Source organism: Salmo salar, chromosome ssa06, assembly GCF_905237065.1.
Source record: "Salmo salar chromosome ssa06, Ssal_v3.1, whole genome shotgun sequence".
Lineage (NCBI taxonomy): Eukaryota > Metazoa > Chordata > Actinopteri > Salmoniformes > Salmonidae > Salmo > Salmo salar.
This window is the reverse complement of record NC_059447.1, coordinates 41,914,425-41,986,513: the sequence shown is the minus strand read 5'-3', so window position 1 is coordinate 41,986,513 and position 72,089 is coordinate 41,914,425. Positions and strand designations below refer to the sequence as shown.

Here is a 72,089-nt window from a genome sequence, read left to right as displayed (position 1 = left end):
CTACCGTCTGTAAGCTGTTAGTGTCTTATTAACGACCGTTCCACAGGTGCATGTTCATTAATTGTTTATGGTTCATTGAAAAAGCATGGGAAACAGTGTTTAAAATCTTTACAATTAAGATCTGTGAAGTTCCTTGGACTTTTACGAATTATCTTTGAAAGACAGGGTCCTGAATAAGGGCCTTTTTTTTTTTCCTTTTTTTTTAGATTGCTAAATATTTGGGAAGAGATTTTGAATCTACCGATTCCATTGCACATTAACTGATATGCTAAAGAATGGCAGACTCAAAATAATTTTTAAATTTAAATTATTCTACAAAATTCTTGCAACCAATAGAATGTTATATTCATTTGAAGTTGGAAATTTACATACACTTAGGTTGGAGTCAATAAAACTCATTTTTCAACAACTTCTTGTTAACAAAGTATAGTTTTGGCAAGTCTTGAGATGTTGCTTCAATATATCTACATAATTTTCCTTCCCCGTGATGCCATCTATTTTGTGAAGTGCACCAGTCCCTCCTGCAGCAAAGCACCCCCACAACATGATGCTGCCACCCCCGTGCTTCACAGTTGGGATGGTGTTCTCTGGCTTGCAAGCCTCCCCCTTTTTCCTCCAAACATAACAATGGTCATTATGGCCAAACAGTTCTATTTTTGTTTCATCTGGCCAGAGGACAATTCTCCAAAAAGTATGATCTTTGTCCCCATGTGCAGTTGCAAACCGTAGTCTGGATTTTTTATGTCGGTTTTGGAGGAGTGGCTTCTTCCTTGCTGAGCGGCCTTTAGGATATGTCAATATAGGACTTGTTTTACTGTGGATATAGATACTTTTGTACCTGTTTCCTCCAGCATCTTCACAAGTTCCTTTACTGTTGTTCTGAGATTGATTTGCACTTTTCACACCAAAGTACGTTCATCTCTAGGAGACAGAACGCATCTCCTTCCTGAGCGGTATGACAGTTGCGTGGTCCCATGGTGTTTATACAGATGAACGTGGTACCTTCAGGCATTTGGAATTTGCTCCCAAGGATGAACCAGACTTGTGGAGGTCTACAATTTTTTTTCTGAGATCTTGGCTGATTTCTTTTGATTTTCCCATGATGTCAAGCAAAGAGGCACTGAGTTTGAGGGTAGGCCTTGAAATACATCCACAAGTACAACTCCAATTGACTCAATGATGTCAATTAGCCTATCAGAAGCTTCTAAAGCCGTGACATCATTTTCTGGAATTTTCCAAGCTGTTTAAAGGCATAGTCAACTTAATGTATTTAAAATTCTGACCCACTGGAATTGTGATACAGTGAATTGTAAGTGAAATAATCTGTCTGTAAGCAATTGTTGGAAAAATTACTTGTGTCATGCACAAAGTAGATGTCTTAACAGACTTACCAAAACTATAGTTTGTTAACAAGAAATTTGTGGAGTGGTTGAAAAACGAGTTTTAATGACTCCAACCTAAGTGCATGTAAACTTCCGACTTCAGCTGTATATATAAATATATATTTTTACCCCGAAAATATTTGGGGGATTGGAAATGATGCGGACAATTACATTGATGGAAGCTACAATCTATCTGCAATATTAAAACTGATCTACCCCCTGAAAAAAAAAATACATAAAATAATAATCCCACAGCTCAGTTACTCTGTCACACACACACACACACACACACACACACACACACACACAACACACACACACAGGTCTGAATGTCGGAGGAAACACAGCACCCAGGTTATCCAATCAAATCCTTTCCCTTCTCCCCTACTCTCTCTTACTACCTCTACTCTCCTCATCTGTCCTCTTTACTTGCCTGCTATCCTCTTTCTTCCTACCCTTTCTTCATCTCATCTGCATTTCTCTTCTGGGTTCACCACTAATGTCTTAGCCTGTAGAACAGAGCGAGAGTAGTGGAACACGTGGAGTTCAGAGGAAATGTCTGTTTATGCTGCCCATTCTACTGTGTGATTGGCCGGAACTCACAGGATGCTCAGGACTCATTGTTGCTACTTCCCAGTAAAGTGCAGGCGCCTCATGAAAACAAACTGCCTGTCTTTTGATCCTGTCACACCTCCATCGTGTGGGTATGTTGACTGACATAATGAAATTGGCTCACCTGCCAGATCTAATAATCTTCCCCTGAGGTGTTGCGGGCTTAGAAAGGTTTGTATCCATACTGGTGGTCAATAAGGCCTGTGTCCTGGAGAGACCTACTGGGTTAATTTATTGATCTGCAAAAGTGCTACCTGGCACTGAACCCAGATCAGTAGAGCAACACTTACCAGGGGGAGCCCCTGAGTGGATGTTGAGCTGGATGCGGAAGTGAAACAAGCTGAACAGACGGCAGAGCCAAAGGTACTTTTGTCTGTGAGAGACGTAGATGTTTAACGGGATGTGAGGACGTCTCCGTCAGGGAGAGCCACTGCTCAACTGGATGCTCCTCAACTGGACGGATTCCCCAGTGATCATTTTGCCTGTACATTTCATAATAAATGTTTTGTTCTAACAGGTTTATATGTTGTTTTGGACTGTTGTTTAACCCTCCTGTTGTGTTCGTTTCATGTTAATTCATTCTGTGTTCCCAGTCTAAAATGACCACCCCATTATAGCTGATTATAAATCCATAATAATGAATATATTATCACCTGATGTTGTGTTAGATCTTTATATCAACTTAAGTTCTTGTGAACATTATACGTTTTGAACTTCTATTTGCTATTTATGGCCTGTAGGCCTCATTGACCTGAGCTCATACAACTCGTTTTTGCGTAAAAAAAAAAAAAAGCATAATGTATGTATTATTTTGACTATAGAAAATACTCAGATTAACATATTGTGCTATTTATCACAGACTACTTTGTGTCAAAGTTTAACATGGACGCTCTCCTCCTCACCAGTGTCATGATCAAAGATCATACAGTATATTGTTTGGTCATTGTGCTGCCACAGAATGTATTGTGAGCAAGGCCTCAAAAAAGTTTTATATACCAAAGCTGCGATGAAAGTTCTATATATTATTGAATCAATGTTGTGATTGTTTGTGAGAATGCCAACAAGTGTGGTTCCCGTGGGGGAAAGATTCTATTGGGGAAAGGTTCCCATTCAAATTATTTTGAGTGTAATGCATTTAATTGGTCACAATGGTATGAACAAATATTCAGCATTATAGTCATGTGAGCATTACAATAAGATTATAACCCAAAAGAAAGCTAAGGCTAGCTGGGACATGGTACAAGCTTTTACGGTTACAGAAGTCAACAAATGAGAGCACCTCGGGAGTAGGAGTAGAGCTAGGCAATACAGATCCTGGATTAACCTCTACATCACCAGTGGAACAGAGGAGAAGTAGGATAAGGGTACGGCTAAAGGCTATAAGAACTGGCCGTCTAGCACGTTTGGAACAGAGAGTAAACGGAGCAGGTTTCTGGGCACGATAGCATAGATTCAAGGCATAATGTAGAGACAAACGGTATGGTAGGAAGAGAGTACATTTGAGGTAAACCTAGGCATTGAGTAATGAAGAGAGAGATAGTCTCTAGAGACGTTTAAACCAGGTGATGTCATTGCATATGTGGGAGGTGGAACAACATGGTTGGTTAAGGCATATTGAGCAGGGCTATAGGCTCTACAGTAAAATAAGACAGTAATCACTAACCAGGACAGTAATGGACAAGGCATATTGATATTAGGGAGAGGCATGCGTAGCCAAGTGATCGTATGGGTCCAGTGAGTGGTTGGGCTGGCTGGGATTCAGACAGTTAGCAGGCTGGGGCTAGCAAGCTAGCAGTTAGCAGGCCGGGGCTAGCAAGCTAGCATAAGGGCCTTAGAGGGACGTCGCGATGGGGGAAAAGTCTGTTTTTGCCTCCTCGTGCTGCGACGTCGATAGACCAGTCGTGGAATTAGTAGTGTTCCAAGTAGCACAGGGGTCCAAGTCCAATTGGCAAAATTGGTATAGTGCTCCAAGAAACTGGCCGGTGGATCAGCTAACAGTCCAATATGCTATAGATAGCTATCAGGCCATGGTTAGCAGAATGGGCCTTCAGGGGACGTCGCGCCTGAGGGGCCTGTTGGGATCTTCGGGCAGATTATGTCGGTATTCCAGTCATGAAGGATCGGCGGGGTTCCGTGCCCCATACCGGCAGTAGAAGGGGTCCGGATGTTGTAGCCGAGGAGTGGGCTTCAGGAGTAGCCCAGGAGCCCTAGCCGAGAGATGGGTCTAGCATGGGCTAGCCCCAGGCTAATTGGTGCTTGCTCCGGGACGGAAACGTTAGCCAGGAGTAGTCAACCCGGGTTGCGGTTAGCTAGCTGCCATGATCCAGATGAAAGGGTTCAGAGTTTGCGGTTGGAATCCGGGGATATGGAGAGAAAAATAGGTCCGGTATGCTCTGGTTTGAAACGCTTTGTACGAACTGGCGAGAGCTTTCCGAGTTAAAGGTTAGCTGACTGATAGCTGGTAGCTAGTTAGCTAGCTAGCTTCAGTTGAGATATTCCAGTTCGGAGGTAAATAAAATACGTTTAGAAAAAAAACAGATCCACACCACATTGGGTGAGGCGGGTTGCAGGAGAGTATTTTAAAGTTGAGGTTTAGGAAAAATATTAAAAAGAATGCGAAGAAAAAGATATAAAAAGATATATACATGGGACGAGAGAAGACAAAGACGTCTGACTGCTACGCCATCTTGGATTGACATGTTTGACATTGACATGTTAACAAAGACATAAACATGTGAAGATATATACTCGAAACAGTGATGAACTTGTGACTGTTGCAAAATGTGCTGTTTACTCAAGAATTTGTCAGCTAATGTTGCTAGCATGCTAGCTATGGGTTAGCAGCTAGCTAGTTAGCTAAAGGACATTCAGACTGGTAGCTCACTAGGTGTTGTGCCAGTAGACCTTTTGTTTTTAGCCTGTATTACATGTCTACAATTGAGAGGCGTATTGATAACCTTTTAGTTATGTTATGAACTTGTTATGAATTTCATGACTAAATGTAGCTTCATATGTATGTGCTATTTTGGAGTTTGTAGCTACATTTAGCTAATCATTTTTCTTGCTAGCCACTAACTAAAACGCATCACTTGCTGTATGGTTTTGGAAACGTAAAGAACGTATCTTTCATGTCAGTGATAAATCATATATTAAAACCAAAAGGTTAAATTACTACATACCTTTTAAAGGTTTTGGGTTAGTGTTCCACACTGCCATATCTCCATGAGACATGTCTTGGTCACGGAAGACATAGCCGGCCACCTGTGCTAATTAGTTATCTAGCGTGCTCCGCACATCTGAGTGTAAACGTAACTGGGGGGGAAGTGTAGTTCGTCAACTGGAGGCACACACAGCTTATGGATCTGTGCAAAACTGCTACAGTAAACCTTTTTTTTTACTGCTCTCAGTATCACTGAAGTTCTTACATGTATTGACTCACACGGGCTAGTTTTTTTCCCCCTTTGCATGGGTGAGCTGGTGGATTCCACACACCACTAACTCAAGCTGAACTGGAAGATGTGGCTGCAGCTATTGGTCCATGTTGTGTCTACAACTGTCTTCACACTGACAGGAAAAGACATGCACTGCTGTGAAGGATCCTGCCCGACCGAAATGCTTCAAATGGCACAATTACATAATAGGCTGTCTGTTTGACAGGTGTTTATCAAACATTATCCCTCACAAGATAGACTAAAAACAGTTAAGAAAGTGATTGCTTGATTGAACCTGTTTAATCATAAACTAATGATTGATTACGTGTTGACTACATATTTTATGTTACCCTTTCCTGATACGATTTGATTACATCCTGACTGCTGCCTCTAGGTTAGTCTTGTCTGGCACAATCACTTGCTAGCTGAATGCATTGCTAATACCGCCCCTCCAAAAAATTGCTATTCCCATGCGGTTTCATTCTGTGCATCTCATTAATCATTTACATAAACGTCTGTGTGTGCTACATTGTGTCCCCCTCCCTGTGTTGACAGTTGCAATTGTCAAAATAACAAACATTACAAGTGTATTTATACATTTTCTTTCTTTGATATTGGTCTAGGTGCCAGTTCCCACATCATAAGTTGTGTACACAAGGCCAACTACATTGGAGTTACTTACCAAGACAACATTGAATGTTCCTGAGTGGCCTAGTTACAGTTTTGATGTAAATCTGCTTGAAAATCTAAGGCATGACTTGAAAATGTCTGTCTAGCAATGATCAACAAAAAACATGACAGAGCTTGAAGAATTTAAAAAAGATTACTGTGCTAATATTGTACAATCCAGGTGTGTAAAGCTCTTAGAGACTTACCCAGAAATACTCACAGCTGTAATTGCTCACAAAGGTGATTCAAAGGTCATTATTGTGTGTAGATGTGTGAAAAAAAATAATATTTAATCCATTTTGAATTCAGGCTATAACACAACAAAATGTAGAATAAGTCAAAGGGTATGAATACTTTCTGAAAGCACTGTATATATATACAGTGCCTTCGGAAAGTATTCATACATTGCCTACGGAAAGTATTCAGACCCCTTGACCTCCTCCAAATTTTGTTACATTAGACGCATTCTAAAATGGATTTAAAAAAATTGTCCTCTTTAATCTACACACAATACCCCATAATGACAAAGTGAAAACAGGTTTTTAGAAATTTGTGCAAATTTATTACAAATAAAAAACAGAAATAACTTATTTACATGAAAATCGACCACATACTAAATTAAACCAAATTGATATTGACTACTTGTTGATTCCCCACTGAGCCAGGTGTGAATGCTCTGGGGGCATAAAGGCGTCTTGCAGGCTTTCCATCCTAAATAGTTACGAATCATGCATGTATTATGATGGCATTTTGAGACGTTTTTTTGTTCGCTTTGGTCTTCAGCAAGGGTTTTGCTGGCTGTTCGTGCACACATTTTTTCTTGAGGCAAGCCGAAGTTGGTAGCCGAAGTCTACGCCCCTCACCGGTCATTGGACAGCAATAGGGATTCTTCAATTAAATGTTTGTTGTCATTCAACGAGAGGCTAATCGTAAACATTTTTACTTGAGAAATGCTTAGATGTACAATAAGGTATTCTATGCAAAAACATCCAAATTAATGACAGATTTCTTGAGTTGTCTTAGACTAATTCAGACAATTTTTTTTACGTGACTTGTCAACTGTGTCTCAAGATGGACAAAGTACTATTGCCGCTTTTTTCTCATTTTTCAAGCGGTCTTTGAAGGGAGTATGCGAGCACACCAAGTTCGGCAAGGTGCCAGTCGAACCGAATCATGCAGAAGGCTTAAGCCTCCCCTTAACCAGCTTGAATACAATCCAAATCAAATGTATTTGTCACATACACATGGTTAGCAGGTGTTAATGCAAGTGTAGCAAAATGCTTTGAACTCTCAGGGCACCTAGTTGTTCAGGAGCACAGACAGTGCTGCAGCAGTGACAACACTTTTTAACATTTGTTCTGTGACTTTGGGCCTTGGTGGTGCTTTGCAAAGACATTAATAATGCAATGCACACTACTTGACTGAAGCACACTGAAAACAATTCATTCTGATTGATGATTCCATAAAAGTCAATTGGCCTCAATGAAGACGCCATCAACCATCAGCAGTCTCTCTCTCTCTCTTATGCTGTGCTTACTTCTTGAGGATAAAACTCCTATGAGGCCAATTGACTTTTATGGAATCATCAATCAGAATGAATTGTTTTCAGTATGCTTCAGTCAAGTAGTGTGCATTGCATTATTAATGTATTTGCAAAGCTCCACTAAGGCCCAAAGTCGCAGAACAAATGTTAAAAAGTGTTGTCACTGCTGCAGCACTGTCTGTGCTCCTGAACAACTAGGTGCCCTGAGAGTTCAAATCAAATCAAATGTTATTAGTCACATGCGCAGAATACAACCGGTGTAGACCTTACAGTGAAATGCTTACTTACGAGCCCCTAACCAACAGTGCAGTTTAAAAAAATATGGATAAGAATAAGAGATAAAAGTAACACGTTATTAAAGAGCAGCAGTAAAAAATAACAATATATTCAGGGGGGTGCCGGTACAGAGTCAATGTGCTGGGGCACCAGTTAGTTGAGGTAGTATGTACATGTAGGTAGAGTTAATTAAAGTGACTGTGCATAGATGACAACAGAGAGTGGCAGTGGTGTGGAGAGGGGAGGGGGCAATGCAAATAGTCTGGGTAGCCATTTTAGTAGATGTTTAGGAGTCTTATGGCTTGGGGGTAGAAGCTGTTTAGAAGCCTCTTGGACCTAGACTTGGCGCTCCGGTACCGCTTGCCGTGCGGTAGCAAAGAGAACAGTCTATGAATAAGGTGGCTGGAGTCTTTGACAATTTTTAGGGCCTTCCTCTGACACCACCTGGTATAGGAGGTCATGGATGGCAGGAAGGTTTTGTCGTGCCCACTTCATGACTGTCATGGTGTGCTTGGACCATGTTAGTTTGTTGGTGATGTGGGCACCAAGGAACTTGAAGCTCTCAACCTGCTCCACTGCAGCCCCGTTGATGAGAATGGGGGCGTGCTCGGTCCACTTTTTCCTGTAGTCCACAATCATCTCCTTTGTCTTGATCAAGTTGAGGGAGAGGTTGTTGTCCTGGCACCACACGGCCAGGCCTCTGACCTACTCCCTGTAGGCTGTCTCGTTGTTGTCGGTGATCAGGCCTACCACTGTTGTGTCATCGGCAAATTTAATGTCGTGCCTGGCCGTGCAGTCATGAGTGAACAGGGAGTACAGGAGGGAGCTGAGCACGTCCCCCTGAGGGGCCCCTGTGTTGAGGATCAGCGTGGCGGATGTGTTGTTACCTACCGTTACCACCTGGGGGCGGCCCGTCAGGAAGTCCAGGATTCAGTTGATGAGCTTTGAGGGCACTATGGTGTTGAACACTGAGCTGTTGTCAATGAATAGCATTCTCACATAGGTGTTAGTTTTGTCCAGGTGGGAAAGGGAATTGGGTCACATAGTTGGGTTATTTTCTTTTGGTACTGGGTTATTGAGAGATGACCCAGCGGGTCAGATCAGAGAACTGGAGGCGTAGTTTTGTAGTTATTTTTAGCCATTCCTGTTAGTTTGTTCTGTTGTATAGTTATCACATGTTAAGGTTGAACATTTACATTTTTGTATCTTAAATGAGACTTGCAGAAGTTTATGAGTTCCATAACAGTCTATGAAAATTAAATTTTTAGGATATATACCACCTTATTATAATATGTAATACATAATATTAATATTCTCGAAGAATGTGTAAAATGCAAAACATTTTAAGGAACACTTTTATTTGCAGTATGTTAACTTTACACAATGAACAGGAATTACATTTGCTCTCAAGGGTGGCCAATAAGATCGATCTGAAGGCCACGCCTGCAATCAGCCATGCCTCCTGAAAAAACATATATATTTTTTTACATTAGCAGATGCTCTTATCCAGAGCAATTTACAGTAGTGAGTGCATACATTTTTTGTACTGATCCCCCGTGGGAATGGAACCCACAACCCTGGTGTTGCAAGCAGCATGCTCTACCAACTGAGCCACACGGGAGGATTAGTCATACATTATAATCCACATAATAATTAACATTTCCTGTTGCTGCAGGATTATTTTCCTGCTGTAGCAAACTGGCTCAAATTAAGATCCTAAGATCCCTGTATGATCTTCTGTTCTCTATCCAAGCAAATATTCCACTGCACCACCAGGATGGAGCTAGCATGCCATGTTTCTTTTTTAACTTAAACAAAGCTTTTCGTCTTAGTCTATTCAAATAGATCCCATTTCAAAGTAAACAAGCATTCAATAAGATCAGGCGTGGCCAACACACCTGAGGCGAGTTCAACAATGCTTCTCTTTGCGGCGAACATGTTGCCAAAGTAACAATTTCAGTTCAACGATTTGAATGAACATTTCAAAATGTTAATTAAGGTGAAACATCAAACAGCTACTTTTTGTAAGGATTACGGTTGTCTTTTTAGGATTCAAACTGAAAACGATTGAGCTATTCCTACTAAATATAGTAGAAAGTCTACATGGCCACATTATTATTTTTAGTGGCAGTTTAGAGCCAAAACAGACACTTACGTTCGCCGTACATCATCTTCTCAGACTGTTCGCTAACATTAGCGAACGGTCGTGGCTAACATAAAACAAATGGGATATGTTAAGTAACGTTAGCCAATGTTCGCTAATTATTTCCCTTGTTGAATGCACCTCTGAACACACTTAACAAGATAGAGGATAGAGAGAATTTTGTTGACGCTAAGAACAGAGTGTACTGTATATGTTTTTAAATAACAATAATTCTTAGAATGTTCTAATGTTTTTGGGGTTTTTAAGGAAAACTTGACTTCAAATTGGAAACCCGTAGGAAAATTATGGTAAAGTATTAAAATTCCCACAGAAGAACATTGTTTGAGAATATTCCCAAATGTCAAACTAGATGGAATAGAATATTACCAACAATGTAATTAAATGTAACCATGTTTGAACTTTTAGGAAATGTTCTGTTAAAGTAATGAAATACCAAGAAAATAACGTTATTTTGTCAAGTTCCTTAAATGTGCTAAGAATGTTCCAAAGCCAAGCAGCTATCCTGCACCATTCCCAGAATGTTGTGGGAAGGTTGTATGCAAAATAGCCATATGACAACCATGCTCTCACCAAGCTCTAAGAGCATTATGTGCTAGCTGGGTAGCTTGTCTAACTATCCTAGCTGGCATGCAAAAAATGCTTTAATTATTGGGTTATGATACTACAGTATAGCTATACCAATGTGGCAGTTATACTAATCTCCTAAGGCTTAAAAGTTATTGAAGAATCAATGGGCATAATTAATTAAAATGACAACTGAACAGGTAAAGAGGTATGCTTGGATAACCTATGCAGAAAAATATAAACCTTTTTTTCACATAGAATTTAAGGAAAAAGCTGTTTCAGGTGTTTGAAAAATTGTACATTCTCAGACTTGCAAACCAGCCTCTGGAGCCCAGACTTGCAAGCCAGCCTCTGGACATGGAAGGACCCCAATGTAGCACTGAGTCATGAGAAGGGCTATCATCCGACCAAACACCGACATGTGTTTCTCTGTCATTTAGGCTACATGGGACCTAACTGTCCCTCCCGAAAAAGCGAATATTCTGTCAACTCAAAGGCCCACCCAAATAATGTTGTTGACTCGTCCTTTACTTGTATTTGTGGTCAAATCATACATTAGAGAAAAAACATTGGGTAATAGGCCTCTCCCTCCATAATCTGTCTGAAACAGATGTCTTCAAAAATGCTTTCCATTTCCTATGAGGTGACCTCACATGCTTTGGCCGAGACAATTCATTGGCTCAGTGACTGAGCTGGAAAATAAACTGTTTACTTGTCATGGATATTTATAATGATTGGTAGGCTGCAGTGCCTTCAGAAAGTATTCATGCCCCTTGACTTATTCCACATTTTGTGGTGTTACAGCCTGAATTCAAAATGCATTAAATATATTTTTTCCATCACCCATCTACACACAATAACCCACAATGAAAGTGAAAATATGTTTAGATTTTTTTTTTCAAATGTATTGAAAATTAAATACAGATATATCTCATTTACATAAGTATTCACACCCCTTAATCAATACATGTTAAAATCACCTTTGGCAGTGATTACAGCTGTAAGTCTTTCTGGGTTAGGTCTCTAAGAGCTTTACATACCTAGATTGTACAGTCTTTGCCCATTATTCTTTTAAAATTCTTCAAACTGTCAAGCTGACTGTTGATCATTGCTAGACAGACATTTTCAAGTCTTGCCATAGACTTTCAAGCCGATTTAAGTGAAAACTGTAACTAGGCTACTCAGAAACATTCCATGTCATTACATTTACATTACATTTAAGTCATTTAGCAGACGCTCTTATCCAGAGCGACTTACAAATTGGTGCATTCACCTTATGATATCCAGTGGAACAACCACTTTACAATAGTGCATCTAAATCTTTTAAGGGGGGGGGGTTAGAAGGATTACTTTATCCTATCCTAGGTATTCCTTAAAGAGGTGGGGTTTCAGGTGTCTCCGGAAGGTGGTGATTGACTCCGCTGTCCTGGCGTCGTGAGGGAGCTTGTTCCACCATTGGGGTGCCAGAGCAGCGAACAGTTTTGACTGGGCTGAGCGGGAACTGTGCTTCCTCAGAGGTAGGGGGGCCAGCAGGCCAGAGGTGGATGAACGCAGTGCCCTTGTTTGGGTGTAGGGCCTGATCAGAGCCTGAAGGTATGGAGGTGCCGTTCCCTTCACAGCTCCGTAGGCAATCACCATGGTCTTGTAGCGGATGCGAGCTTCAACTGGAAGCCAGTGGAGAGAGCGGAGGAGTGGGGTGACGTGAGAGAACTTGGGAAGGTTGAACACCAGACGGGCTGCGGCGTTCTGCGTGTCATCTTGGTTAGCAACTCCAGGTTATTTTTGGCCTTGTGTTTTAGGTTATTGTCCTGTTGAAAGGTGAATTTGTCTGCCAGTGTCTGTTGGAAAGCAGACTGAACCAGGTTTTTCTGTAGGATTTTGCCCGTGCTTAGCGCTACTGTTTATTTTTATATATCAAAAAATGTGTTGCCGATGACAAGCATACTCATAACATTATCAGAACTCAGGATAAGATCCAGATGCAGACAGCTAGAGTCACAGATGACCCAAAAGACAGGCAAAAGACAGGTCAAAGGCAAACAGGAAACAAAGGGTCTTGAGAGATAGGTTTAATCCTAGACACATGAAAAGTGGGATGAATACGGAGGGTACAGGGCAACAGAAGACGAGCAGCAGACCGTCTAATGATCTTGCAGATGTGGAAAGGGCCAATAAAGTGGGGAGAAAGTTTGCAGGACTCCACCCGGAGTGGCAGGTAAAGAGTGGACAGCCATACCCTCTGTCCGAGACAATACCGGGGTCCGGTACTGGTCCGCTTGACGTCGATACCTGGAGGTGGTCTTGAGAAGAGCCGACCGGGCTCTCTTTCAGGTACAGTGACAGCGGAGGACAAACATCTGGGCCGAGGGTATGCCAACTTCTTCCTCTTGCTCTGGGAAGAGCGGGGGATGATACCCCAGGGAACACTCGAAAGGCGAGAGCCCAGTGGCAGAGCAGGGGAGTGTGTTGCGGGCGTATTCAACCCACACGAGTTGCTGGCTCCAGGTGGTGGGGTTGGCGGAGACCAGGCAGCGAAGAGTCGTCTCCAGGTCTTGATTGGCTCGCTCCAACTGACCATTGGACCGCGGGTGGAACCCGGGGGACAGGCTGGCCGACGACCCAATGATCGTGCAGAATGCCTTCCAGAACCGGGACAAGAACTAAGGGCCCCGGTCGGAGACCATGTCCACCGGGAGTCCATGGATCCGGAAGACGTGCTGCACCATGAGCTGGGCTGTTTCTTTGGCAGAGGGTAGCTGAGGAATGAAGTGTGTGGCTTTGGAAAACCGGTCCACTACTGTCAGGATGGCGGTGTTGCCATCAGACGGGGGAAGACCCGTGACGAAGTCCAGGGATATGTGAGACCAGGACGGTGAGGGACAGGCAGTGATTGAAGAAGACCAGCCGGAGCTTGCTAAATAGTAGACCACCAAAAGCATTGTCGCACAAAGGCCCACTCCAGGACCAAGGAGCAGACAGTGTCAGGCACAAATATCCGGTTATCTGGGCTACCCCCGGGGTTCGGCTGGGAACGCTGCACCTCACAGACCAGCCTCCCTATTCCCAAGCTGAGTGCCTTCACCAGACACGAGGTGGGAAGGATGGTCTCGGGGTCCGAGGGTATAGCCGCGGGGCTATAGCGGCGTGACAGCGCATTCGACTTGATGTTCTTGGATCCTGGTCGATAGGAGAGGGAGAAGGTAAACCGGGTAAAAAGCAGGGCCCAGCTAGCTTGCCTGGAATTGAGACGGTTGGCGGTGCGGAGATATTCCAGGTTCTTGTGGTCCGATCACGCAATGAACGGATGTTCCGCCCCCTCCAACCAGTGTCTCCACTCCTCCAATGCCATCTTCACTGTGAGAAGCTCACGATTCCCCACATCGTAGTTCCTCTCCGTGGCGTTGAGGTGATGGGAGAAGTCGCAGGCATGTAACTTGAGGTCCAGGGCAGAACTCTGGAACAGGACAGTCCCCACTCTGACATCCGAAGCATCAACCTCCACCATGAACTGACGAGACAGTCAGGATGAACCAATATGGGAGCAGTGGTATAGCGGTGCTTGAAGTCCCGGAACGACTGGTCAGCAGCTGGGGACCATGTGATCGGAACCTTGGGAGAGATGAGTGCAGACAGGGGGGAAGCCAGGGTGCTGTAAACCCAGATAAAGCAGCAATAGAAGTTGGCAAATCCAAGGAAATGTTGCAGCTGCACTCTGGACGTAGGCTGGGACCAATCCACCACCACACTCACCTTCCCGGAATCCATCTGTACATTCCCTGCAGCGATGATGTAACCAAGGAAGGGGATGGTGAAGCAATGGAATTCGCATTTCTCTGCTTTCACAAAAAGCTGGTTCTCCAGGAGGCGCTGGAGGACCTGTCAGACATGGAGCACATGTTCTTGGGCTGAGTGGGAGAAAACGAGGATGTCATCAAGGTAGACGAAAACAAACTGGTTCAACATGTCACAGAGAACGTCATTAACCAGGGCCTGGAACACAGCAGGGGCGTTGGTAAGTCCAAATGGCATGACCAGGTATTCAATTTTTTGTCTGAGGTCTTGGCTGATTTCTTTGGATTTTCCCATGATGTCAAGCAAAGAGGCACCGAGTTTGAAGGTAGGCCTTGAAATACATCCACAGGTACACCTCCAATTGACTCAAATGATGTCAATTAGCCTATCAGAAGCTTCTAAAGCCATGACATCATTTTATGGAATTTTCCAAGCTGTTTAAAGGCAAAGTCAACTTAGTGTATGTAAACTTCTGGCCCACTGGAATTGTGATACAGTGAATTATAAGTTAATTAATCTGTTTGTGAACAATTGTTACTTGCGTCATGCACAAAGTAGATGTCCTAACCGACTTGCCAAAACTATAGTTTGTTAACAAGAAATTTGTGGAGTGGTTGAAAAACGAGTTTCAATGACTCCAACCTAAGTATATGTAAACTTCCGACTTCAACTGTAAGTAAAAATACTTGAAATTACTACTTAAGTTGGTGTTTTAAGTATCTGTACTTAAATATTTATATTTACTTTATTATTTATATTTTGGACAACTTTTACTTTTACTTCACTACATTCCTAAAGAAAATGTGGTACTTTTTACTCCATACATTTTCCCTGACACCCAAAAGTACTTATCAAACCACTGCTTTGTAGTGACTGGTTTTAAGTGTTATTAATAACTTCACCATGCTCAAAGGGATATTCAATGTCTGCTTTCATAAAAGTTTACCCATCTACCAATAGGTGCCCTTCTTTGAGAGGCATTGGAAAACCTCTCTGATCTTTGTGGTTGAATCTGTGTTTGAAATTCACCTCTCAACTGAGGGACCTTACAGATAATTGTAAGTGTGGGCTACAGAGATACGGTAGTCATTCAAAAACCATGTTAAACACTATTATTGCACACAGAATGAGTCCATTCAACTTATTATGTGACTTGTTAAGCACATTTTTACTCCTGAACGTATTATTTTGACTTGCAATAACAAAAGGGTTGAATACTTATTGACTCAAGACATTTCAGCTTTTCATTTTTAATTAATGTGTAAAAACGTCTAAAATCACAATTCCACTTTGACATTATGGGGTACTGTGTGTAGACCGGTGACACAAAATCTAATTTTCATCCATTTTAAATTCAGGCTGTAACACAATTTGTTTTGGAAAAAGTCAAGAATGTGAATACTTTCTGAAGCCACTGGATATTCTCACACCATTCTGTTGTTGTGACCAGTCCAAGCAGGGGTAGATAAGCTGTTTTTTTAACATACTTAATTACAATTTTTGGGAAGGAAAGCTATTTAACTCATATTGTTTTTAATTATAAGTCATATTTCATAGAAATATGGAACACTGGAAAAGTTACTTTCATACATTGCCACCACTGGACCAGAGAGAGACTGTGCTCTGTGTCCACCTCCTGCTCAGAAGAAGCACTGCACAGCTCATTGCGTTTAACTCTGGTTCAAATATAAGACAGTATCAGAGAGTGGAGTTAAGTCATAGACAGGAGGGGAGGGGAGCTCACACAGCCATGTCATGGTACTCTCTGTACCTCATGTCTGACAGACTGTTAAAGGCCGTCTGTATCATACAAAGTGAAACACTATTACTGCAATTATATTATATATTACTTATGAATAATTTAGGCCCATTGAAACCCCCCAAAACAGTATATTCTTGGTTCAGTTATCTTTCGAGGAGATGCACAGGGGTTTATTTTCCTATAATTAAAATACCACTCCTCACCAAAGGGAGGCAGTAAAAGCCTGTATAAAAAGGTAAGTAACAACCAGTATGTGACCTCACTGAATTGTAAGCGGGTCTGCCTCAGGTGGCATTTATATCTCACTTGAAACAACAACGTTACCAGAAACATGGACGTTTCAGTCGAAGAGCTTCCAAATGAGGCAATTCGAGTTTTGGATAGGGAAGTGATCCATTGATATGTATAAAGACAGGGTTGGGCTGAGTGGGTTAAGACTTTCAACTTCCCCAACATGATGCTTCAAGATACAGTGATAACTGATCATTTTACTTATTACCAGTGGCTTTGTTCGCTGTCCTCTAGCTATCGACTTAAACCCCGGTCCCCACCCTGACATGATCCATCACACCATATACGCTTCATCCCCCATAGTTGTAGCCTACCTACTTTATTTATTTCACCTTTATTTAACCAGGTAGGCCAGTTGAGAACAAGTTCTCATTTACAACTGCGACCTGGCCAAGATAAAGCAAAGCAGTGTGACAAAAACAACAACACAAAGTTACACATGGGATAATCAAACGTACAGTCAATAACACAATAGAATAATATATGTACAGTGTGTGTAAATGTAGTAAGATTAGGGAGGTAAGGCAATAAATATGCCATAGAGGCGGAATAATTACAATTTAGCATTAACACTGGAGTGATACAGTTGAAGTCGAGTCATTAAAACTCGTTTTTCAACCACTCCACAAATTTCTTGTTAACAAACTATTGTTTTGGCAAGTTGGTTAGGACATCTACTTTGTGCATGACACAAGTCATTTGTTTACAGACAGTTTACAGACAGATTATTTCACTGTATCACAATTCCAGTGGGTCAGAAGTTTACATACACTAAGTTGACTGTGCTTTAAACAGCTTGGAAAATTCCATAAAATGATGTCATGGTTTTAGAAGCTTCTGATAGACTAATTGACATCATTTGAGTCAATTGGAGGTGTACCTGTGGATGTATTTCAAGGTCTACCTTCAAACTCAGTGCCTCTTTGCTTGACATCATGGGAAAATCCAAAGAAATCAGCCAAGACCTCAGACAAAAAATTGTAGACCTCCACAAGTCTGGTTCATCCTTGGGAGCAATTTCCAAAGGCCTGAAGGTACCACGTTCATCTGTACAAACAATAGTGCGCAAGCATAAACACCATGGGACCACGCAGCCGTCATACCGCTCAGGAAGGAGACGCGTTCTGTCTCCTAGAGATGAATGTACTTTGGTGCGAAAAGTGCAAATCAATCCCAGAACAACAACAAAGGACCTTGTGAAGATGCTGGAGGAAACAGGTACAAAAGTATCTATATCCACAGTAAAACAAGTCCTATATCGACATAACCTGAAAGGCCGCTCAGCAAGGAAGAAGCCACTGCTCCAAAACCGCCATAAAAAAAGTCCTCTGGTCTGATGAAACAAAAATAGAACTGTTTGGCCATAATGGCCATCGTTATGTTTGGAGGAAAAAGGGGGAGGCTTGCAAGCCGAAGAACACCATCCCAACCGTGAAGCACGGGGTGGCAGAATCATGTTGTGGGGATGCTTTGCTGCAGGAGGGACTGGTGCACTTCACAAAATAGATGGCATTATTATGGAAAAATATTATGTGGATATATTGAAGCAACATCTCAAAACATCAGTCAGGAAGTTAAAGCTTGGTCGCAAATGGGTCTTCCAAATGGACAATGACCCCAAGCATACTTCCAAAGTTGTGGGAAAATGGCTTAAGGACAACAAAGTCAAGGTATTGGAGTGGCCATCACAAAGCCCTGACCTCAATGCTATAGAACATTTGTGGGCAGAACTGAAAAAGTGTGTGTGAGCAAGGAGGCCTACACACCTGACTCAGTTACACCAGCTCTGTCAGGAGCAATGGGCCAAAATTCACCCACCTTATTGTGCAAAGCTTGTTGAAGGCTACCCGAAACGTTTGACCCAAGTTAAACAATTTAAAGGCAATGCTACAAAATACTAATTGAGTGTATGTAAACTTCTGACCCACTGGGAATGTGATGAAAGAGATAAAATCTTAAATAAATCATTCTTTCAACTATTATTCTGACATTTCACGTTCTTAAAATAAAGTGGTGATCCTAACTGACCTAAAACAGGGAATTTTCACTAGGATTAAATGTCAGGACTTGTGAGAAACGGAGTTTAAATGTATTTGGCTAAAGTGCATGTAAACTTCCGACTTCAATTGTACATATGCAGATGATGTGGAAGTAGAGATACTGGGGTGCAAAAGAGCAAAAAAACAATATGGGGATGAGGTAGTTGGGTGTGCTATTTACAGATGGGCTGTGTTCAGCTGCAGTGATCGGTAAGCTGCTCTGACAGCTGATGCTTAAAGTTAGAGGGGAGATATACATCTCCAGCTTCAGTGAAGTTTGCAATTCGTTCCAGTCATTGGCAGCAGAGAACTGGAAGGAAAGGCGGCCAAAAGAGGTGTTGGCTTTGGGGATGACAAGTGAAATATACCTGCTGGAGCGTGTGCTACGGGTGGGTGTTGCTATGGTGACCAGTGAGCTGAGATAAGGCGGGGCTTTACCTAGCAGAGACTTGTAGATGACCTGGAGCCAGTTGGTTTGGCGACAAATATGTAGCGAGGGCCAGCCAACGAGAGCATACAGGTCGCAGTGGTGGGTGGTATATGGGGCTTTGGTGACAAAACGGATGGCACTGTGATATACTGCATCCAATTTGCTGAGTAGAGTGTTGGAAGCTATTTTGTAAATGACATCGCCGAAGTCAAGGATCGGTTGGATAGTCCGTTTTTCGAGGGTATGTTTGGCAGCATGAGTGAAGGAGGCTTTGTTGGAAAATAGGAAGCCGATTCTAGATTTAATTTTGGATTGGAGATGCTTAATGTGAGTCTGGAAGGAGAGTTTATAGTCTAACCAGACACCTAGGTATTTGTAGTTGTCCACATATTCTAAGTCAGAACCGTCCAGAGTAGTGATGCTACTTGGGCGGGCAGCAATCGGTTGAAGAGCATGTATTTAATTTGACTAGCATTTAAAAGCAGTTGGAGGCCACGGAAGGAGTGTTGTATGGAAATGCATAATACAAAAATACTTTCCTTTTTATTTGTTTTGAGAATGTATAAGACACTCCCAGTTAACATTAAGATATACTTTAGACCTATACATAATTTATAAAGAGTTTATAAGCCGTTTATAAACTGTTAGGCTAATTATTCATATAGTTTATAACTATGTAATAAACAGTCAATACATTCGTTGAAATGTGTACCGGAACACAATCCTCAAAGCTATAAATAAAAGGCCAGGGGATGTAGCCCAATCATAATATGAATCATCTTTCGACAACAAATAATGAAGACTTGTGTCACTGAAGGACAAGTAAAGAGACAAGCTATCAAACAAGTAAATGATCACAGAGGTACGAGGACCAACTGGCCCTCGTCGGGCGCGTTTACGGGCAAGGCGTGGCCAATTAAAAAGTCGAGTTTGAAGGGAGGGGACCCGCGTGCTGCTGCTGAGTGCCGAGGCGAGCAAGGCGGGTGTAAACAAGCATAGAGAGGATAGCTAGTGTAACGGTGGGAACCGAGGGCTGCACGGGGTGGACAGGGGAGGACAACCGTGGGAGGACACATAGTAGGGCGCGCCACAACCGGGGCATGTACCTGCTGGTTTTTCCTTGAGTTCCTTATATCCACATCGGATGGTGAATGAAACCGATCCGCGTCCAGAACAGACACACTGACAGACAAAGATGGAAAGTCAAGGCAGCCGCTGTAAGATCGTGGTGGTCGGAGATACGCAATGTGGTAAAACGGCGCTCCTACATGTTTTTGCGAAGGACTGCTATCCGGAGGTAAGTGTCCTGGTATATATAGGCTATGAAGTCTTGCGTTATGAACACGACTGTCAACACTTGAAGACAGGTACCTGGATCATTTAAGAGTGGTAGGTGTACTGTAGGTCATCGCAGTTTGTGAATGAAGCAAAAATGAATGTCAAGACAGACACCAAACCAAATAGAACAAGAGCTTTTTTTATTCTAATCATTTAACCCCAAATGTCTTGATTTAAATTATGAGCCAGAGGTGTGCACGCACCTGCGTTAGACATTTCTCTAGAGAGAGAGAAAGAGAGACGGAAACTGAAAGACAGGGAAATAATGAGCACCTTTAAATACAAAATGGCTATTATTATTAGTGATTAAACAATATAGACTCATATAATGTATTTCGGAGTGTATTCAATTTCCTCTTTTGATTAATATTGTATCTTGGTGTCATTGGCAACTCGGCCTACATTGTTTTAATATAGTCTATATATTTGTATGATACATTACATGTACGTAGTTGAACGTCTAACCTACGTTACGTCTATGCTATTAGTGCTTTACTAATCAAGATGCACCCCTTTTTCAGAACTATGTCCCCACCGTTTTTGAAAACTACACGGCCAGTTTTGAAATCGACAAACAGAGGATTGAGTTGAACATGTGGGACACGTCAGGTAAGACTATTTCTGCTCTCTGCATCTATCTCCTAAAGGCTGATGACAGATCCATCCCTCTGCCTGCTCATCTTGGCAGTGACTACAGTCCTCTTCTGCCGACGTGGGAGGGCTGCTTCAATAAAAAAAAATGTTGGGGGGCGGAGGGGTTGAAGCAGCCATCTCTCTGACGAATTGCTTTGACTGTGCCAACTTACACTGACTGACAGGCATACTTTTGCTTGAGGCATCTGCTTTTTAGGATTGTTGTCTTTGCTGAAAATCTCCGGTGCCAGTCCTTTCTCTCAGCGCTGCACTCTGTTTGCATTCCTCTCTCTGCGCATCGCTCTGTGTGGCTGGGCTGTTCCCATGCTCTGTCCAGGGCCAGAAGACTGCTAGGGGGGGGGGGAGGCTGAAGCAGAATGGCCGACTGACTGGTCCGCAGGAAATGATCTCAACCCATCCACACTGTTTCTGTTGTGTTTGACAGTGGTTACAATTGTGCTAGCTCTCAATCCACTCCTATCAGTGCCAAATGGCTGCAGATAGTGTTTCTCTGGACGTTAACTGACTTATTATGCCTCTTTGTCTATAATGGATTTGGTTCAAGCTATGGACCTTCTGTCTGAGGGGTTTAGAATATGGATGCCCTCCATGGTGGGAAAGCAATTTGGGGTTTCCCCCTTGAGACCACATCTCCAGACTTGAGAGGGGGTGATTGTGGCCCGTCTGTGTGGAATGCCATTCTCTAGTTTCAGCTCACAGCCCAGGGCCGTCAAACTGAAGCTGTAAGTGCAGCTCAGAGATCCACTGACTGGTCAGAACAGTATCTGAAACATCTCAGACTGCCTGACTGAGTGACTGAGAAGCCTGGGTATGTAATTGAACCCCCACGGGAATCCCTGTCTAATGCCTTAAACATTCCTAAACCTAAAAACATCCTCACCACGGATGATGATGATGGAGGTATTGCCGTTTTACACGGTCGTATAGCTGAGAGTGTTTTCTTTTGAGGGGATTTTCTGTGTGTGGGAGGGACCTGGTGTTGACCCTGACAGTAAATCTACTTGAGTCTGTCAGTGAGGGCTGAAGAGGTCTCTGTGGCTGAGAGGCAGGACTGAGTGGGTCAGAAGTCCTCCTTATCTCCTCAATAGCTTTGGAGGGGGAGGGGGGTGTCTTCTGTAATGGTAGCAGGGTTGTGCTTTTGTCTGTCCATATCTAACCCCTTTGATGATCACTGACGATGGATGATTAGCCTTTTATCTCATTTAAAGAGACCATAACCCCCCTGCCTTTACTACCAACATGATATCACCCACCCAGCCTACCAGCCTCAAGCAAGTTACACTCAATAGTGTGTGCTCACATGCCTGCCTATTTACTCTTTGGTTCGTACCAAACACAGATGCTCATGTTTTCACTCCAGATGTAAATGAGTTAATGGATGTTCTCCCATGGTAAAAACACTCAAACATTTAAATAAAGAGAGAAAGGTCAGGTTTCTGCCTCGGACTTCCTGCCCTTCATTTTTCCATACTTTTAATTCCACCTTTCTCGTAACCCCCTCTTCTTCCCTCTCCCTCTTCGTCCCCCCTCTCCCGTGCGCTGGCAGCAGCAGGGTATTGCCAGGGACCATGTGTCTTTTCCACTCCATTTGTCTGGCTGCATGGGTACTATCTAGACCCACTATGTAATTACTGTGAAGAAGCATTTACATATGTAGTAGACCCCCTGCTGGCCTTCATAAACTACAGTCAATATGGCCGCTATACCACTTACCCATTTGTAGCACAGGACCAGGGTCTGTATAAAGCCTCCTGTAATCTATAACAAGTGGTAGAAAAAGGAACCAATTGTACCCATACTTCAGTAAAAGTAAGATACCTTAATAGAAAATGACTCAAGTAAAAGTGAGTCACCCAGTAAAATACTACTTGTGTAAAAGTCTACAAGTATTTCTTTTTAAATATACTTAAGTATCAAAAGTAAATGTAATTGCTAAAATATACTGAAGTTCAATAGTAAAAGTATAAATAATAAAACAATTCTTAACATTAAGCAAACCGGACAGCATGACGTTCTTGTTTTTTAAAATTGACGGATAGCCAGGGGCACACTCAGACATCATTTACAAATGAATCATGTGTGTTTAGTGAGTCCGTCAGATCAGAGGCAGTATGGATGTCCAGGGTTGTTCTTTTAATAAATGTGTGAATCGGACCATTTTCCTGTCCTGCTAAGCATTCAAAATGTAACGAGTACTTTTGGGTGTCAGGGAAAATGTATGGAGTAAAAAGTACAATATTTTCTTTAGGACTGTAGTGAAGTAAAAGTTGTCAAAAAACATAAATAGTAAAGCAAAGTACAGATACTCAAAAAAAAAAACAGTGCTTTCAAGTATTTTTACTTATGTATTTTACACCACTGTCTATAACCACCCAGCTCTGTATAACAGGATCGGCTCAGTTGGTTTCACTCGATCTGCCATCCACCTAGTTAGTGGCGGGTAATAAGATGGAGAGTGCATTAGTAATAACATATCAGTTGAACAGAAGAGACTCCCCCGTGGTCTCTGAATATCACTGATTCAATCATTATTGATGAGTCCTTGAGGTGTGTTCTGTTTCAGGAGCTGGAGTCTAGCCTCCTCATTTACACTTTTACAGCCTCTGTGGTCTGATGGGTCTCAGGGGGTTTGGTAGGACGTGTATTGCCATTAACAAGGTCACGGTGCCTATTGTTTTAGTGTGGCAGTAGACCATTGATTAGTTTAGCCTCGGTGATCTGTTGTTCTCCAGACCGGCAGGGTTTCTAGTGTTCACAGGATGGAAGAAAACAGAGGTGAGGTGTTGATGTAATTAGGGCCATGACTGTGTCTAGGTACTGTGTGTGTGTGTGAACCGGTGAATAGGATGTGAATAGGATGTTTGTTTTAAAGAGGCATCAACAGAAACAGGGCCGCTATGGCTGTCCAGAACCAGAGGAAAACTCGCAGCTGCTTTGTATTCCCCCTGCATTACGCTACGGACCATCTGGTGGATTAAGTCAATTAGAAACTGATTGAGTGGAATGCAAATGAGAATGTTTGTCTGTGTTTGTGTGTGTGTGCGTGTGTATATTGTGGGAGAGGGCATAGAATGTGTATGCATGTCTGTTTATCTGTGTTTGGCATCTGTGTATTTGTATATCTAAATAGCATTAGCGAGGACTGATATATAAAAAGCCAGCGATGACTGACAAGCCGTTGCTCCTTGAGTTCAAATGTCACCATTCCTAACCCCATTCCAAGCTGTGATTGGCCAAGCTAACTGACACTGGGTCACAATAGGTCTGTGCACCAATCAGTGACCAGTACTGGATGCTCACTGTCACGGGTTCTAATGCTTGTCAGCCAAACTGTCCTGTACTATGTCTCGTCCCAGTGTGGTGGTGCTGCACCATGGGAACTATCTCATCCAAGTCAGGCCTGGAACATTCTCCCACTCACAGCACAGCAAGGACTGTCCCAGGGAATATCTTAAGTAACTCATGACAGTCAGTCAGGCTTCTCCCACAGTCCCACACCGCAGTCACGTCTCTGTTTATGCTCTCTGATTGACTACGTCCGATTCCCATCTTAACAGTTGAAAGACTTGTCTGTTGCGGGTCAGAGAACGTTCTCAGTCATTCTGTAGCTTCACACATATTTTGAATGATTCCTAATTTCGTTAAAGGCATTAGGCAATGTCAAATACCTCTCAAAAAAAATTATCCGCTTGCCTACTTGACCCTCCACATGTATTATAATGATTATTTTATAACACTTCTACTCACATCAGGTGTTTCCGTAATTAGTGGTGTGATATATTTTGGATGTGAGAGATAATGCCAAATAGCTTCAAACACCCACACAACCACTACACACACACACACACACACACACACACACACCATTTCTGGTGACCGTTTTTAGCGAAAAGCCACATTCTCAGCGCAGAGAACCATTAGGGCATCAACAGCCCTGTATAAACAAGCTTAGTTCGCAGGGCCTTCCTGTCCCTAGCCTTTTCCACTTGATTCTTCTTTAATAGCATCTGCACGAGCTACAAACCAAAACAGAGATGAAATAAAACCAACAGCAGCCCCCCATGTACTCTATTGTGGCTGGCTGTAGGTCCTTCAGAAAGCACAAACATGAAATGAGCAGCTCGCCCGGATTGCCATGTTGATTTACAGTTCTAGACAGAGATGACTGGGGAAGACGACCTCAATGAGGTGCTGCATCAGTCAGCCTTTAGTTTGCCCTTCCTCGTCGCGCTGTGATGCCATCCTCACACGTTTTCATCTTCTCCTACCTGCACTTGTCTTTTAGGACTTGTGCGTACACACTTATTGTACAAAGCTTTTGTTTCGTTTTGCATGACGTTTAAAAATCGATCACAACCCTTGAATCGTACTAAAAATGTTTCCCCTTAGCTGCTGTTGACTTACCCTCACAGCTGCGCTAGCCTGACCTGCCTGGGGTTAGAACTGCCAAAACGCAAACCAGTTTTTATGATGATTAGCACATAGCAGGCACACCCGACGGTTATGCACAGACGGTGAGTGTACTGTGCACCTGTGTGTGTGTGTCTGTGTATGGAAATGAGTGGTATGAAGGGTTGTTGTGCCTTCAAAAATGACCCTTGTTGACACCCCCCCAGAGGAATTATTTTATGAGAAAGGTGTTAGGATCGCACATGGAATCACATTCCAGATGACCTACCCATCCCCCCCTCTCGCCCAATTTATCTGTTTGAAAAGGCTCTATGATCATTTCCTCTGCCATTGGAATGTCAAAAACGGCACGATGTCGGTTTTAGAACGACTGTTTCAGTTAAGCACCATTATGGAGAATAGCTGAATTCCTAATATAATAGGGAAGGTGTTGCCCAATACCCAGACTGTATTTAGGACGTGAAATGGTACGTCAGGACTATTTAACCCGAACATGTCATCAGAGCACTTAAAACGGAAGTAGTTAGGAGATCCCATTGTAAAAGATTCACCCTATCCACCTGCGCTTAGTTCCTCTGTCTGAAGAACACTGCCTATATTGTTATACACATCCAATTCAACCACAAAACACCAAAGACCAATCACTAATAGTGTTGTATAACGCAAACTACCAAATGAAGATGGACGGGGCGTTTGAGCAGGAGCCGGACATAAACGCGTGCTACTGCCAGGTCTGCGCCTACAGACAGACAGGACAGACGGACAGACAGCGTTGGACTGTATGTGGAGCTATTTCTGGACAGGGGTTGGTGATCTGGCTCCCTGGCCTCCCTTACGGCTCCCCGTCCCTGGCCTCCCGTTCTGGAGCACCTCATACCCACTGGAGAAGAGCCTCCACAGTTGCTGCGTCTCTTTTACACATAGATCACAAGTAAAAGATGTATGTGGTACCGCTGCAAAAATTCCGGAAACCAAAATACCGATTTTTCAGATATCCTGGTTGGAGGATTGATAGATTTCCTGCTAATTCCGTACTGATTCCAGGAATAATCCAACTGGGATTTCGGGAACACCTGTGCATTTTGGGAATGTAACTGGAATCTTGCACCCTAGCATGTGGACATGTACAGTAGATATCTTATTCATAGATACCGTAGCCACCTCACCGCTCACCGCTCCACTAAATGTCTGTGACAGTGTAGCCACCCAGAGGTCCAGGCTGCAGGGCTTTATGTCTACCAAGTCAGAGTGGCCCCTGTCTGGGTACACGTCTCTGACTCTCCCCCTGGAGCCTTGGGGTCTCTTGGTTTGAGTCACTAACACTAACTGTTACGCTACCGTCAGGGTGTTGGAGGAGACCTGGGTGCCCGTATGCTTCAGCCAGAGAGACAACAGGACCCTGGTGCCCGTATGCTTCAGCCAGAGAGACAACAGGACCCTGGTGCCCGTATGCTTCAGCCAGAGAGACAACAGGACCCTGGTGCGCCTGGTTATGCTTCAGCCAGAGAGACAACAGGACCCTGGTGCCCGTATGCTTCAGCCAGAGAGACAACAGGACCCTGGTGCCCGTATGCTTCAGCCAGAGAGACAACAGGACCCTGGTGCCCGTATGCTTCAGCCAGAGAGACAACAGGACCCTGGACAATTGAACGAGGGAAAAGAGGAAGAAAACGTGAAGGAATGAAGAGAAAGGCAATAGTTTCTCTTTCTGTCTCTCTCTCTCTCATCCTCTTTCTCCTTTCCATGTTCTCCCTCTCTGCGATAGCTCATTAGTTTGCATAACTCTGTTCTGACCTGGAGTCAGCGACAGTGTGTAGGAGAGGAAAGGAGGAGAGGAGCAAAGGGAGGGTAGGAGTTGTGAGAGGGCCAGTCAGCCTCACTGACAGGAACACACAGCCTATAATTAAAACACACAGAATATCCAATTTAAGTCTAACACACTCGCTCAGACATACACACAGATGCGACTATGCAGGCACGCATGCAAACACACACTTTTTTTGAATAACCTAACACAAAGGAAACGTGCATACGGTACACCCAAGGTCATGATCCTAGCTGGGATTATTATGTGCTGTGTCCTTTCAGGTGGTATACTACACAGCCCCATGGTGAGCCCACTGCCCACCTGCCCAAGTTCCTCTGCCCTCTCACTGCCTCCCAGCTCCTAATCTACATTTTAGTCATTTAGCAGAAGCTCTTATCCAGAGCGACTTACAGTAGTGAGTGCATACATTTTTCATACGGGTCCCCCATGGGAATCAAACCCACAACCCTGGCATTGCAAGTGCCATGCTCTACCAAGCGAGCCACACGGGACCAATCTAGTCACATGGCGGCTTTTGGGGGATTCCAGCCAGACAGATCTGTAATGACATCCTCCCCTCTGATCCCTCTGCTCTCTGATGATCTCTGTGATCTCCGTATGACCTTGGTCACAGACAGACAAAGGCCCTATGATAAGTCTCCGTCTGTACTGCCTCTCTTAAATATGACTGTAGACTCATGGGGAGGTGCTAGACACTGGGGCTTAACATAGAATCTGCTTAACATATTCACATAGTGATGATTGGTGCACATATGGCTCTTATATACACTTAGGTGAATACTACTTATTGTTGTATTTTTTGATTGAACCTTTATTTTGACAGGGACTCATGCTGAGACCAAGGTATTTTTTACAGCCTTGCATTGATAAATCAATACACATCAATATCCTGTACACATCAATAATGCACATCATTATACTGTACACATTAATACACTAAAAGCAAAACACAATCATAGAAAACAAACCCATTTTTCAGTAAGAAATACCTCAGCCTTTTGAATTGTCCTAGAGCCTCCAATTCATCCAATTTTAGAGACCCTTGAAGATTATTCCACAAGTAAGGTGCAAAAAAACTAAAAGCAGATTTACTTAACTCAGTGGAGATCAAAGGGACCTCCAGAGATAGCCATCCCTGAGACCGTGTCACGGATGTCGTATGAAAGAGACCACGGCGCAGCGTGCGTATCGTTCCACATCTTTATTTCTATGTGAATCTATGCAAGACGGACAATAAACTATAAACAAAAACAACAAACCATGACAAAGCGGCGCTACCTGCATAAACTCAAAATAATCTCCCACAAACACTAGTGGGAAAAACAACAACTTATATATGATCCCCAATTAGAGACAACGATGACCAGCTGCCTCTAATTGGGAATCATACGAAAACCCCAACCGAAAAAGAACCTAGCAAATAGAAAATGTAAACTAGACAAAAACCCAACTTAGAAAAAAGAACCTAGAACACAACATAGAAAATTTAAACTAGACAAAAACCCCAACATAGAAAAAAGAAACTAGAACCAAACATAGAAATAAATAAACTAGACAAAACCCCCCAGTCATGCCCTGACCTACTCTACCATAGAAAAATACGAGCTCTCTATGGTCAGGACGTGACAGACCAGGCCTGGTATCTCTTACGTCTATAAGTTAACAATGAAGTAAGGTACAGCAGAAGTTTATGCAGGAGGGATTCATAAATGAAAAAGAGTGCAATGCATCGGCCTACGGCATTTCAAAGAGGGCCAGCCTACTTTCTGATACAGAATGCAGTGATGTGTACTGAACCTATCGACCTTATGGAAATTACATGCTAATGATCAGTACATACTTCTAGATATCTTCAGTACCAGTGGTCTGTACACATGCTAGCCTATTTACATTGTAGTCATTTAGCAGATGCTCTTATCCAGAGCAACATACTTGAGCAATTAGGGTTAACTGCCTTGCTCAAGGTCATATCGACAGATGTATTTCCCAACTAGTCTGCTCGGGGATTGGAACCAGTGACCTTCTGGTTACAAGCCCAACCCTCTTAACCGCTAGGCTATCTGTCGACCCTATCAACTGCTGGGGACCGCTAGGCTATCTGTCGACCCTATCAACTGCTGGGGACCGCTAGGCTATCTGTCGACCCTATCAACTGCTGGGGACCGCTAGGCTATCTGTCGACCCTATCAACTGCTGAGGACCGCAAGGCTATCTGTCGACCCTGTCAACTGCTGGGGACCGCTAGGCTATCTGTCGACCCTATCAACTGCTGGGGACCGCTAGGCTATCTGTCGACCCTGTCAACTGCTGGGGACGATCCAGAAGCAAAATGTCAAAGTGAAATGTAAAAAGATGGGGGGGGGGGTGAATCGGAGAGGGCAGGATGGAGAGAATGCTCTCAGAGCTAAGAGGGGATCGTGTTTCGTGCCAGTGAATAGTGGGAGAAGGGACAGAAGGAGGAGAGGTATACTTCTGGATCAGGGACCACTCTGGGCCCAGCCCTCTGGGCTTTGTGATGTGTTATGGGACAGGCTTGTTTTTAGCCCTGAGGGAAGGATTTCCAGTCCCGTGGGAGACGTTCACTTACACACACATACACAGACTGTTTACAAACTGTACTTCACACACACACTCCATCTCTTTCCCAGATACTCACAAGTACTCACACACATTATTTAGACATTTGCCAGCAAAGAATAAACAGCCAAAGACACAGGCCTATACATAGGAAGTTCATTCGGAGCATGCCAGTATAAATCATTGGTCTTCAGTGACCCGTAGTAATGTGATCCTCTGCATGATCCTGTGACTCCAGTGCTACAGTGGAGCGTTGTTGATCCCAAATAGAGTCAACTAAAGGGCAAGCAGTAACAGTATGAGCTGAAACTAGTATTAGTCAGTTGCTTACTTTGGAGTTTCTGAGTGTCATACGATTTTCTCAGACTTTCCTGAAGCACTTGTTCGTTATCCTCTGCCAGCAGTGAAGGAGTGTTGATCTCCCAGGCTGGCAGGATGCCGCTCGCATGGGGAACTCTGGGACATGGAGTTTCCGGACATGGAGTTTCCGGGCCTGTCCCTCCGGGCGGCAAGCGTAGCGCGGCAGCATAACTCGCTGTAGCGACAGCTTTGATGACGCCACTTTGAACAGCACGGTGACCGGCCCTCGCCCTCACCGCCGCATGGCTACCACCACCTCCACTGGATGACATCCTGTCTCAGCGTAAGGGGATATGGCCTGTCTCTTACCCCTGTGGCCCCCTAACCCGCATCCTCTCCCACTTCCCTTCCACAGCTCCCATCATTTATGGATTACTTTATTTAAAAACAGGATCAGATGCTCTCTCTCTCTCTCCCTCTCTCTCTCTTGCTCTCTCTCGCTCTCTTGCTCTCTCTCTCTCTCTCTCTCGCTCTCCCTCTCTATCACTCTCTTTCTCTGCTGTCTTTAGGGGGAGTGGAAGTGCACTCAAAGGAGAGAGGGAAATTGTGCCCATCATCTCCACTCGAGCCCTCCCTAGGGACCCTGCAGAGTGGGCCAAAGATGGATAGGGCTATGATAGGGATGCGCTTGGATGGATGTGGGGGGGGGGGGGGATAGAAGTGGAGAGGATGTCCATTTCCTCTCACAAGCTGCCTTTTATGTGACCGTGATAGATGTCTGAACATTCCTATTTAATATCCAACAGACAGCCTTGGACAGTAATAATCCCACTCTTAGTAGTATTCCAACACTCTAATGAATTTCCCTCAGCCAAGGACAGAAAGAGATAGAAAAGAGATGACTATAAAAGGATGTGATGCATGGTGTTTTACAGGTGAAAGGGAATCTAAGGAGGGGTATTTTTGATTGTGTGTGAGAGGGAGAGAGGAGAGATGGTAATCACGGAATGAAATGCGGGCTGTCAGTGAAGAAACCGAATACTGGCCACCACCATGCCTGCAGTCTGCAGTATACCTCCCTCCTCCATCCCTCCGTTCCTTAGCCGTGTCTCAGCTGTGGACTGTTCTGAGGTGCTGTGAAGGACCAGGGAGGGGGGCGGCCTGCCTTACAACCTGTCTCCCCGGGCCCTTTGTCTAATCGGATCAACACGTAATCTCTTCAGGGAGTGAAATCGGATATTCCCAGGTCTTCTCAATTATAAAATACCCTCTTTCCCTCTCCTCCTTTCCCTGTGGACCCTACTCTGCTTTCACATGCCCAGAGCAACAACAGAGAAGTTATCTCAAGACGTGACGTGAAGCTGGGTGTCGGAAAGGGGATGTTAGAATCAGCGTGGTTGGCATGAAGAGGTCTAAGTGGTGGAGGTGGTGAAACAAAAAATATTTTATTCTCCTGGCTGTCTTTAAATGCCCCTTGTCTGTTTGAATGGTGTTATTTGGTGTGACTCGTCTAACCAGCTCGTACCGCTTCGTAGTGACTCACCGTTCCTCGTCATTTCTGGTGTGAGGGAGGCTATGCTTGATCAAACCCAGACAAAGCGTGTGCTTGTATTGTGCATAGACGATCAATCACGGATACATATTCTGTCTAAACAAAGGGCCTGGACAGAATACAGTCTTAAGTACTGTATTGCAAACAGAACTCAAAGAATGGGTTACATGATAAACAAGGAATACACAGTAGTTCATTGGAAAACATTGGTTCCTCGGTTGGACACTAACTGGGGAGGAAAGACAGAGAGAGAGAGAGATGGGAGAAGAGAGAGAAAAACAGCAATAGAAGGAAGAAGATTGAAGGTTTCCGCCAGGGAGAATCATGTCATATACAGAGAGCCATAGTGAGACAAAGACAGTGGGAGAGAGTGATTAGAAAGCAACACAGCATGACTTAGTCTAAACAAAAATATTGAGAGAGAGAGAGAGAGAGAGAGAGAGAGATCAAACAGCAGGGAGATGAAATGCAGAGAGGGAGGTGAGAAAGGGGAGGCTCCATCACCATATCCCCCGAGGCCCAGAGAAGACAGACAGTAATCCAGCCCTCGGCTGGCGGCCACGTCCCCCTCTGTCCCCAAGCTGCTCTGTCAGCGGACGGCCCTGCTTTTGAACCTGCGAGTGGGAGAGACACAGGCATTAACTCCACTACAGTGGGGCTTTGAGTCAGATCCTTGCACTGGGGCTTAGCCATCGCCCTTCGAAGTCTCTATTTCCCCCAGAGAGAGAAAGAGGGAGAGCGAGAGGGAGCCAGTATAGCTTTGATCAATATCCTTGGCGAGGGGACCACGGACTGGGGAGGTTAATGGCCATTTAACCCACTGTTCACTGTCCCACCTGCACTTTAGAGCCTTTGACAACCTGACATAGCACACTGTATTTCAGACCACCAGATTCTTTATCGGTGTGTGTGTGTGTGTGTGTGTGTGTGTGTGTGTGTGTGTGTGTGTGTGTGTGTGTGTGTGTGTGTGTGTGTGTGTGTGTGTGTGTGTGTGTGTGTGTGTGTGTCAGACTGGGAACAGTGCAACACCCACAGTGCTCAAACCTTACAACTAATGGAGGGGAAACAGACCAAGCCAGCAGAATGCTTTGTAGGACATGATGAAAGGATATTGTTTTTGGATGCACTATATAACGTCCTGGGTTGGCATCTCGTAGCCTGCAGTACAAGCCCTCTCTAAAGGTGTCCGTTCTGGCAAGACATAATGCTTTTCGAGCATGAGGTTTGCTTGAGTGGAAGGCTAGAGGCCAACCCCCCCATTCCTAAAGACTCAGGGTATCCGCAGTGAAAGCTCTCATGTTCTCTCAGCCACTTATAGGACCAAGATCCCCAACCCCCCTCTCTTTCCTCTCTTCTTCCCCCCTCCCCTTCTCCTCTTGGTTACCTCTTTGCCATCAATGCATCGGCTCCTTGTGGATACGCTCCGTCCTCGCTCTCTTTCCCCGTCTCCGTCGTTCCTCTGCTCTCTCGCTCCCTCCGCCTCTTACCTCCTTTCAGGGCAGCACAAAGAAGCCATTTGCATCGCTGCAGGTTGCTATGATACTCAGTCAGCACAACTTGAAATGTTTTGCTGCACTTTGAAGGTGGTATTAAAGGGGGAAACAGCTGCGGGTGTTAGCGAGAAAGAGGGAAAGAGAGAAATAGAGAGTGGTATGTGTGAGCACATTTGTGTCTATGGGCTGTGGCTGGTTTGATAATGCTGTTTCTATGGACCCAGCACAGTATGCACCAGTCACTATATTTGAGAAAGGGGGCGTGTGTGTGTGTGTGTGTGTGTGTGTGTGTGTGTGTGTGTGTGTGTGTGTGTGTGTGTGTGTGTGTGTGTGTGTGTGTGTGTGTGTGTGTGTGTGTGTGTGTGTGTGTGTGTGTGTGTGGTCTAATCAGCCGGTGTTTGTTGCTGTGGATTCCCTGCCCTCTGCTCATTAGACGACTTCTGGGCAAAGGCTGCTCTTTCCCCGTCTCTTTGCTGGAAGCCATTACAATGGCTTCTTTCTCAGCTGCTTCTGCATCCAGCAAAAACCCCTTAACCATGATTCATGTCTCCACTAGAAACCAGACATGTCCCAGTTCAAAGAGGCATAATCGTCCTGGTGATGGTACAATACAGTTCTTCAACACGCAAATTAAATTCTATACAATTCTGTTTTGATACTTTTATACTTGATGAAGAAGTTTTCTCTCAAAAACTGGTAAGAGAATTGGACAGTGTCGTCCCTATCCACAGCAACAACAATCAAGGCTCGTATCAGAATACATTTTTCCAGCACAGACTGACTTGTTATCAAAGTTCCTAAAAACATGAACAATATAACGACTGTATCTCATCACAATACGGTCTGATCAGGAAGTCAAGGCACACGTCTCTTTGTGGCAGCAGTCCCTTGCTCACAGTTATATCCAGGGACTTAACAGTCCCTCAAGGCTTAAATGAAGTCATAGCAGAGGCCATTAGGCCTGGATAGTGTGCGTTAGCGCTCCAGTGAGTCCGTGCCTGTATTCTACTACTATATTGTAAGTCCCTTGGAATGTTAATGGGCTTTGAGAAGGCTGGCCTCTTGGCTTCTCTGTATCCTCCATTCAGACAGAGGCCTTTCCCTTCTGCCATGCCTCTTGTTCTCTCTAATTAGTACAGTGGACATAAAGACAGCCATCCTTACTTCCTGTCGGAGGTGGCTAGTGCTAAATCAGGATAATGCTAACGCTAGGCGTTTTGTTTTGGGGTGTTTTATGCCCGTCCTTGGTATCGAGGGGCAGGTTTGCTTTGGCAGTGCCAGTCCTGAGTGGGCTGGGCCAGATTCTGCCTGTACCCCTCCCCCCTCTTGCCCCATCCGTCTTGTCCCTCCTCCCGCCCCTGGCTGGAATTCACTTGACCTTTTGTTCTATCTCACAGCCAACGGCGGGAGCCTCCACCTTCTCGCCTCTCGTAACGGTCCAATACCTCTTTTTTTGTTCTGTCCCGTCCAACATTTTCATTACCCATCTGCACAGCACACCCCCCCCCCTGTTCTCTGCACCATCACACCGTATCTCTCGCACCTATCACACTGGCTTTTGGCAAGAGGCACTGAGGAATTTTGTGAATGCCGAAACCGGCATCTCTCCTCCTCCTGCTGCGGATGATGGTTAAGGTGATTGGCTTTTATTTGTGTAAGTACATTTCCTCCTTCCTTGTTTTCTCCCTCCCCTTCTCTCTCTGAGGACTTTTTTGACTTTGTAAAAGTGCTGAGGAGGCTTCTCTGTTGCTCTGAGGTTCTGTGACTAGGCCTGCCGCGCCCGTCGCCAGTCAATCATGTTGATCTGTAGGATTGACTGATTGATCCCCCAAGGCCTAGTCCTGCTCACTTTATCAAGGCCGTAATTACTTTAAAAGTCAAACAAGCACCTTGGTTTCAACTTATCATCCTACTACATCAAGTCTACATCGTTATCCTCCCGTTTTATATTCTCTCTCTTTCTCTCTCTCTCATCCCTCTGCTCTTTGCCCTAGCTTCAGCCCAGTGTGAAAGTCATTAAATATTTTTGTTGCCCTCTCCTGCTCTCTCCTCTCCCCTCACACACTCCTTCCCTCTCTCCTCTCCCCTCACACACTCCCTCCCTCTCTCCTCTCCCCTCACACACTCCCTCCCTCTCTCCTCTCCCCTCACACACTTCCTCCCTCTCTCCTCTCCCCTCACACACTCCCTCTCTCCTCTCCCCTCACACACTCCCTCCCTCTCTCCTCTCCCCTCACACACTCCCTCCCTCTCTCCTCTCCCCTCACACACTTCCTCCCTCTCTCCTCTCCCCTCACACACTCCCTCTCTCCTCTCCCCTCACACACTCCCTCCCTCTCTCCTCTCCGCTCACACACTCCCTCCATCTCTCCTCTCCCCTCACACACTTCCTCCCTCTCTCCTCTCCCCTCACACACTCCCTCTCTCCTCTCCCCTCACATACTCCCTCCCTCTCTCCTCTCCTCACTGCAGGCCTGTTGTGGTATGATACATACTAAACATCACCTTTGGCATCACAGCACCTTGTGATCAATCAGGGCCCTGCATTGTTTGATACACTGCTGAGTGGTGGACCTGCTGTCCTTGTGATAGGGCTGGTGGGGAGTTAGTTTGTGTGTGTGTGTGTGTGTGTCTGCGTGTGTACGTGTGTGCGAGTCTGTGTGCGCGCATGGGAATGTGCACATGTGTGTGAATGCGTGCATATGTGTGTGTGAGTGTGTGTGTCTGAGCACAGCTCTCTCAGCAGTAATCTTGTGACTGTGTTACGACGTCTCTAGCAGGGTGTAACACTGTTTCCTAATGACTGACTTCCTGCTGCTGTGAGGACTGCTTCTTCTCTGAGATACGCTCCCTGGCTCTGTCTGGGACCCCACTGTTTGTATTTGAGATGTCACTCTGTTCTGTGTTACTCTGTTGCTCTGTTGAAAAGCAGGACGGGAGAAACAGGAAGTGTGAGCTCTGGCTGCAGAAGCTAAACGAATGAACGTCTAACAAACGTTTCAATGGTTATATGAAAAAGAAGACATTTGTAAAGCTTCCTTCCTGTGCACTCGTAATCTCAAGAGTACAAAGGCCATCCCTCGCACAGGCACATTCTCTCTCACTGAAGGGTAACAGCCTTTGACCCTTTAGGACAGGAGGCCTGTTGCATTGTCCTGTGAGGGGATGGCTCTGCTCAGGGCAGGGTGCCTAGCTGAATGGGTAGGGTTATGGACCGCGTGCAGCCATTGTGCAGGCCTCATTCCACCACAAACAAAGAGAACATAGCGCTGCTAAAATAGGCGCTACTACCGTTGTGTCCAGCCCAATTCACCGGCACAGAAAGCCTGTGCTGCTTCAACAGCCTGCCATGGCGTTATGTTGAGGCCATGTACAGTAACAATGTCTACATCACTCTACTCTACATGCCAGACATCAGGTACAGGCTGTTTGTGTATAGGCTTCTACTGCTCTGACTTGGTGGCATTTCAGCTGACAGTTCAGTTTAAAATCAAGTCTACATCTTTATCCTCCCCTGTTTTATATTCTCTCTCTCTCTCATTCTCTCTCTCATTCTCTCTCTCGCTCTCTCTCATTCTCTCTCTCTCATTCTCTAATTCTCTCTCTCTCTGCTCTCTCTCTCTCTCTCACCAGTCTCTCCTAACAAAAGCAATAGCAGAGTCAGATTCCTTGTTCCCATGCTCTAGAGGGATGTAGGCTTGTGTTGCCTATATCTCAGGGGAGGCAGGAAGGAACCCACAGCCACATCCCCGAACCAGGATCCCTCGGAGCCCAGGGAGTTTTACGAGCCTCCTAATGAAAGCATTAGGGGAATGGAGAGAGGGAATGGAGAGAGGAGAGAGGGGGAATTGAGAGAGGGAATGGAGAGAGGATAGAGGGGAAATTGAGAGAGGAGAGAGGGAGAGGAGAGGGGGAATGGAGAGAGGAGAGAGGAGAGACGGAATGGAGAGAGGAGAGGGGGAATGGAGAGAGGGGGAATGGAGAGATGGGGAATGGAGAGATGGGATGGAGAGAGGGGGAAAGGAGAGAGGGAATGGGAGAGAGGAGAGAGTGGGAATTGAGAGAGGGAATGGGAGAGAGGAGAGAGGGGGAATTGAGAGAGGGAATGGGAGAGAGGAGAGAGGGGGAATTGAGAGAGGGAATGGGAGAGAGGAGAGAGGGGGAATTGAGAGAGGGAATGGGAGAGAGGAGAGAGGGGGAATTGAGAGAGGGAATGGGAGAGAGGAGAGAGGGGGAATTGAGAGAGGGAATGGGAGAGAGGGGAGAGGGGGAATTGAGAGAGGGAATGGGAGAGAGGGGAGAGGGGGGAATTGAGAGAGGGAATGGGAGAGAGGAGAGAGGGGGAATTGAGAGAGGGAATGGGAGAGAGGAGAGAGGGGGAATTGAGAGAGGGAATGGGAGAGAGGAGAGAGGGGGGAATTGAGAGAGGGAATGGGAGAGAGGAGAGAGGGGGAATTGAGAGAGGGAATGGGAGAGAGTAGAGAGGGGGGAATTGAGAGAGGGAATGGGAGAGAGGAGAGAGGGGGAATTGAGAGAGGGAATGGGAGAGAGGGGAGAGGGGGGAATTGAGAGAGGGAATGGGAGAGAGGAGAGAGGGGGGAATTGAGAGAGGGAATGGGAGAGAGGAGAGAGGGGGAATTGAGAGAGGGAATGGGAGAGAGGAGAGAGGGGGAATTGAGAGAGGGAATGGGAGAGAGGAGAGAGGGGGAATTGAGAGAGGGAATGGGAGAGAGGAGAGAGGGGGAATTGAGAGAGGGAATGGGAGAGAGGAGAGAGGGGGAATTGAGAGAGGGAATGGGAGAGAGGAGAGAGGGGGAATTGAGAGAGGGAATGGGAGAGAGGGGAGAGGGGGAATTGAGAGAGGGAATGGGCCACTCTGCCTCCAAAATGGATGAAGGTACAGAAAAGAAAGAGAGAGAGTGAAGAGTGAGATGTGTATATGGACAAGATTTAGTTTCAAGAGGAGAAAGAGAGAGAGTGTGTGTATGTGTGTGTGTGTGTGTGTGAGAGAGAGAGAGAAATCTCAAGAGCGGCATAGAAAGTGAGAGCAAGAAAGCGCTTTGCCCTTTTGTACCGGCGTCCATTGTCATTTGGGATGGGGGATGTAGTATGTGCAAAGGGACCTAGCTCCTCTGACAACTACAGTTCATGCGTGTGTGTGTGTGTGTGTGTGTGCTTATCACAATGCCCCTCCCTACCCCCTACCGCCTCTTAAACTGGGGGGGGTCACAGATTAAGGACACTCTCCCATCTGCCCACAGCTATTTATATCAACAGGTGTTTGCATCAGCAGAGAGTGTGTGTGTGCTGTGATGCTGTGATACTCCCTGATGGAATGGTTAAGTGTACAGTATGTTAATGCCCATTTGTTAAATAGCTACGTCCTCCAGAGTGTACAGGGGCTGCCAAGCGTTCACATTCTATTAGAATCATCTGGGTTGAATGAGGTAAAGGGAGCTTATATAAAGTGTTTAGTGTACTGACTGGGACTAACTGGATGTGTATCCGTGTGTCCGCAGGTTCCTCGTATTATGACAACGTGCGGCCGTTGGCCTATCCTGACTCAGACGCTGTGCTCATCTGCTTTGACATCAGTCGCCCAGAGACTCTGGACAGTGTCCTGAAGAAGGTCAGTATCTTCCTCACTGATCAGTCACGACCAGGGTATATAACCAACATGCCCTGCCTTCAGAGAACATGGTTTATTACTGTTGTTTGTGATTGCTTACACACTTGTTGCGGAATTTGTCTCATTGTGTCAAAACTCTAGACACAAGCCAAATAAGAGAGATAAACATCTCACTTCTGTGTCAAATGAAACTCTGCCATCAAAACCTAACAATCTTTTCTCAAAATGGCATTTTTGCAACAAAATGAGAAACTCCTGCACCATTTGAATTACTCTTTCAAAGCAGCAACACACTGATGTACTTTATACAAATCACTGCTGTCTTTAGTACTTTTTTCATTTTCTCATACAGGCTTCTGTGAAAGATTGTTCCAGCACAGTAAATCTACTCACACTTCAATGAACACAAAAATAGAAAGGCTTCAGAAAAAAAGATATACAGCTTATTTTTTTTTGCCATTGCAGGTTTTTACAACAAAAAACCCCCCAAAGAAAAGTAGAATTTGTAAGTCGCTCTGGATAAGAGCGTCTGCTAAATGACTTAAATGTAAATGTAAATGTAGAATTACAGTACAGTAACCAATACAAGATGTTACTGTAAACTCACGGAAACAAAAATAATTACAGTAAAATTACAGTGCAGTGGTAAACAAAAAGTATTGTAAGGGATTGTAAGGGATGGGGTGGATGGTTTATGGATCCCGCCTTCTGTTAGGGTCTGGCCACATTACCACATCACAAGCAATGTCATCCCTGGCTAGGCAATGGGGAAAATATCGCCTTGTATCCAACCCTGGACTGACCCCACCTCAATGTCTCCGCATGCCTCTTCCATTGCTTGCAGAAGAGGCAGTCGTGCATGTGGTTGGCGGTCATACACTTTCCAACGCCAAGCCGAAAGTAATTCCTCAATCGGATTGAGAAATGTAGAGTAAGGGGGCGAGTTTACAACTGTGAAGTTATTGTGGTTGGTGAACCAGTCCCTGACCAGAGCAGTCCGGTGGAAACTAACATTATCCCAGATGACAACAAACCTGGGCTGCTCTGGTCCGTCCTGTACAACTGCATTATGTAGTGCATCCAGAAATATGATTATGTGTGCAGTATTGTAGGGACCTAGGGAGGCATGGTGATGGAGAACTCCTTGCAGACTAATGGCGGCACACAAGGTGATATTTCCCCTGCGCTGCCCAGGGACATTCACAACGGCTCTCTGTCCTGTAACATTTCGGCCCCGATGCCTGGTTTTAGCCAGATTGATTCCAGCTTCATCAATGAAAATGAACTCATGAGGCTGTGCAGCTGCATCAAAGTCCGGGACACTGTAACAGAAAATGCATACATTGTACCGTGAATATGGTGTAACTCAAAACACAGAACTACAATGTCTATGGGGGTGGGGGGTGGGTTGGGTCAGACACATTCAGTGAAAACTACAAGCTACAGGCAAGGCAGGTGCCCCCACAGACAACCCCCCTCCCCCAGACAGGGCACCTGCCTAGGTCACATACTGCTTTGTCTGAATGTATCTATGCAGTTCCAATAGGACACAATCTACTGCCATTACTGTATTAGAGTACAGTACAGTGACAATTACTTGCACGTCGTCATAGCGAAGGTCTTTGACTCTAACGCTGTTCCTCTCAAATGGAACCCTGGACAGCTGCTTCATCGTAGGTTGGTGTTGAAGCAAGACGCGGCGGAGTGTCGACATACTGACACGGTTGATATTATGGAATGTTGTGGGATCTGCGATGATTTGCTCTCCTAGTTGATGTAGGTGGATGGTGTTGTTTGCCAACACTAGGTTGACAATGGCCAGTTCCTGTTCATGGTGAACAGACGTTTCCTTCCACCCTCAGGAGGTCGTCTGGCAGTTCTGTAGAAAATGTTAGAATATGATGTCATTGGTTAGGTTCTTCTTTACATACTGTACACAGTAACATCAAAACTGTATTACATGTACTTCATAGTACTATACCTATTTTTTTTGTTCATTGAGGAGCATAGACCTAATATTGTAGGACTACATTGTATTGTACTGTGATGCAGAATGATGTGCAGCAATTCCATAGGTACAGTCTAGTGTAGAAAGTTGAAGACATACCTGTTCTCCGATCTAAATGTCCGTATTATGGATTCTACCGTGTAGCGACTAAGGTTGGGCTGGACTCTCTGCCCAGCCTCCCTCATCGTCAGGTCATGATTTATGACATGGTCCACCAAAGTGGCCCTAATGTCGTCGGAAATATGTCTCCGTCTATTGCCTGGTCCCCTTCTTTGTTCTTGTCCTCGTCCTCCTCCCACTCCTCTCTCTCTTCCTCTTCCTCTCGCTCTCACTGCCTCCATGTTTGCAAAGTTCTCACAAAAGAGGCGATCTTACCTGAGGTCTATTTGTACTGCTGAGGCTAAGACTAATTGGTGTTCAATTACTGTAGAAGTGTTTTCATGTGTGTGTGTGGGTGTTACCAACTTCAGGTATGTTTTGCATTTTGAATAAAAGTGTTTTCCCGATGATTGCAAGAGATTTCATTCTTGAACGAAGTGTCTAATGTAAGAAACAGTGTGCAATGTTTTGCAAGTGTGTTGCAGAATTGCAAACAAAGTGCAAAGTGTGTTTCAGAATTGCAAATGAAGTGCAAAGCAGATAATGTGTTTGTACTTTTGGTGCCTTTGTTTAAGGCATGATTACAAAAGTTAAGGTTTTGACGCTTTTGTCTAAGCATTCACTTTCAGTGTGTAAGCAATCGGCAAAAACTGTCACATTCTCATCCAAAGTGTTCTGACTTCTCTTCTCATATAGAGTTCCCATGCTATCTATAGCCAATATACATTCTGACCCATCAACAATAGAAGAAATCACGATGGGGGGTAAGAGCCACCCCCCTTTATCTCCATGAAACAAGCAGGGCTACTTGACCCCTGACCCCTATAGGAATGGGAGGTCAGACTGGAGAATGAGAGGAGGCCTTGGAGCCCGGCTGGGGTGGAATTTGGAGTGGAGCTCCAGCAATGGCAGATTAGCTATGCAACAACCAATGAAAGAACAGGTGTTTAAGGGGACTGAGTATTTATGTGAATCTGGGCATTTATGGGACTTTCATACTAGATGAGAAGCCAGGACAGATGCTAGTAGTTAACGTTTTTATGGTGGCTTTTGGGTGTGATATTTTGATACTGGGCTTGGGAAGGGAACCAGCGTGTGTGGTAAGGTGGTGACGTGATCATGGGAATGTTTTCCAGCTATTCTCATGAGAGAATTTGTGTGTGTCAGTAAATTTGTTATATGACTTGTTTTATATGTGTAATGTGTGTGTGTGTTTGTGTCATGAAAACCAGTCTCGCTGTCCCTCGGCAGTCTCTCAGTAGTCCTCCATCTTGAGGCCATGTGTGGCGCATCTCTTTGAAGGTCTCCTCCTGTGAGCTCAGGACATGTAAAAGACATTCCCACGGCGGCTCTGTTGACGTGTTTAGTGGTCTGAGGGGAGCTGGTAAAACACGCCCCCAGCCACAGGCTCTGTAGCGCTAACCCACACCACACCTTGGTTCTACCCACCCGTCTCAGTCTCAGGGCTCAGTGCACCCGTCTGTCGACATGGCTTTTGGTTTTCCCATGAATCCCCTGGTAGGGGGTTTGCCATGACCCCCAGACCCCGAGCTGTCGCCCCCGGTCATTTAAAAAACCCGCGGTCGAATGGAAACCGGTTGCCCAATCACCGTCCCAAATTGGACTCTTGACCTCTGTGACCTTGCCTGTCACCAATGTCATCAGATGGCAGGAGCGGGGGGGGGGGGGGGTTGAGAATGGGGGTGCAAAGTTATTGGATGGTATAGAAGAGATGGGGGTGGAGCATGGGGGGGTCAAAGGTTGTTTAACTCTTGACGGACGGCTGCACACCCCTGCATTCTGCATGTGGCTCCTGGATGAATTCAGACGTGCTGAATGTTTTTGGGGGGAGTTATTTGGTATTTGTGAGGCAGAATGTTTTATTTTCCAGCTGAAGTCTGAACGATGACATTTCATCTCACAGGGTGTTGTTTCAACTGGACTGCACAGGGTTCTCTCTTCTGTACTCTACCTAAAATAGCTCTATTGACTCAAGCCAGAGAGTGGAAAGAAATGAAATGAATCTCATACCGTTGCATTATATCCCACAGAAATCTCTCTCCTCCATTTCTAGTGGATTAGGAAGTCTTATCCAAACCACTCAATTGGCAAAGAGAATTTAGGGCACTGATTTAATGGGGAGCTCATTGAAACAGTTTCCCAGTTATTGTGAAATGATAGATTCCTCTGAGATCTAATCATAGATCTGCATATTCATCTAACCGCGTGAAGCTATATTGGGAGACCCACAGAAATATACAGGGAACAGAACAGAAGTCTCACAGGGAGACCACGGAAGCAAAGTCATTCATTTACATTCGTTTAGACTAATGAGATAACCTAATGTCTATTACAGAGAGATTTAGGTGAGACAAAGGAACGGTTCATCCTCTTTGGTTAACAGGGGCCAGGGTCAACGCTCCTCCTCTATGAGCTAACTGGCCAGCGTAGAGTCCTGGGGGTCGCAGGTCAGGGTAGTTTGGGCCAGAGAATGTAAAGGTCCTCTGTGCGGAGTCATTCCACTGTTTTCATAGCAATGTCTTGCTGGTGAGGTGACCTGACTGATGAGCGCTGCTGGCTATTTACTGATGCACTGTCTGTCTGTCTGTCCCAGATCTGGATCAAATACTGACCTCGGTCCAATTGAGGTGTGCTTGAGTTGGCTTGAAATTTGCACTTTTGGAACTATTCCATTGGTTCCATAATTGTAACGGGGGAAAAATGAAATCTATTCGAGTTTTAGTATTTGACATGTACAGTGTTTCTACTAGGTTTGAACTGTCCGTCTACCTCTCTCTTTCTGTTTCTTCGTTAACCTCTGCCTGCCTGTATGTCTGCCTGTCTGCCTCTCTCTTTATGCGTTCCTTGTTAACATGCTCCTGCCTGTGTGTCCATCCCACAGTGGCAGGGGGAGACCCAGGAGTTCTGTCCCAATGCCAAGGTGGTTCTGGTGGGTTGTAAGCTGGACATGAGGACAGACGTGGGCACCCTGAGAGAGCTGTCCAAGCAACGCCTCATCCCCATCACACACGAACAGGTGAGCACAAGGAAGAGCAGTGGGGAAAGGATGGAGGGAGGAAGAAATGAAAGAGTGAGAGAAAAGCCATAGCAGGAAGGAGACGGGTCTTTAAAAAAAGAGAAAGAGGAAACCAATCGAGTTATAATGAGACACTCGCGGGAGAAGAGAGAGACAGAGCCGACCCATTGTCAAACTAGCTTTTAACCCTTAACCCAGCATCGATGTAGCCACCCACAGTTGCTATATCAACACGCACATATATATTATGTACATATTACCCAATACATAGAAACACACTGAAGCAGACATTTTGCAGAGGTTGGCGTTCTGACTCTAATAGGCTGACAGCGATGTGGAGGTTGGTTATTGTAAAGGGGGTTTAGGGGGTGGCAGGGTGGGGGGTAGGTATGTATAGGATTTATGTCTCAGGAGTCGAGACACATTTTACCCTGAGATTAAATATTCATGCAGATTTAGGGATTTTGAAAAGGCGGAATAAATAGAAAAACAGACTTTGATAAACAAGGCCTTTTATCGCACGCTACCACATCCTCTTAGCCCGGGGCATGGTAATGATGGAGGGAACGAGGGAGGGGGTGATAAACAGGTCAGTAAATCTTTGAAATAATCCGCTTTTTGCGTGTTTTGATGCTCTCCCATGTCTGACATACACAGAGTGGGGGGGCTGTGGGGCTGTTTCACCCCCCCCCATACACACACAAAGCTCAGGGAACCGAGGCCCTTTTCCACGGCTGGCTGTGAGCTTGCTGTGAGCTGGCTGTGGGCCGGCTGTGTGCCGGCTGTGAGCCGGCTGTGAGCTGGCTGTGAGCTGGCTGTGGGCCGGCTGTGTGCCGGCTGTGAGCCGGCTGTGGGCCGGTTGTGTGCCGGCTGTGGGCTGGCCACTGGGGAAAAAACAGAAAGAGTCCCCCCCCCCAAAAAAAGCAACGGGAAAAAAACAAAGCATGTAAATACAATAGACAAACAAAAGATAGAGTGGGATACCATTAAGCTCATGGACAATGTTTCAAAGGTTCATGTTAGGGCTGTTGTGTTTTTGTTCTACGTCATACTCTATTTCTGTCTGAGGGAGCTACTGTACTGTACTGTTCTGACCTGTCTATAATTGCCAGGGAATCTGTGTCACATACAGTACAAGCGCCAGGCAGGCTCCCAACAACCAACTTTTGCTGATCTAATCCAATATCCCCTAGTTTGTTATCCTGTTGTTGATCTCAAATGGAATTCCGGTAGCAGAGTTGAGGAGTCACAGGCGAGGTGACCAGAGGGTGAACCCTACACATTACACACTCATCTGGCCACGGTCTGATAAAGCTTTTCTACTTGTCAGGCCCATCTCTCCCTGTCCCTTCGTTTCTCTCAACCTTCCTCACCCCCTCTCTCGCTCTCTCTCTCTCCCTTCCTTAATCTCTCTCCCTCCCTTAATCTCTCTCGCCTATCGCTCAGTCTCCCTCCCTCTCAATCTCTCACTTTCTCTCTCTCTCTCTCCCTTCCTTAATCTCCCTCCCTCTCAATCTCTCTCTTTCTCTCTTTCCTCCCTCGCTACCTCCCTCCCTCCCACCCTTCCTTAATCTCCCTCCCTCTCATTCTCTCTCTTTCTCTCCCCTCCCTCCCACCCTTCCTTAATCTCCCTCCCTCTCATTCTCTCTCTTTCTCTCCCTCCCTCCCTCCCTCCCTCCCTCCCTCCCTCCCTCCCTCCCTCCCTCTCTAAATTGGCGTTTCCACCTAATAGAGACGTTTCCTGTGACTGGGTGACTGTGTGACTGTGTAAGGAAGGAGCCTTGATAAGATCACACCAGGCCTGTGGTTCTGAAAGGCCCCATCTGTGTGTCAGTGCATGTGATCCCCAGAGAGGGCCATTGGAGGTGTAAAGACAAACCAATGTAAAACAGGGAAACCGGAATAGGCATAATCCAATGCAGAATAAGGAAAGATAGCCAGAGAGGAGAGGGCAAATACAGTACCATAGAATTCTAAATTGAAACTTAATCTGTTCGATGTATCCTTTCAGTCAGTGAGCTTTGGTAACGCTGGACCTGGGGGGAAGCAGGCAGCAGACAGTGCCAGGCAGGCTTTGGGCAGAGAGTTAGTTTCTCCTCTCCAGTCTCCCATACATATACATGTACCAGACAATGGGAGGAAAACTCTAGCTCTCTGGCTCTCTGTGGTGGGCTTTCTGCTCAGTTTAAACAGCAACAACAGAACATGGAAGGAGAAAGAGGAGAGAGACAGTGAGATAGAGAGAGTGTCATGGATTAGTCATTAGATGTGGCAGGTTCAACTGTCTGCACTGTGGACATGATGTTGAGACCAGCAGCATCTCTGTGTCTCCTGCTTGTCTATCACTACAGTAACGTGAGATCATTGGTGCTAGGTTATGGCGAATTAACTGTCATGATACCTCAAGAAGAACAGTAGATACTATTCACAACAGCAGGATGTTGTTGACGATGATGTTCTTGATGTTGTTGTTGATGAGGGTGTTCTTGATGTTGTTGACAATGATGTTCTTGATGTGGGTTGTTGATGAGGGTGTTCTTGATGTTGTTGATGATGATGTTCTTGTTGTTGTTGATGATGATCTTGATGTTGTTGATGTTGTTGATGATGATGTTTTTCATGTTGATGATGATGTTCTTGATGTTGTTGTTGATGAGGATGTTCTTGATGTTGTTGATGATGATGTTCTTGATGTTGTTGTTGATGATGATGTTCTTGATGATTATTTTGATGTTTTTGATGTTGTTGTTGATGATGGTGTTCTTGATGTTGTTGTTGATGATGATGTTCTTGATGTTGTTGATGTTCTTGATGTTGTTGATGTTGATGATGATGTTCTTGATGTTGTTGTTGATGAGGATGTTCTTGATGTTGTTGATGATGATCTTGATGTTGTTGTTGATGATGATGTTCTTGATGATTATTTTGATGTTTTTGATGTTGTTGTTGATGATGGTGTTCTTGATGTTGTTGATGTTGATGATGATGTTCGTGATGTTGTTGATGATGATGTTCTTGATGTTGTTGTTGATGATGATGTTCTTGATGTTGTTGATGATGATGATGATGTTCTTGATGATGATGATGATGTTCTTGATGTTGTTGTTGATGATGATGTTGTTGATGATGATGTTCTTGATGTTGTTGATGATGATGATGTTCTTGATGTTGTTGATAATGATGATCTTGATGTTGTTGTTAATTATGATGTTCTTGATGTTGATAATGATGATCTTGATGTTGTTGTTGATGATGATGTTCTTGATAATGTTCTTGATGTTGTTGATGATGATCTTGATGTTCATGATGTTGTTGATGATGATGATGTTCTTGATGTTGTTGATGATGATGTTCTTGATGTTGTTGTTGATGATAATTTTCTTGATGTTGTTGTTGATGATGATCTTGATGTTCATGATGTTGTTGATGAAGATGTTCTTGATGTTGATGATGATGTTGTTCATGATGATATTGTTGATGTTGTTGTTGATGATGATCTTGATGTTCTTGATGTTGTTTATGATGCTGTTCTTGATGTTGTTGATGATGATGATGTTCTTGATGTTGTTGATGATGATGATCTTGATGTTGTTGATGATGATGTTCTTGATGATGTTCATGTTTTTGATGTTGATGATGATCTTGATGTTCTTGATGATGTTGATGTTCTTGATGTTGTTGTTGATGATGATGTTGTTGATGTTTTTGATGTTGATGATGATCTTGATGTTCTTGATGTTGTTGATTATGTTGTTGTTGATGATGTTCTTGATGTTCTTGATGTTGATGATGATGTTGATGTTCTTGATGTTGTTGTTGATGATGATATTTTTGATGTTGTTGTTGTTGATGATGTTCTTGATGTTGTTGATGATGATGATGGTCTCTAACCCCCCTCCCCTTCTCCCTCCCCTCAGGGTAGTGGGTTGGCCCGTCAGATAGGTGCGGTAGCCTACGTGGAGTGCACCTCCAAGGTGTCGGAGAACAGTGTACGGGACGTGTTCCACATCACCACGCTGGCGTCTGTGCGGCGGCCACACAAGCCTCAGCTGAAACGCAGCAGCTCCCGCCGGGGCCTCAAAAGGGTGTCCCAGCTGCCCCTGCCCCCCCTGCCCGGTCGGACTGATACCCTGGATCCTGCCCCTGCCATGCAGAAGGACCGGGCCAAGAGCTGTGTGCTCATGTAGAGACCCACCAAGACAAATCTATATATATATACAGTACAGTATGATACACAGAAATATATGACAGACAGAGGAACTCTATTTATTGGTTTTGATTTGTTCAATTTTATTTAATTTTTTAAAAAGAAATCCTCTATTATTCTCGTTTTGCACTGCTGAGGAACAAGGACAAAAAAATAAAAAATATGCTTTTGTGTGTGTTTGCGAATCTTTTTGGAGCTGTTTACATGTATTTTTTTTTGGACTGATGGACGGTGAAGTGGGCTGGTTCTACTGAGACGAAGTCTCAGGGTGGAGAGAGGAGAGGAGGGGAATAGGAAGTGCTGCATGGTCCTGGGGTAGGGTTTGTGGAGTGCACTGACTGGAGGATCAATCCTTAACACAAGGACGGCACAACAGCCATCTTTACTGGATGGCTGGAAGAGAAGACTTTCCTTCTGTGGAGAAGGTAGTGGAGGAGTTGGATCAGGAAGATGGAACAAGAAACTTCTCAGTGGACAATGGACATGGTTGCTGTTGCTATGCTATATTGTGATGATACTTCCTGTTGCCATGTATGAATAGAAACGTGTGTAAAAAAAAAAAAATGCTGAAAAGGGACTCTTATTGAGTGGGTAAATGATGGGAGTAGGTCAGACAGAACTACAGAAGTCAGTTGGATATTGCTTTTGTAACCAGAGTTAACATGAAGAATGTGTGGAGTTTTCCTCAGATTATTCGAACCACAAGTGCTTTCTAGAAAAAAGTCACTTTACATATCTGTTTTTGTAATAATTTAACACTATTCTATGCGTCAACTCAGATCATGTCAACTTGATTCACTGAAACTATTGCTGTTGTCGTTATGTGAAGATGTTACTTTGTGGGAAATTTAGCTGTAAAATGTTAGGGCTATTTTACTGTATTTTCACATACTCTAAAAGTCTAAAATAAAGCAACAGCTTGACTGTAGGGAAAAGAGACTTCCTCTCTGACCCATGTCTCTTCATTGTGTTTGAGAATACATCAGTGCTGTCAGTCACTAACATTACATGCGGTGCTGCTTGAAAGTATGTGAACCCCTTGTGCATTTACAGCTTTTTTTAGTTTTTACCATGAAATCTTCATTTAATCAGAACCAGTCTTTTTGATCTGACATACAGTTGAAGTCTGAAGTTTACATACACTTAGGTTGGCATCAATAAAACTTTTTTTCAACCACTCCACAAATTTCTTGTTAACAAACTAGTTTTGACAAGTTGGTTAGGACATCTACTTTGTGCATGACACAAGTCATTTTTCCAAGAATTGTTTACAGACAGATTATTTCACTTATAATTCACTGTATCACAATTCCAATGGGTCAGAAGTTTACGTACACTAAGTTGACTGTGCCTTTAAACAGCTTGGAAAATTCCAGAAAATTATGTCATGGCTTTAGAAGCTAATTTACAAGCTAATTGACATCATTTGAGTCAATTGGAGGTGTACCTGTGGATGTATTTCAAGAACTACCTTTAAACTCAGTGCCTCTTTGCTTGACATCATGGGGAAATCAAAAGAAATCAGCCAGACCTCAGAAAAAAATTGTAGACCTCCACAAGTCTGGTTCACCCTTGGGAGCAATTTCCAAACGCCTGAAGGTACCACGTTCATCTGTACAAACAATAGTACGCAAGTATAAACACCATGGGACCACGCAGCCGTCATACCGCTCAGGAAGGAGACACGTTCTGTCTCCTAGAGATGAACGTACTTTGGTGCGAAAGGTGCAGATAAATCCCAGAACAACAGCAAAGGACCTTGTGAAGATGCTGGAGGAAACAGGTACAAAAGTATCTATATCCACAGTAAAACGAGTCCTATATCGACATGACCTGAAAGGCCGCTCGGCAAAGAAGAAGCCACTGCTCCAAAACCGCCATAAAAAAGCCAAACTACGGTTTGCAACTGCACATGGGGACAAAGATCGTACTTTTTGGAGAAATGTCCTCTGGTCTGATGAAACAAAAATAGAACTGTTTGGCCATAATGACCATTGTTATGTTTCGAGGAAAAAGGGGGAGGCTTGCAAGCCGAAGAACACCATCCCAACCATGAAGCACGGGGGTGGCAGCATCATCATGTGGGAGTGCTTTGCTGCAGGAGGGACTAGTGCACTTCACAAAATAGATGGCATCATGAGAACAGAAAATTATTATTTGGATATATTGAAGCAACATCTCAAGACATCAGTCAGGAAGTTAAAGCTTGGTCGCAAATGGGTCTTCCAAATGCACAATGACCCCAAGCATACTTCCAAAGGTGTGGCAAAAATGCTTAAGGACAACAAAGTCAAGGTATTGGAGTGGCCATCACAAAGCCCTGACCTCAATCCTATAGAGAATTTGTGGGCAGAACTGAAAAAGCGTGTGCGAGCAAGGAGGCCTACAATCCTGACTCAGTTACACCAGCTCTGTCAGGAGGAATGGGCCAAAATTCACCCAACTTATTGTGGGAAGCTTGTGGAAGGCTGCCCAAAACATTTGACCCAAGTTAAACAATTTAAAGGCAATGCTACCAAATACTAATTGTGTGTATGTAAACTTCTGACCCACTGGGAATGTGACGAAAGAAATAAAATCTGAAATAAATAATTCTCTACTATTATTCTGACATTTCCCATTCTTAAAATAAAGTGGTGATCCTAACTGACCTAAAACAAGGAATTTTTACTAGGGTTAAATGTCAGGAATTGTGGAAAACCTGAGTTTAAATGTATTTGGCTAAGGTGTATGTAAACTTCCGACTTCAACTGTATGTTGGTGCAGAGAAAATCATGCGTGTTGTAGAAGAACAAAATTAAAAAGTAATTTTTGCAGGTGCAAAAATAAGTGAACCCCAAGTTGCTTTGGTTAAATCAAGTAGGTAAGTATAATCAGGTGGGTTAACAATTGGGTACCAAATGTACCAATCAAAGGAAAGAATGTTAGGAAAGAGTTTGGGCGGGATGCTGATAAATGGAGATAAGAAACCTAGTCAGTTTGGTGTTACCCATCCAGGTGAATGCAAAGCATACCATGCGGAGAGGAAACGAGACCTCAGAGGACATCAGGACGATGGTAGTGAGAGCACATTAGTCTGGGGAAGGCTATAATAAAATCATCTCAAAAAGATTTGAGCTCTGTCAGTCCACTGTTCGGCAAATAATTTACAAATGGAGAGCATTTAACATGACAACAACTCGGCCTAGAAGTGGACACCCTTCCAAAATATCCCCAAGAGCCACAAGGGCAATAATAAATCAGGTGAAAGCCAACCCAAACATAACATCTAGAGATTTGCAGACCTCCCTTGCTGCATCTCAGGTAATTTGCTCCAACAATTAGAAGAACACTGAATCAAAATGCTATTGATGAGAGGGTTGCTAGGAAGAAGCCTCTTCTGTCAAAGAACCAAACTGCCCGTCTTAACTTTTCCAGAGACCACCTGGACAAACCTGAATGTTTCTGGAAGTCCATTCTCTGGACCGATGCGTCCAAAATGTACCTTTTTGGACAAAATCAACACTGCTAGATTTGGCGAAAACCCAACACTGCCTACCACCAAAAGAACCAACAGTCAAGCACGGTGCTGGGAATGTCAAGATCTGGTGCTGCTTTTCCTCCTCTGGACCTGGACCTGGACGACACCACATCATTAAGGGAACCATGAATTCTGAGGTATACCAGGAGATTCTTGAACAGAACGTCAGGCCATCAGTCAAGGAGCTAAAGCTGGGCCGAAAATGGGGCTTCCAACAAGACAACGACGCAAAGCGTTCACACAAACCTACCAAAGAATGGCTCAGCAGAAAGATTTATGTTTTGGATTGGCAAAGTCAAAGTCCTGACCTAAATCCAATTGAGATGCTGAGTCTGATTACTGGCTATAGGAGACGTTTACCCCAAGTTATCGCTGCTAGTGGAGGTGCCACAAGCTATTGACTGAAGGGGTTCACATATTTTTGCACACATCAAATCCGAGTTTCTGTTCAATAAAACACTTTTGTTAATTAACCTGTTAGGGCTAGGGGGCAGTATTGACACAGCCGGATAAAAAACGTACCCGATTTAATCTGGTTACTACTCCTGCCCAGTAACTAGAATATGCACATAATTATTGGCTTTGGATAGAAAACACCCTAAAGTTTCTAAAACTGTTTGAATGGTGTCTGTGAGTATAACAGAACTCATATGGCAGGCCAAAACCTGAGAAGATTTCATGCAGGAAGTGGCCTGTCTGAGAAGTAGTGTTTCATCTTGGCTCTTTTTATTGAAGACTGAGGATCTGTGCAATAACGTGACACTTCCTACGGCTCCCATAGGCTCTCAGAGCCCGGGAAAAAGCTGAACGATATCGAGGCAGGCTCTGGCTGAAACACTTTATCGCTTTTGGCAAGTGGCCGCTCAGAGTACTATGGGCTTAGGCGCGTGCCCGAGTTGACCGAATGCTTTCTTTTCTTTTGTCTGTTTACCTAAACGCAGATTCCCGGTCGGAATATTATCGCTTTTTTATGAGAAAAATGGCATAAAAATTGATTTTAAACAGCGGTTGACATGCTTCGAAGTACGGTAATGGAATATTTAGAATTTTTTTGTCACGAATTGCGCCATGCTCGCCACCCTTATTTACCCTTTCGGATAGTGTCTTGAACGCACGAACAAAACGCCGCTGTTTGGATATAACGATGGATTATTTTGGACCAAACCAACATTTGTTATTGAAGTAGAAGTCCTGGGAGTGCATTCTGACGAAGACAGCATAGGTAATAACATTTTTCTTATAGTAAATCTGACTTTGATGAGTGCTAAACTTGCTGGGTGTCTAAATAGCTAGCCCTGTGATGCCGGGCTATCTACTGAGAATATTGCAAAATGTGCTTTCACCGAAAAGCTATTTTAAAATCGGACATATCGAGTGCATAGAGGAGTTCTGTATCTATAATTCTTAAAATAATTGTTATGCTTTTTGTGAACGTTTATCGTGAGTAATTTAGTAAATTCACCGGCAGTGTTCGGTGGGAATGCTAGTCACATGCTAGTCACATGCTAATGTAAAAAGCTGGTTTTTGATATAAATATGAACTTGATTGAACAAAACATGCATGTATTGTATAACATAATGTCCTAGGGTTGTCATCTGATGAAGATCATCAAAGGTTAGTGCTACATTTAGCTGTGGTTTGGGTTTATGTGACATTATATGCTAGCTTGAAAAAGGGGTGTCTGATTATTTCTGGCTGGGTACTCTGCTGACATAATCTAATGTTTTGCTTTCGTTGTAAAGCCTTTTTGAAATCGGACAGTGTGGTTAGATTAACGAGAGTCTTATCTTTAAAATGGTGTAAAATAGTCATATTTTTGAAAAATTGAAGGTTTTGCATTTCTAAGGTATTTGAATAATGCGCCACGGGATTACACTGGCTGTTGAGTAGGTGGGACGCAAGCGTCCCACCTAGCCCATAGAGGATAAACTATGAAAATACATCTATTTTTGTTTCTGTAATTTACTTGGAATGTCTTTATTATGAATTGGTTTAGATAATAATTGTATATGTTTATTTTATACCAAAATAATGACCAGCCCTGTAGGGTTCACATACTTTCAAGCAGCACTAGCTAGTCTGTCCCACTGGGCACAGACGTCAATTCATCATCTATTCCACATTGGTTCAACGTAATTTCGTTTGTCGTTTGTGTGGCGTTGATTCAACCAGTGTGTGCCCAGTGGGGTGTGACCATCTTCTTGTTATTACTCAGCCCAAACAGATGAATGTTAGCTGGGGGTCCAGCCTAATCTAACTCCCCTATACAGCACCATTAATTATTCACACTGTTAAATTAAGTGCCTTATAACATCAAAACTAATAGCAACTGAGCTGCCACCAACGAGAAGGAGACGAAAACGTAACTTTGCTGGCGTTTTGAAACACATCATCCTGAGATGTTTTGAAAAAAAACGTTAACCACTTTTTCTCCCCAATTTTGTGATATCCAATTACAATCTTCTCATCATTGTAACTCCCCAACAGGCTCAGGAGAGGTGAAGGTCGAGTCATGCGTCCTCTGAAACACTCGGGAGGCCCCGTTGTAACACCTTTTAATCAAGTGTTGTGCAACAGCTTGCTAGGGACTGGGAGCCTACCGGAAAAGGTTGAAAACACAATTTTTGTGTTTCGAGTTCTGTTTAGTGTAGAATTATATACCTTCTCTTTTGGTTTCATTTCCTCTCTTATTTTTGTTGTTGTACTTTTTCTCCCCAATTGTTAGTTACAGTCTTGTCCAATCGCTGCAACTCCCCTACAGACTCAGTGGAGGCGAAGGTTGAGAGCCATGCGTCCTCCGAAACCTAACTCTGCCAAGCCACACTGCTTGCTTAACCCAGAAGCCAGCCGCACCAATGTGTCGGAGGAAACACCATCCAGTTGGTGACTGAAGTCAGCTTGCAGGCGCCTGCCTGGTCACCACAAGGAGTCACTAGAGCTTGATGGGAGAAGGAAATCCCAGCCGGCCAACCCCTCCCCTAACCCGGACAGCGCTGGTCCAATTGTACGCCGCCTCATGGGTCTCCCGGTCACGGCCGGCTGTGACGCAGCCTGTGATCGAACCTGGGTCTGTAGTGACGCCTTAAGCACTATGATGCAGTGCCTTATACCGCTGCGCCACTCAGGAGGCCCCGTTTCCTCTCTTTAAAGCTTCTTAACACTATTATGGTGTTTCAAATCCTGTCTAGTGCAGAATTAGATCACTTTTTCTGGAGTATTTTAAACATTGATTTATGTATCTGATCATTTGCCAGTTTAACCCATTTTGGTAAGCATTGTTGAGCACAGTGCTCAATCCACTAGCAGTAACTAGAGGTTTCACAACAAGCATTGCAGGATACGGTATTTGCCTCTACCATCAAAAGTTGATTGAACGTAATTTTTCCTGACGGTTTTGATATCCGTTCATCATGATCCATTACACCTCATAGTGCAACAAATTGCTTAATACTAATATATAAGTACACTATTCTTTCTTCAAACACGCATACAACATTGTGTAAAAGATGTGGAATTACCCATAATCCTCTAAAAACAGAGCCACGTGGAAAGATAGGAAGGAGATTAAAAAAATACTTCCAATAAATTCAATCACTAAATATTCTCTATCTTTGGTTATCCTCATAAAATTCTTACATTTTGAACAACATATTAAGTTGGTTTTAATTCTCAAATTTTTTGGTAAAATGAAATTAACAAATCACTAAAATGACTTGCATTCATTTTTATTAAGTATATGGTTATTATTATTTTTTGGGGTTCAATTCACCACAGAATATATTTTTGTGTGGTTGTGTGTAAAATTTTAATGAAATTCCAATTAAATGTACCGTCTTACTGTCCCAGAAGCCCTGTGTTCAATTCCCACTTCCGCCTGTCTCACTTTCACTCCTCTGTCTCCTGTTTCTATAATGTCTAAATAAAGCATTGAAAAAATGAAGGTGGAATTCCAGAAAAAATATTCTCCACAGGCCCTTATCATCAATCAATATTTAGGCTATAACGCATTTGCATTTCTTAACCATTTGACTGAGAGACAGTCAGAGAGACAATCTGCGAAACAAATATTTGTTGTGAGTTTTGATGCTGCCTTTTTTACATGCACTGAAACCCCAGATTGTGATTTCACAACACTCTCTTAAAAACACCAATATTCAGATTGAAGAATCACTTTGGGTGTTTCAGAGTACTTCTATTCTGTTTTAAAAACCTTTTCTGTGTATCAGAACATTGTGTTTACATTCAAACACCATCCAAACACACAATCTAAGTTTAGGTGTACTGCCTTTCATGGTTTCATTACGCATTCATGGTGTTTTGAGTCTTTCTATTTTTACAGTGCACAATAAGCCATGTATCAAACTTCACCAGGTGTTAATCATAAGAGAGTCCAGGCAGATCCCTATGGTTACTTGTTAGCACTATGCCTATAAGCATCTATTGTACGTTGTCAAGGTTACCAGCACCATCATTGCACTATTTCCTCATCAAAAAGTCAAACAGTCATGCTGCCTTCGAGGTGAGTCAGACTGACAAGGCAACACACAGCTCACTGAATTCACTAAAGCAAAACAAGTGCATCATCAACACAACTAAGAAGACAACACAATGTTTTGTTCATATTTAAATGAGTCCCCACATGCTGCTTCTTAACCCGGGGTGAGAGGAGCTTCGACTGTACTCAAAGCGACAGCTGACATCACGTGCATGTTGTACTAGTCTCTGAGGAAAACGTTTTGTCAACAGTTTGACCCTTCATGTCTGTGGTTGGCTGAGTTCTTTTTCCCTGCATGCACCTGTAAACCAAGCTGTAGGCCAGGGCAGTCATGGCCTCCCTGTCTGTCTGCTGGTCTGTGTGACATTCCAGACTTGAGAGGGTGTTGGGGAGAAGGCAGACTGCTGTTGTCCTGACAGTGTGTGGCAGGAGATCAGAGTGGAGACTCAGTCTCTGTCACCACATGGTGGCCCTGTCCTGGCCTGACTGAATACATTTCCTCTATGTGTGTCTATCACCGCTGCTGTCACACACTGTAAAGGAGTGCGTAACTGGCTGCAGGGAAGTCAGGCGCAGGAGAGCAGAAATGGGTAGCAAACGGAGCCCTTTATTGAGGCGGACAAAACACGGCACTCAGAAAGCTAAACACACACGGGTTACAATAACCCGGCGCAAACCAGCCTGGAGTACACATACATTTACACATAACATATCCACACACAGACATGGAGGGAAACAGAGGGTTATATGCAAGACGAGTAATGAGGGAATGCAAACCAGGTGTGCGGGAAAACAAGACAAAACAAATGGAAAATGAAAGGTGGATCGGCAATGGCTAGAAGACCGGTGATGTCGACCGCCGACCGCCGCCCGAACAAGGAGAGGGACCGACCTCGGCGGAAGTCGTGACACACACTGTAAAAAAACTATTAAAAAAAGTTGAATCAACTTACATTTGTAACGCATCCAGCTGCAATAGGATTGTGAGTTTGCTCCTCTTAGTATACCCAGGGTCTTCCACAAAAACTCTTGTTGAGCAAACTCCCAAACAAAAATGTTGGGTGTGAATTTTTATTGAGCAACCTCACAATCCTATTGCAGCTGGTTGCGTTACAATTGTATGTTGAATCAACATATTTTATTATTATTATTATTTATAAGCCCCAGACAACCAGGCAACCTCCAAAGCTACAAATTACACTTAGTCCTCCTCTGAGAGAGCGATGGTGTGCAAGGAAGAGGGCAAAGAATTGCAAAAGAGCAAATTAGGTGGAGTGCATTTATGGAGGACAAAAAATGTTAGGTAAGTCTGTCGGGTGGGGGACTGTCTGTAGAAATGATGCAAAAGAGGGAGTCAATGGAAAATAATACATATGAAGAGAGAAGAGGAAAGATGAATTTAACAATATACAGTAGAGAAAAATGGAGAGGGACTGAGGGGTTGTCGGGTTGGATGGACACAGGGGACAGAGGAAGCATGGGAGGTTGGACGGTCAGTCGGTCACAGGGGAGAGAGAAGGCAGAGGGGGACTGGGAGGGTGTAACAGGGCAGGAAATGAGCAAGGGAAATGAGGTTGGCACCAGCAGCAGCATGGTGGGCTCTGGACCTGCTGTTTCCCTGCAGTTCAGTCTGACACTAAGATGGATTAGTCCTGTGGTCTCTGTGTGTGTGTGTGTGTGTGTGTGTGTGTGTGTGTGTGTGTGTGTGTGTGTGTGTGTGTGTGTGTGTGTGTGTGTGTGTGTGTGTGCTCCACAACTGGGGTGGGGGGGGGGGGGGGGGATTATATCTCTGGTTGTGGCATTGGCCTGCATTTCCCCCTCAGCTTGTGGACAAATCAAATCAAGCATTCATCCATGCACAGACAGTCAGACACAGACAGCAACATTTCCAAAACAGAGCACCATAAAGTAGCTTCTCCGTGGTATTTCAACTATAACTTTGCTCTGGGTTTTTCTGTGCTCCACACACTTCCCAGGCTTGTGATGTGAAAGAGAGGCTTATTACAGCAGAATATCTCGCATCTATTTCAGCAATCTGATCAGTCATTTGGCCTTTACAGAGGAGAAGCCAGGGGAATTAGAAGTACCTTTGTTAGTTCTCCCTCTCCAATCTACATACTTCACATACTTCAATCTACATACTTCCCCTCCCATGCTGGTAATAACAACCACTGTGAGACATACAGTGTTATCTGAATTGCCATCTGCCATTATTCATACAGACAACTCACTGTGTGGGCATATATTCATGCCCAATTACTACTAGATGGTATCCATACAGGAGGTCCAGTCATACACATGGTCAGAAGTATGTGGACACCTGCTCGTCGAAACATCTCATTCCAAAATCATGGGCATTAATATGGAGTTGGTCCCCCCTTTGCTACTATAATAGCCTACACTCTTCTGGGAAGGCTTTCCACTAGATGTTGGAACATTGCTGTGGGGACTTCCATTCAGCCACAAGAGCATTATTGAGGTCGAGCACTGATGTTTGGCGATAAGGCCTGGCTCACAGTCAGCCCTCCAATTCATCCTAAAGGTGTTCTGTGGGGTTGAGGTCAGGGCTCTGTGCAGGCCAGTCAAGTTCTTCCACACCGATCTCGACAAACCATTTCTGTATGGACCTAGCTTTGTGCACGGGGGCATTGTCATGCTGAAACAGGAAAGGGCCTTCCCCAAACTGTTGCCTCAAAGTTGGAAGCACAGAATCGTCTAGAATGTCATTGTATGCTATATCATTAAGATTTCTCTTCAATGGAACTAAGGGGCCTATCCCGAACCATGAAAACAGCCCCAGACCATCCACAAAATTTTACAGTTGGCACTATGCATTTTGGCAGGTAGCATTCTCCTGGCATCCCTCAAACCAAGATGCGTCTGTCTGACTGCCAGATGAAGAAGCATGATTCACAGAACTCATTTCCACTGCTCCAGAGTCCAATTGCGGCCAGCTTTACACCACTCCAGCCGACCCTTAGAATTGCTGATGGTGATCTTAGGCTTGTGTGTGGCTGCTCGGCCATGGAAACCCATTTCATGACGCTCCTGATGAACAGTTCTTGTGCTGACGTTGCTTCCAGAGGCAGTTTGGAACTCAGTAGTGAGTGTTGCAACCAAGGACAGATGATTTTTACATCTGAACGTTTCCACTTCACAATAACAGCACTTACAGTTGATCAGGGCAGCTCTAGCAGGGCAAACATTTGACTAACTGACTTGTTGGAAAGGTGGCATTTTATGACGGTGCCACGTTGAAAGTCACTGAGCTCTTCAGTAAGGCCATTCTACTGACAATGTTTGTCTATGGAGATTGCATGATGGTGTGTTCGATTTTGAAATCGGCTGAAATAGCTGAATCCAGTCATTTAAAAGGGTGTCCACATCCTTTTGGCCATGTAGTGTATCTGAATAGCCATTCATACTGACAACTTACTGTCTACATCCATGCCCAATTTGCCTGCGGATATTGCCAGTAAGCTACAGTACATTGGCCAGTGTCCTGAGTGAAACCTGGACACCTTGAAGGAGTCAATAGAGGTTAACACACAACGTATGAGTGCACAGGGTTTGCAGATGCACATACAGATGTAGGATCTTAATTGGGTCCCCCTGTTGCAGGAGAACATTCCTACTAGGCAGAACTTTTAAAACTTGTAGTGCATTTGAGATTTACAAAGGTTCAGAAATTAGATTTTCCCTTACGACAAATGTATCAACCCCTACAAAAATGTCCATTAAAAATAATCCACATAATAATTCGCATTTCCTGTTACTGCAGGATTATTTTCCTGCTATATTAAACTGGCTCAAATTAAGACCCTACATCTGTACACTGAACCTGGACAAATAAGTAGTACCACACAGCCAATATATGCCAGATTGCACATCTGGAGATGAAAATCCTCCACCCGAATATGAATCTAGAGAACTTTCCCTTGTTGCCTCTTGCATGTTCCAGCCGAACTAGATTGTTTCCTAACAGATGAACACAACAAAGTGGAGGCAGACCTGAGCTGGTCCCTGAGGTGGTTTAGTAATGAAAACACAGACTGTAGAGATTAATTAGCCCGCGCTTTAGTGCCTAGCTCTTCCTTCCACCACCGAATACATTCCTGCTAATTAAAACAAGGCTTGTATATATGTATGTATGTGTGTGTGTGTGTGTGTGTGTGTGTGTGTGTGTGTGTGTGTGTGTGTGTGTGTGTGTGTGTGTGTGTGTGTGTGTGTGTGTGTGTGTGTGTGTGTGTGTGTGTGTGTCTGAATTAGTCAGGAGATCCACCCCTGTCAAGCCTATCATCACCCCAGAAAGATCTCTCTCTAATCACTTTTATCATTAAAAGGATATTGACCGATACGAGTATTGATATTCTGCCTGCATATTCATTATTCTTCCATCTGTTTTCCGGGGCTGCACACACACACACACACACACACACACACACACACACACACACACACACACACACACACACACACACACACACACACACACCAATTCTCAGAGGTATAAAACAGAATATTAATCCTGTCTGTGATTGAGATGTGAAGATGGGGAGGGGGGGTAGTTAGGGGGGGATGTTGTGAGAATATTAAAAATCTAATCTGTCATAGTGTCACACGCCAGGGAGCCATTCACTCAAGCTTATAATGAAAGACAGGTTTCTATTTCATCATTAAGGTACACAACAAATCAGTGTTTGGGCTTGTTTTTAATTGTCTGAGACATCATTGAGGGGGAACAGATCTATTGGATTAACAGCCATATGTGTTGGATGGAGAAAGAATACCTGAACATCCATAACAGCAGATAAAGAACAGACATTTACTGTACACAACCTAAAACATAATTGATGCCTCATCATGCCACCTAAGGGGAGTTCGTCTACATCCCAAATAGCACCATATTCTGTTTATAGGTCCATGGGGCCCCTACGGGCTCTGGTCAAAAGTAGTGCACTATATAGGGAATAGGGTGCCATTTAGGAAGCATCCTTATTTAGTACCTTTGGGACTTTTAGTTTTGTCCATACCTACACATTTCAGCATACACCCTGGACCTCTATGGAGAGAGAAAGAGTCGCCCAGGTGTTTGACAGTGTTGTCGGGACTAATTATGCCGTAATTAAAAGCATGTCTGCTCTTGTGTGACATTAATAGGCAGGACAGGTTTGTCTGCCTAATCTGCTAAGAGTAGGACGCCCTGCTCTTCCTCACTGGGAGGGGAAGAGGGTTAGTGTACTGCTATGTATTTCACACTGCACAGACCCATGGTAAAAAGCTTATGACTGCTTCTGACATGCATTCCAATTGAGTGAGTACAGTGGAGAACCAATCCCATGTAGACATAAGAGGCTGAAGCACAGCTAGTGTGACTACATGAGGTTAGAGAATGAATCTCAGGGCATAGTGAGCTCACAAGTCAGGTTTTTATCAACAACATTTTCTTATATGTATATTGCTTTTGATCACATCAACGATGGAAAAAAAGTGTTTTGCTACATTTCATGTACAGTGTAAGTGCTTTCCGGTGCTATAACTTTGGACTGTACTGTATTGCAAGGTTCCCCATCTGCCGAATTTGGCCCGCAAGTGATTTTATTTTCAAAGCAAAAACAGTCATTATTTTTTTTGGGGGGGGGAGGGAGGAGGTGGTGAAATAAAAGACTGTAAAAAACTCAGAAAACCTTCTCCCAGTGATTTTCATTTACAACATTTGTTTCAAAGTATTCCCACGCATAATAGCGAGATATATACAGAACAAAAATAGAAACACAACATGGTATATTTTCAAAGATTTTACTGAGTTACAGTTCATGTAAGGAAATCAGTCAATTGAAATTAATTATTTAGGCCCTAGTCCACGAATTTCACGACTGGGAACACAGATATGCATCTGTTGGTCACAAATACCTTTAAAAAAGGTAGGGGCATGGATCCGAAAACCAGTTAGTATTTGGTGTGACCACCATTTGCCTCATTTGCAGACACATCTCCTTTGCATAGAGTTGATCAGGCTGTTGATTGTGGCCTGTGGAATGTAGTCCTACTCCACTTCAATGTCTGTGCAAAGTTGTTGGATATTGGCGGGAACTGGAACACGCTGTCGTACATGTTGATCCAGAGCATCACAAACATGCTCAATTGGTGACTTGTCTGGTGAGTATGCAGGCCATGGAAGAACTGGGATATTTTCAGCATCCAGGAATTGTGTACAGATTCTTGTGACATGGGCCGTGCATTATCATGCTAAAACATGAGGTGATGGAGGCAGATGTATGGCACGACAATGGGCCTCAGGATATAAACGATCATACAAGAGGTTTTGCAATGATTTCTATGTTGAAAAAAATATTTCTTGATCGGATGTATAAAATGAGGAACATCCTGACGCTGCACTTGAAGCATTTATGAAATAGCTTCTTCCGGTTACTGAAAGGCACGCGCCCATTAAAATTGACTGTTAAAACTGCCAAATCCCCATGGATAGATGATGAATTGAAAAACTGTATGGCTGAGAGGGATAAGGCTAAGGGAATGGCAAATAAGTCAGGCAACACAGCAGATAGGCAAACATACAGTGAATTGAAAAATCCCGTAAACAAAAAGAAGAAGAAACTATACTATGGAACAAAGATAAATGATATAAAAAATGATAATATCAAGCTCTGGAGTACCTTAAATGAAATTCTAGGCAGAAAAGCTACCTCAGCTCCATCCTTCATTGAGACTGATGGCTCATTCATAACGAAACCCTTTGATTTTGTCAACCACGTTAAGACGTTTTTTGTTGACAGACAAATGCTGAGCCTTCATATTCATGCATAACAGACCAAATAGTGAAAGACATGCACTGTAGCTTTGAATTCCGCAAAGTTAGTGTGGAAGAGGTGGAAAAATGTATTGCTATCTATAAATAAGGACAAGCTACCTGGAAGCGACAACCTGGATGGTAAATTACTGAGGTTGGTAATGGAATACATTGCCACTCCTATTTGCCACATCTTCAATCTAAGCCTAGAAGACGGAGTGTGCCCTCAGGCCTGGAGGGAGGTAAAGGTCATTCCACTGCCCAAAAATAGCAAAGCACCCTTTAATGGTTCAAACAGCAGAACAATTAGCCTGTTACCAGTGCTTAGCAATGTTTTTTTTTAAAATCATGTTCCACCAACATTATTTTACAGAAAACAGCATGCTTATAGGGAAGACTGTCAGCCTGCTTTTAGGGAAGGGCACTCAACATGCTCAGCACTGACACAAATGACTGATGATTGGCTGAAATAAATTGATAATAAGAAGATTGTGGGAGCTGTTTTGTTAGACTTCAGTGCAGCCTTTGGTACCGTTGGGGCGGCAGGTAGACTAGAGGTTAGACTGTTGGGCCAGCAACCAAAATGTTATCCCGAGCTGACAAGGTAATAATCTGTCGTTCTGCCCCTGAACAAGGGAGTTAACCCACTGTTCCCCAGTAGGCTGTCATTGTAAATAAGAGTGTGTTGTTAACTGACTTGCCTAGTTAAATAAAGTTTACATAAAAAATCATAACATATTGCTGAAAAAATGTAGGTGTTATGAATTAGCTGATAATCATGGATAGATGGTTACCTATCCAATAGAACACAGAGGGTTTTCTTTAATGGAAGCCTCTCTAATCCAAATCCAGTTGAGTGTGGTGTACCGCAGGGCAACCGACTTGGACCATTATTGTTTTCTGTGTTTACTAATGACCTTCCACTGACCTTGAATAAAGTCTGTGTGTCCATGTACGCTGACGACTCAACAGTTTACACGTCGACTGCAACAGTAGTATATATAATTGACACCCTTAACATAGAGCCCCAGTCCATTTTAGAATGGGTAACTAGCAATAGGCTGGTGCTAAATGTCCCCAAAAATAAAGCATACTTTTTGGGACAAATCACTCGCTCAACCCTACACCTCAACTAGATCTATTATTGAATAAAGTGGCTATTGAGCAAGTTGAAGAGACTAAACTGCTGGGTGTCATCCTAGATAGCAAGCTATCAAACATATAGACTCAATGGTTACTAAAAAGGGAAGAGGTCTGTCCATGATAAGGCGCTGCTCTGCTTTTTCAGTCAACCAGACAAGTCCCACAGGCCCTAGTTTTGTCGCACCTGGACTACTGTCTAGTTGTGTGGTTCAGGTGCGGCAAAGAAGGACATGGGCAAATTGCACTTGGTCTAGAACAGAGCAGCACGTATTGCACTTCGATGTACATGGAGGGCGAATGTCAATAACATGTATGTCAATCTCTCCTGGTTCAAAAGTTGAGGAGAGATTGACTTCTTCAGTATTGGTCTTTGTGCTAGGCATTGATGTGTTGAAGGTACCGAACTGTCTATTCAAGCAGTTGGCACACAGTTCGGACACTCATCGGTACAACACAAGACATGCAACCAGAGGTCTCTTCACAGTCCCCAGGTCCGGAACCGAGGCTGGGAAACACGTAGAATTAAATAGAGTCATGAATAAATGGAACTCTCTGCCACCCAGTGTAACTCAAGCTAGCAATAAAAGCAGATGTTTTACATTTATTTATGTTCCGTCCCTCTGACCATCTGCTAAAGAAAAAATCATCCTGTGGATGAATCAGGTTAATCCCTGCTGTATAGTATGAAGCTACTGTCAGTTACTGTCACTGTTGGCTGGTGTTCTGGTATGAGCTGGTATAGGAGTATGGGCTGGTCCTGGGTGTAATTTCTGAAGACATCTTGTGGTTAAATCCAGATGGTTAACCACACAACCGTGTGAACTTTTCTAAGTCAGACATCAAAATCATCATGAAGCAACAACAATGATAAAGCATTACTCTAAAAGACACAAACCCAGACTAAACAACCCGCACTCTAAACAGGGATTAGGAATACACTGAAAAGACAAAAGAGGAGCTAGGTAATGCTTTGATTCCAACTATTCTCCCACCATGGTGAGGTGGTGAACGACCATGGTGAAGTCCAGAACGAGAGTCTGTCAGTCCCTGAACCCAATGTGTTTCCACAGAGATGCTGACGTCACGGTAACCAACGAGCTGATGTTCCAGAATATTAATGAACCCAGACGAACTTGGCATGGTGAGACCTGCTGTCAATTACCGTACAGAGGTAGAGGTATGACACATAGACACACACACACACACACACACACACATGCACACGCACACACATGCACACCCACAGTTAGAAAAATGTTATTATAGTTGAAGAGAAAATGCAGCAGCAGAGGGAGAGAGAGCGAGAGAAAGACAGGGAGAGATAACTAGAGAGAGAGATGTGGAGGAAACAGGGAGATGGGTAGTTCAGTGTGTACGGGAGGAAGAAGCCACTGAGCTGTCCCTAATCAGGCCAATGAAGACGTGAGCACACACTCAGGCTGGACGCTGCTGAAACAGGAGCGTGTCTGCCTCCCGCCCACCTCGTCTCGTCTGGCCCCGGCATCGTGAAATGTCTCTCCTGTTGTCCTTATCTCCCGTTGGCATTCACAGCAACTCCAGGAAAGTCTTCAAACTCAGAGGAGAAAGAAGCATCTCCACTTCAACTTCACCCCAGACAGACACCCTGGCTAAATCCCCAAGTCTGCCATGTTCTCTCTATGGAGATATGAGTGTCTGCGAATATGTGTGTGTGTGTGTGTGTGTGTGTGTGTGTGTGTGTGTGTGTGTGTGTGTGTGTGTGTGTGTGTGTGTGTGTGTGTGTGCGGGCGTGCATGTTTGTAATTCTGTGTGTGACAGAGGGCTTTATATGTCAACACATTCTCTCTGTGTGTTTGCATGTCATACAACACAACAGTGTGTATGTCTGCCAGTATGTGTGTAGATAGAGAGTAGGGGGATGTGTTGGCAGAGAGCCACGTCCTGCTGAGCCATTCTTGCCAATGTTGGATGGCATTTTGCAGCTTTAGCAGCACTTCCCTTTGTGGTCCAGAGGCCTGAACAACAAACAGCATGAGGACATTGTTATTCAGGCTGCAGGCCTTACGGGGTATGTCCAGCTTCGCCTACAATGATAAGGTATGTCCATTCCCTTATTATACAATTAGCTGGTATATACAGTCCCTTGTTACTCCAGGGTGTGACAAGAGACAATGGCACTGTCTGTGTCCAGCAGTAAAAAGGGGGCTTGTTAAAAATGACACACATGCAAACACATACAGCCTCGTGAACACACATGCAAACACATACAGACACATTCCCACATAAGCATGCTCCCACACGCTCAGACACACATAGACATTGTCTTAAATTGATGTTGACTCGCTCCTTTCTCCTCTACTCCTCTAAATTACTATTCATTCCATCACACTGTGCGCCTCTGATAAGACAAACCGTATTGGCATCCTTCATTTACAACAACAAAACCTATTAAACAAATGCCAACATCAATCTGCTAATAAGCAACTAGGATCTCTTATTACATTTCACCCTGGCTAACTGGGAATTGTCTGGCTCTGCAGCTTGCTTTAAATGGAGGTAGGGTTGTGTGTGTGTTGGTTTTGTGTATGTGAGTTTGGGTGTGTCTGTGTGCAGAGTTATTCAAGATGTTTGTTTATGTGTGTGCGTTGACTGTGTGTCTATGTATATTCATGCTGTGTGTCTCTGCTTTCACTTCTTATTGGTAAAGAGGAAGTCATATATGGACCTGAGGGCTGGATTAGTGTTATGGGGTAGGACCAGATGAATGTTGGTGTGTGGGAGAGTGTGTGTTGGTGTGTGGGAGAGTGTGTGTTGGTGTGTGGGAGAGTGTGTGTTGGTGTGTGGGAGAGTGTGTGTTGGTGTGTGGGAGAGTGTGTGTTGGTGTGTGGGAGAGTGTGTGTTGGTGTGTGGGAGAGTGTGTGTTGGTGTGTGGGATGCACAGCGTATTCAGCCGCTTTAGTCCTCATTAAGAATTAACATCAGAAGTTGGGTGGACATAACTCTTGGTGATTGGTCCTGGGATAGAAACAACACAACCTAGCAAACCTAACTTTGTTAGTCTGAGTCAAACGTTTGTGCCTCATTTCAATTGACAGAGAGAAAGAGAGAGAGAGAGACAGAGAGAGAGAGAGAGAGAGAGAGAGAGGAGAGGGGAAGAGAGAGAGAGAGAGAGAGAGAGAGAGAGAGAGGACATAGAAGACAAATAAATAAATGTATAAAGAGAGGGGGAGCAGACAATCATTTGATTGCTCCAGTGACCCCTGTCTTTGTTGTTGTCAACTGACTGCTCTCCCAGCACAATGAGAGTTGTTTATGGTCCCCCGTAAGATAATAGGTGAGAGGTAATGTCAAAGGACACCGAGTAATAATCCAGCGGGCATACATACAGATCCTGAGCCATAAATTACTCATGTGCCCCGGGCAGCAAAGCAGGCTTGGTCAGGGAGTGGCACCTCTGTATGCCCCAGAGGGAGTTGACAAATGTTCAGGTGCAGCATTATATTACAGACAAGCACACATAAACACTCATCAGACATTTAAATGAACCCCCAGCAAACTAAGTGTGTGTTCAGGTTCGTGTGTGTTTTGGTTGTGTCTCTCTGGGGAATGTAATTGGGGCGCCATGGGGGAGGGCCAATACCGCTATCCTGCGGGCCATAAATAGCAGGTAGAGCTTGTGTCTGCTCTATATGAAGGTGTCCCTGACATCCCCTCAGGCTGGCCCAGCCAGTGATTACTGAATGGACATTTTAGCTGAATGCTAGGAAGTGAAAAACACTGGGTGCCCACTCAGACACATACAGGCAGATTCCACCTTCCTGTTTCTGGTTGGTGAGGACTGGGGTTTCATGGACGTGGGTGATCTCTATGACTAGGCCAGACAGTAATGCCAGGGTAGACAGGTCTCTAATACCCGGCACGACATGTGCTTGCTCAGGAAAATGGAAATGTTTAAAAATAGATGGCTCGTTTAAACTGCATGTAAAATTAAGCAGATTAAAGATATATACATTCAGGGCTTGTACCCACAAGACTCTTTGCTCCACCTCTTTCTTTTTTTACTCTCTCTCTCTCTCTCTCTCTCTCTCTCTCTCTCTCTCTCTCTCTCTCATTCAGTCTTTATCTCATTCTCCTTTTCCTTTTCTTCCTAAGACAATGACACTGGCTGAGGATTCTAAATTGCCCGTTATGAAGGGAGCTGTGTGCACTGTGCCGTTGCCAAGGAAATAAGTGTTTCTGAGTTGATAATTGTATGTGTCAAAGAGAGAGAGAGAGAGAGAGAGAGAGAGAGAAAACATGATGAAAAGCATGTACAGTGTGTGCGTTTAGATGCTCACGTATGTGTGATACGTTCAGTACAGTATGGGTGAAAGGGACAAACGACGAAGATGAGAAAACGTGACGTAGAACTGTCTATAGAATTATGAACGATAACAGCTCTGCTCTCTCATCAATTGTATTTTTAGCATTGTGTTGTATGTCTGTTCACAAAATGTCACATTTCCAGCTATATAGGAACAGAACAAAGAACAACTTCTCATTAGATTACTATGAGCATCCAACAAAGAGAACGGAACTGAGGATTTCAAAATAGCTTTGTATGAGAGTAGAGAGAGGAAATGATTAAGAGGGCAGCAGATGAACACAGAATTTAAGGGGCTGCATCAGCACTGTGTGTACTGTACGCATACACGTACAGTACACACACACACACATACACATGCACCTACAGACACACTAACACCAGTTTCGCTAATTATGTATTTACAGAGGTGAGTGATGGGCATGGTGCTGAGCTGGGAGTCGCTGACGCAGTGGTGTCCTTCTGCCATCTGCTCAAGGGCCGTCACTCACCAGCACTAGAACACACACACAAACACACACCTGCACGCATGCACACCCGCACGCAGGCACACACTCATTCACCCATACAACCACACACACACACATACCCACCCACCCACCCACCCACCTACACACACACACACACACACACACACACACACACACACACACACACACACACACACACACACACACACACACACACACACACACACACACACACACACACACATTCCAGAAGGGTATGGGAGTCACTGCTCACCCATAGGATCAGAGATCAGACCAGTGACAGAGATAGAGGCCAAAGGCTAATGTTAGCACAAATTATTAGCAGAGCAGAGGAAACTGTTTTTCCCTTCCTGTGAGACAGAAGAGGACTTGTCTCTCCCCTTGTTCTCATATGTCAGGATGCAGAGTTCATGTACTAATTTGGAACGAAAGAACACACACAGAAACACATGCATATACACAGATAGAAATACCCCCCTCAACATTCCCACATTATCATATGACAATTACGAGTGAGTTCCGAGAAAAACATAAATATTTCATATTTTTCCTTTTATGTCCTCACACATTGCTCGGAATTATGCCACAATAGTCTCCCTCTCTCTCTTTCTCTCTCTTGTTCACTCTCTGTCTTTTCTCTTTCTTGTCCTTATCGCTCTTTCATCTTCTCTGTCCCTGTATCATCGGGGCTGAGGTATTCACAGAGGTGTCCTTCCCCCGAAGCTCCCTCGGAGTAATTGCCTTTCTACTGCAGGGGTCACAGACCTGTCTGTCACCAAGAGGGGTGAGGGGGGATTATTCAAGTTCAGACAATAGCCAATGACTAGGTAGGCTTGAACAGGGAAGGGAGGTCATACCACACAGAGTGAATCCTAGTCTTTCTGATTTGCTTGAGGACATGCCCACTTCAAAGACATGGCCACACAGGAGCTAAGGTCATGGGGAATTTGGGTGTGTTGTCATGGTGTGTAAGTATGCCTACATCTTTGTCTAAGTCAAATTCTCTTAATGTGTGTGTTAGGTCATTTGTAAGCCACAAATACTAATATTCTCTTCCCTTTGAAGGAATTGTAGTGTGAGGTGAGCTTTAAAAAAAAAAAAGTCCAGCTCTATTAAAAATGCATTTGGACATGAACTGTACCAAAGTGTTTCCTTGACAAATGAGTCAACTCAGTGTTATGACAATGCTAGCCTGCCGTTGACTGCTTAATGCTTTGGTTTCTTCCTCTAATGGTTCAGAGGCATTGGAACGTAAGAAGTGCAACAATAGTATTCTGTAGCCAACTCTTCCTGCCAGCATACCGTAGGCCTATCATACATGCAAATCCACACATGCAAGAGACATGCATCACAGAGACAGTTGCTACGGGCCTGGGAGAATGGATTATATTATCAAGGTTTTATTGGTCTTCATACAGCACAGAGACAGAACAGTGGCCACTTTCTCCCTCTGATAGATTATGGATGTGAGAGTGAAATCAAATTAGCAGAGAAACAAAGAATGGTCCAAACCCCCTTCAACAGCAGCCATTTACACACCTGGCAACGCATCAACCCTAGTTCTCCTGGGGAGACGGGCTGGTCTAGGGCCCAAACTCCCTGTGGGCATAGCAAAAATAAGCCAGAACCAAAAAACTTCAAAGCCAAGCAAACACACACACACGTACACACACGTGTACACACACACACACACACACACACACACACACACACACACACACACACACACACACACACACACACACACGCACACACACACGCACACGCACACGCACACGCACACGCACACGTACACGTACACACACACACATACGCACACATGCACACAAACACAGAATCACAAACGAAGACAGTGTGTGAAGTCAGTCAGTCTGAACCATCTCCGGTCACGTGACACTGGGACAGGTGCACCTCCACTGGGTCCTTGGCAGAACTCTCCGGCTGCTGCCCCTGTCCATCTTGTCCGGTAGCCAATCAGAATCCTTCCCTCCTTTGTGGTTGCCGCCTCAGGAGAGCAGGCAGCGTCCCAGATTGGCTGAGCACCCGCTGCTTTGCAATATGCCCACCCGCACCCCACAGTGTCACAACAGACCTCTCATTCACACTCTCTGTCCCTCCTGTCCCTCCACCCTCTCTCTGTCGCACCCCTCCTCTCCACCCACTCTGCCAGGTGGGACCAAACACATGCCCGCTGTCTCATAAACACCAAGATGTGCCAACTCTGACCGAGGAGACCTGAGAGAGATCCAACTACCACACAGAGGAACAGATAGACGACACAGACGTCATCCTGATAATGCACAGAGCAGACAGATGATATATGGAACTTCCAGACCATATATGGAACAGTCAGACAAAACATGGAACAGTGAGACAATGCAAATACCAGCCAAAGCCAGACGATACAGAGAACAGCCAGACAAAACCGAACAACCAGACGATGCAGAGAACAATAGGATAATATAGTATAGAAAACCGTCTGACGATACATAAAACTGCCAGACGATACGTGGGACAGTCTGACGATACATACAACTGCCAGACGATACGTGGGACAGTCTGACGATACATAAAACTGCCAGACGATACGTGGGACAGTCTGACGATACATAAAACTGCCAGACGATACGTGGGACAGTCTGACGATACATAAAACTGCCAGACGATAGGTGGGACAGTCTGACGATACATAAAACTGCCAGACGATACGTGGGACAGTCTGACGATACATAAAACTGCCAGACGATACATGGGACAGTCTGACGATACATAAAACTGCCAGACGATAGGTGGGACAGTCTGACGATACATAAAACAGCCAGACGATAGGTGGGACAGTCTGACGATACATAAAACTGCCAGACGATACGTGGGACAGTCTGACGATACATAAAACTGCCAGACGATAGGTGGGACAGTCTGACGATACATAAAACTGCCAGACGATACGTGGGACAGTCTGACGATACATAAAACTGCCAGACGATACGTGGGACAGTCTGACGATACATAAAACTGCCAGACGATACGTGGGACATTCGAGAGGTATCAGCTTTCAGCCCAACATTATGAGACAGCTACAGTGCAACATACTCTGAAATAACAAACACAGGAGATTGGAAGAGGACACATCAATCACACAACAGACCTCTTCCATGTGCTGATTGCCTTTCCCTATTCCCTTGTTTCCATTCACTCT

At 44.3% G+C, this 72,089-nt stretch overlaps 1 protein-coding gene across 1 annotated transcript; it reads left to right on the top strand.

Annotated features, from left to right (window-relative positions):
- The first annotated feature begins 19,894 nt into the window (after positions 1 to 19,894).
- LOC106607263 (rho-related GTP-binding protein RhoN) lies at positions 19,895 to 49,038 on the top strand. Its single transcript, XM_014204057.2, has 5 exons — positions 19,895 to 20,252; positions 20,815 to 20,902; positions 38,627 to 38,736; positions 43,746 to 43,880; positions 47,798 to 49,038. The coding sequence occupies exons 1-5, from the start codon at positions 20,151 to 20,153 to the stop codon at positions 48,065 to 48,067; spliced, it is 705 nt and encodes a 234-aa protein (XP_014059532.1). The 5' UTR covers positions 19,895 to 20,150; the 3' UTR covers positions 48,068 to 49,038.
- The last annotated feature ends 23,051 nt before the right edge of the window (positions 49,039 to 72,089 follow it).

Excerpts from the sequence above, each read along its gene's own strand:
- LOC106607263 (XM_014204057.2), top strand. The coding sequence starts at position 20,151 with ATGGAAAGTCAAGGCAGCCGCTGTAAGATCGTGGTGGTCGGAGATACG. Across the intron at positions 20,253-20,814 it reads CGAAGGACTGCTATCCGGAG|AACTATGTCCCCACCGTTTT; the intron begins GTAAGTGTCCTG and ends CCCCTTTTTCAG. Across the intron at positions 38,737-43,745 it reads TGGACAGTGTCCTGAAGAAG|TGGCAGGGGGAGACCCAGGA; the intron begins GTCAGTATCTTC and ends TCCATCCCACAG.